Raw genomic sequence first — 62,669 nt, 5'->3', positions numbered from 1 at the left:
GGGCTGGCCACCTGATTCTGCTTGGCTTTCTGCTCCATTTTGGCTTCAATTTCCCGTTTCTTCTGAGCAATGAGCTCTTCCTGGTGAAGGATGTTCATGTTCATTTTTCCAGACTTGGGAGGAGCAACCCCAAACCACCGGTTAGCCTTTCCTGGGGAGGGAAAAGAAGTACATCAGAAATCACCTTTGCTCCAAAAACATGCCCAGCGGCTGCTATGGGAGCAGCCCAGATGCTGCTGCCTGCAGCAACTGACATTCAGATTGACATTCACAGTCTGTTCCTTCATTTATTTAGCAAACATTTACTGAGTTATGCACCAGATGCTGTACTAGGTGCTAATCAAGACAGAAGGGGCCTCTGCCCACGTGGGATTCACCTCTGGCTGAGGAGACAAAGACTTGTAACAAAAATGTAATTGCAAAATCATGATAAGAGCTCTCTGCTGGAAACAAAAAAAAAACATGAGAAAGCATAACAGAGGACCACCTATACAACTAGGGCAGCCAGAAAATAACCGTTAAAAAAGGGGACATTTAAGCTAAAACCAGAAAGATAAAGAGGTGGCTTCCTGAAAAGCCACACGGGGAGTGATCTGGGCAGAGTAAGAAGCAGGGGTCCAATGTGGTCAGAGCAGAGGGTTCCAGGAGTGGGGCTAGCGGGGGTAGGGCAAGATAGGGCGTCTGAGTTTTACTTAAAGGGTTTTAGGAAGTGACAGGGGAGTATTAAGCTGATAAGATCCAACTGGTATTTTTATTTTTAAGATCATTCTGTCTACTGATTGGACAGAGTGCATAAGCAGCAAGGAGACCAATGAGGAGGCTTACTGGCTCCAAGCAAAAGATGATGGTGTCTTCAGACAAGGGTGGTAGCTGTGGAGATGCAGAAGACACCTCGAACGTTCCCCATGGGACTCAAAATAAAATCCAAATTCTGAAAGCCGATTTTCAAGACCCTGCCAGAGATGGCTCCCCTCCCCACTTCCACTTCATCCCTGGTATTCTTCAAAATGACAAGCTCTCAAGGCCTTTGCACTTGCTGTCCCCCTCTGCATAGAAGGCTCTGCCTTCCAGGCCTTCCAATAGTTGGCATCTTCTCATCTCAAATATCTTCTGCTCAAGAAGGCTTTCCTTGACCACCCAATATCAGCAACCTGCACCTCCATTCTCTCATATCATTATAACTCACTCTCTGTAAATATTTCCTTTTTTGTGCATTGTGATGCCCCAGTAGAAAGTAGCCTTCAGGAAGGCATGGCCCCGTTTTGGTTACCACTACATCCTCAGCAACTAGCACAGTGCCTAGCACACAATGAATATTTCCTCAATGTATCCCAGTCTGGGGGGGGCTAGGGCTGGGGCGGGGGGGAAGAATAAGGCTTGTGGTAAAGTAGGGGCTCTAAAGACCCAGGAAAATGTGTAGAGGGAGGCCGAGTGCAGTTAGGAAAAACAGCTTTTCCAGAAAGCGGGATACAGGCCAGTCAGGAGCTGCCACGAAGAAAGGCGCAGGACAGCCCAAGGTTGCCACTGGCTCGGGGAGCGGAGCTCAGAGCACCCCTGAAGGCGGTTATTTCGGAAAGCAGGCGCAGGGCAGATCCCCGTGGCGGCCTTTAAGGAAAGCCTGGCGTCCTCAGCAAACCAGCGGGGTGGGGGTTGGGGGTGGGGGGCGGGGGCGGGGTAACTGGGTCTGGGGTCTCGGGAGACGGGGATGGTGCAGAAGCCGCCTCTTCCAGCTACCGGGAGGCTGAGGCTAAGGGCCGGCGGGTTGAGGTAGGCCCGACGGTAGGGCGAAGCAAAGACTCATAGCCCGAAGACCCAGGCAGACGCTTGCGGGGAGGCGGGGGCTGTTACCTGCAACATCCCGGTTGTCCATCTTGAGACTCATCCAATCCCACAATGCTCCGGCGCCACCGGGGGCGGGGGGGGCGGGGGGCGCTTGTTATAGTGCGCATGGCCTGATGGGAAATGTAGTCCGCGTCGGCAAGCCACGCCCTGCCATTGCTTGGACACCTGGGGTCTTCACCCCAGGAATGCAAACCTCAGCCCATCGGAAATCTCTGGTCACAGTCCCGCCGACCAGAGGGTGTCGCCTTTTCTCAGACCTTCCCGGCGCCGCGGCCACTGCAAATATAAACTACATATTCCAGGATGCTTTGTACAGCAGCTCTCGCGAGAAACGCGAGGCGCTCCCGGCCCCGCCCCGCGCGCCCGCTTCCGCCTCCCTGTGGCGGCAGCTTGTTGTTGTGGAGGCCAAAATGGCGGCTCAGGCGGCGGCGGCGGCTCAGGCTGCGGCGGCCCAGGCAGCGCAGGCCGAGGCGGCTGAGTCGTGGTACCTGGCGCTCCTGGGCTTTGCCGAACACTTCCGCACTTCCAGCCCGCCCAAGATCCGCCTGTGTGTGCACTGCTTGCAGGCCGTGTTCCCCTTCAAGCCGCCGCAGCGCATTGAGGCCCGAACACACCTGCAGCTCGGCTCCGTGCTCTACCACCACACCAAGAACAGCGAGCAGGCGCGCAGCCACCTGGAGAAGGCGGTGAGCGCGGGCCGGGCCGCGAGGGTGGAGGCGCAGGCTCTTTTCCGAGCTTGGGCTGACGGGTCGCGACCCTGGCGGGCGGGGGCCGCCGGCGCCGCTCCTCCGGGACCTGGGGCGTGACTTCCGCACCAGCAGCAAGACCCCGAAGACGTGAGCCTCTCAGGGAACCCGAGGGAACCCGCCCCGTACTTAATGTTTCTGGTGTCAGGCAGAGGCCTAGGACTCCGCTCCGGGTACTCCGAGAGTTGCCTCTTTCAGGAGCAACAGGGTCTCCAAATTTTTCAGGTTTGCATTAGGATGTCACCTTTTGGCATTTCTGGGGACGCCCCCAGATCGGCCAGTGAGTCCTGCAGCTTCTGGCTCCTCAGGGCTTAGCCCCGGGAGCATCAGCCTGAACGCTCCCTTCTTAAATGACTCGGGCATAGGGGAGGGTCCAGGTAACAGTCGAAGCATTCCTTAAGAATCGGAAGTTTGGTCTCTAAGGAAATCTTGGAAGGCATTTTCTCCCGGAACACGGAAGTCTGAGAAGGGTCTGGAGAGTATTGTGCCCCCATCAGTGATGAGGGGAGTCATACGTGAGAGGCAGAGGCCCAGAGCCTAGAAGCAGTCGTTTGAGGTCCTGTAAAAGGCAGAACTGGGAGGGGCGGTGTCTGGATTCCAGGGCTCAAGGCTCCTGCTTTCTCCGTAACTACCTGTGACTTCTCTTTCTCCCACCATCCACTCATCCATCCCCTTCAGAGGGTAGGCCCTATCTTCCCATGTTGACCTGTGGGATCTTGGTACCTCAAAAGAATGTGGGAAAGTGGCCATCATTCTGTCCTTTCTGGCTGTGCAGTTGTTTCTACTCAGAGCAACACTGCGCTCCTGTCATACGGTGTCTCCGTTTGCCGTTTACCCAGCTTTATTCAGCTTAGAGGAGAGACTTCTTGAATACAATCAACTTCGATTTTAAAAATGTGTTGATCTGAGGTAAATCTGAACCCACCAGTGGCTAGTAACAAATTGCCTTCGATAGGATAATCAGATCTTTGTTTTGCAGACTGTAAAGAGTTGGAAGGGGATTTTAGTTCTTTCTTGATCCACTTCCTTGTTTCAGGAGTGAGGCAGTATGGGCCCAAATAGGTAAAGTGATTTGCCCAAAGCCACACAGCAACTTATTAACAAAACTGAGCTCGAACCTAGGCTCAAGGGCTTCCCTGGTGGCACCGTGGTTAAGAATCCGCCTGCCAATGCAGGGAACACGGGTTCGAGCCCTGGTCCGGGAAGATCCCACATGCTGCAGAGCAACGAAGCCTGTGCGCCACAACTACTGAGCCTGCGCTCTAGAGCTCCCGTGCCACAACTACTGAAGCCCGCGCACCTAGAGCTCGTGCTCCGTAACAAGAGAAGCCACTGCAGTGAGGAGCCCGTGCACCGCAACAAAGAGTAGCCCCCTCTCGCTGCAACCAGAGAAAGCCCACGTGCACCAACGAATACCCAACACAACCAAAAATTAAAAAATAATAATAATAATAAATAAATTTACAACAACAACAAAAAATCTAGGATCAAGATCGCCAGGGTCCGTGCCAAGACCATAAGTCGTGGGGGTTTTTTTGTTTGTTTGTTTGTTTTAATTTATTTATTTTTGGCTGCATTGGGCCTTCGTTGCTGCCGCGGGCTTTCTTTAGGTGCAGTGTGCGGGGGCTACTCTTCTTTATGGTGCACGGGCTTCTCATTGCGGTGTCTTCTCTTGTTGCGGAGCACAGGCTCTGTGCTGAAACCAGAGCGGGTTTCAGTAGCTGTGGCACACAAGCTCAATAGTTGGGGCCCGCAGGCTCTAGAGCGCAGACTCAGTAGTTGTGGCGCACGGGCTCAGTTGCTCCGCAGCGTGTGGGATCTTTCCGGACCAGGGCTTGAACCCGCGTCCCCTGCATTGGCAGGCAGATTCTTAACCACTGTGCCACCAGGGAAGTCCAAGTCGTTGTTTTTGTGAAGTTCTTTTCTTTCATTAATTCAGCAGATATTTAATCAGCTCACACTGGGTGCCAAGTCCTATTCTAGGTGCTGGGGATCAATAGTGACTAAAGCATTGCCTGTCCACAGAAGCTTATGTTTTTGTGAGGGAGACAAACAATGAATATATAGTAAAAGGTTAGGCAGCGATAGAAGAACCATGAAAACCAGGGTGAGGGTTGGAGTTGACAGAGCTATTTTTAGCAACGGTAATGAGGGAGTCTCTATTTGTGGGAGTGACATTTGAACAGAGGCCTGAATGAGGTGGGGGAGCAAGCCTTGAGAACTGCTCAAGGTTTCAGGTCAATCCTTAGAAGTGCCTGAGCTGTCAGTGACTGGTTGATATCAGGGTCTCTCCTGAGCAGTGATGTGGCTGAGATCAAATGAAGTGTCAAGCTTCCTTGGGTGTGGGAAGGGTGGACGCTGTGACTGCCCGGGCCTGACGGCCCAGTGCCTTTAGTGGATGTGCTGGTTCTGAAGCTCTCCCTTCTCTCAGTTAACAACAAATCCTGCCACCTCCTTTCCCTTGTCTTCAGGCCATTCAGCCTGTTTCTTTTTTCTTTTCTTTTTTTTATTTGAAATATTGTGGGGTTTTAAAAAATTTTTATTTAATTTATTTATTTTTGGCTGCATTGGGTCTTCATTGCTGTGCGCAGGCTTTTCTCTAGTTATGGCAAGCGGGGGCTACTATCGTTGCGGTGCACGGGCTTCTCATTGCGGTGGCTTCTCTCGTTGTGGAGCACGGGCTTTAGAGCACAGGCTCAGTAGTTGTGGCACACAGACTTAGTTGCTCCGCGGCATGTGGGATCTTCTGGACCAGGGCTCGAACCCGTGTCCCCTGCATTAGCAGGTGGATTCTTAACCACTGCACCACCAGGGAAGCCTTATGGTAGTTCTATTTTTAATTTTTTGAGGAACCTCCATACTGTTTTCCATAGTGGCTGCACCAATTTACAGTCCAGCAGTGCACAAGGGCCCCCTTTTCGGGGCTTCCATGGTGGCACAGTGGTTAAGAATCTGCCTGCCAATGCAGAGGACATGCGTTCGAGCCCTGGTCCGGGAAGATACCACATGCCACGGAGCAACTAAGCCCGTGCGCCACAGCTACTGAGCCCGCAAGCCACAACTAGTGAAGCCCACATGCCTAGAGCCCATGCTCCACAACAAGAGAAGCCACTGCAGTGAGAAGTCCATGCACCACAACGAAGAGTAGCCCCCGCTCGCCACGACTAGAGAAAGCTCATGAGCAGCAACAAAGACCCAACGCAGCCAAAAATAAAATAAATAAAGTAAATAAAAGTATTTTTTTAAAAGGGACTTGAACTTAAATAGACATTTCTCCAAAGAAGATAGCCAATAGGCGCATGAAAAGATGCTCAGCATTGCTAGTTATTAGAGAAATGCAAATCAAAACTACATTGAGGTATCACCTCACACCGGTCAGAATGGCCATCATCAAAAAGTCTACAAATAGTAAATGCTAGAGAGTGTGTAAAGGAAAGGAAACCCTCCTGCACTGTTGGTGGGAATGTAAATTGGTGCAGCCACTATGGAGAACAGTATGGAGGTTCCTTAAAATAGAGTTGTTGGGCTTCCCTGGTGATGCAGTGGTTAAGAATTCACCCACCAATGCAGGGGACACGGGTTGGAGCCCTGGTCCGGGAGGATCCCACATGCCTCAGAGCTGCTGAGCCTGTGCTCTAGAGCCTGCAAGCCACAACTGTTGAGCCCACGTGCCACAACTACTGAAGCCTGTGTGCCTAGAGCCCATGCTCTGCAACAAGAGAAGACACCGCAGTGAGAAGCCCGCACACTGCAACAAAGAGTAGCCCCCACCTGCTGCAACTAGAGTAAGCCCGTGGGCAGCAACGGAGACCCAGTGCAGCCAAAAATAAAATAAAATTTTAAAAAAATTTTTTTAATCTAAAAAAAAAAAAAAGGATGCAGGCAGCAATGTATATGTTTAAAAAAAAAAAGTAGAGTTCTTATATGATCCAGCAATCCCACTCCTGGACATATATCGGGAAAAGATGAAAACTCATTCAAAAAGCTACATGCGGGGGCTTCCCTGGTGGCGCAGTGGTTGAGAGTCCGCCTGCCAATGCAGGGGACGCGGGTTCATGCCCTGTTCTGGGAGGATCCCGCATGCCGCAGAGCGGCTGGGCCCGTGGGCCATGCCCGCTGGGCCTGCGCGTCCGGAGCCTATGCTCCGCAGTGGGAGAGACCGCAGCAGTGAGAGGCCTGCGTATCGCAAAAAAAAAAATAGGGTGGGAGGGAGGGAGACGCGAGAGGGAAGAGATATGGGAACATATGTGTATGTATAACTGATTCACTTTGTTGTAAAGGAGAAACTAACACACTATTGTAAAACAGTTATACTCCAATAAAGATGTTAAAAAAAAAAAAGAGATCAGATTGAAAAAAAAAAAAAAAAAAAAAAGCTACATGCGCTGAAATGTTCATAGCAGCACTGTTTATAATAGCCACAACATGGAAGCAACTTAAATGTCCATCAATGGATGAATGGATAAAGAAGATGTGGTATATGTATACATAATGGACTACTTATCCATAAAAAAGAATGAAATAATGCCATTTGCAGCAACATGGATGGACCTAGAGATTATCATACTAAGTGAAGTAAGTCAGACAGAGAAAGACAAATAGCATATGAGATCACTTATATGTGGAATATAAAATATGATACAAATGAACTTATGTCAAACAGAAAACAGACTCACAGACATAGAGGACAATCTTATAGTTACCAGGGGGAAAAGCAGTAGAGGAAGGATAAATTAGGAGTTTGGGATTATCAGATACAAAGTACTATATATGAAACAGATAAACAACAAGGTATAGCACAAGGACTATATATAGAATAGATTACAACGTATAGCACAGGGAATTATATTCAATATCTTGTAATAAGTCATAATGAAAAAGAATATGAAAAAGTATATGTGTGAATATATATAAGTTAGTCATTTTGGTGTGTACCAGAAACTAACACAACAGTGTAAATGAACTGTACTTCAGTTAAAAAATAAAATGAAAATATATAAGGGAGGACTTCCCCTGGTGGCGCAGTGGTTGAGAGTCCGCCTGCCGATGCAGGGGACACAGATTCGTGCCTGGTCCGGGAAGATCCCACATGCTGCGGAGTGGCTAGGCCCATGAGCCATGGCTGCTGAGCCTGCGCGTCTGGAGCCTGTGCTCCGCAGCGGGAGAGGCCACAACAGTGAGAGGCCCGCGTACCTCAAAAATTAAAAAAAAAAAAATATATGTGAGTATATATATATATATATATATATATACATACACATATATATATAGGTATATACATATAGATATATACATATAGATATGTATGAGGGCTTGAGCATCTGTGGATTTTGGCATCCTCAAGGGCTCCTGGAACCAATCCCCTGAGGATACTGAGGGACAATTGTATCTTCTCCCATTCTCTCCATTCTGCCTTTTTGTTTCGTTAATAGTTTCCTTCCTGTGCAAAAGCTTTTTAGTTGGGTGTAGTCCCATTTGTTTATTTTTGCTTTTGTTTCCCTTGCCTGAGGAAACAGATCCAGAAAAATATTGCTAAGATTGATATCAGAGAGTATACCACTCATGTTTTCTTCTAGGAGCTTTATGGTTTCAGGTCTTAAATTTAAGTCTTTCAACCATTTTAAGCTTATTTTTTAATATAGAGTGAGAAAGTAATCCAGTTTGATTCTTTTGCATGTGGCTGTCCAGTTTTCCCGGCACCATTTAAAATATTTATTTATTTATTTATTTATTTTTGGCTTAGTTGGGTCTTCATTGCAGAATGCGGGATCTTTCATTGCAGTGCGTGGGCTTCTGTCTAGTTGTGGCGCTCAGGCTTCTCTCTAGTTGTGGTGCGTGGGCTCACTAGTTGTGGTGTGCAGGCTCTGTAGTTGTAGCGCACAGGCTCCAGAGTGCATGGGCTCTCTAGCTGTGGTGCATGGGCTCAGTTGCCCCACAACATGTGGGATCTTAGTTCCCCGACCAGGGATCGAACCCACGTACCCTGCATTGGAAGGCTGATTCTTAACCACTGGACCACCAGGGAAGTCCCCCAACACCATTTATTGAAGAGGCTGTCTTTTCCCCATTGTATATTCTTATCTCTTTTGTCATAGATTAATTGGCTGTATAAGTATGGGTTTATTTCTGGGCTGTCTCTTCTCTTCCATTGATCTGTGTGTCTGTTTTTGTGCCATTACCATACTGTTTTTATTGCTGTAGGTTTGTAGCATAGTTTGAAATCAGGGAGCATGATACCTCCAGCTTTGTTCTTTTTTCTCAAGATTGCTTTGGCTACTCAGGGTCCTTTGTGTTTTCATAAAATTTTTAGAATTATTTGTTCTAGTTCTGTGAAAAATACCATTGGTATTTTGAGAGGGATTGCATTGGGTCTGCAGATTGCCTTGTGTACTATGGTCATTTTAACAATATTAATTCTCCCAATCCATGAGCGCAGTATAGCTTCCATTCGTTTCTGTAGTCTTCATTTTATTTCATTGATGTCTTAGAGTTTTCAGAGTATAAGACTTTTACTTCCTTGGTTAGATTTATTCTTAGCTATTTTATTCTTTTTGATACAGTTGTAAATGGGATTGTTTTCTTAATTTCTTTTTCTGATAGTTCGTTATTAGTGTATGGAAACACAACAGATTTCTGTATATTAATTTTGTATCCTGGAACTTTACTGAATTCATTTATAAGTTATATTTTTGGGGGACATCTCTAGATTTTTTGTATATGGTATTATGTCACGTGCAAACAGTGACAGTTTTACTTTTTCCTTTCCATTCAGCCTGTTTCTAGCAGCGGTTCAAAGTTACTGTATATGTGTATATATATATATATATTTTTATAAATTTATTTAATTTTCTTTAGCTGAGTTGGGTCTTCATTGCTGTATGCAGGCTTTCTCTAGTTGTGGTGAGTGGGGGATCCTCTTCGTTGCAGTACACGGGCTTCTCATTACAGTGGCTTCTCTTGTTGCGGAGCACGGGCTCTCGGTACGCAGGCTTCAATAGTTGTGGCCCACGGGCTCAGTAGTTGTGGCCCACGGGCTTAGTTGCTCTGTGGCATGTGGGATCTTCCCAGACCAGGGCTCAAACATGTGTCCCCTGCATTGTCAGGTGGATTCTTATTAACCACTGTGCCACCAGGGAAGTCCAGTCACTGTGTATATTGTCCTTATCATATTTTGCCCACTCAGTGCTGTCAAGGAGAAGCCATGCCTCAGATTGCTTCCTTGTAGCTGCTTGGCTTTTGGACCCATAATTTAAATCCTTATCATCGTGGAGAGTTTTCCCTCGATTTTACAGAACCCTAAATCTTGTGGGGTCTTCCATAGAGCCACAGGGTACCCTCCGTAGGTCGCACTGTCGTTACACCTGGAAATACCTTTCTTTCTGTCAGGTGCATCCCCACATGAAAGTTTGTCCAGATTTCAGTTAAAGTGCCATTCTCTGTAATGTTTTCCTTCTTTGGTTGTTTCTGATCTCCTTTTGTGTTGCAATGCAAGCATGCTTTTTTTAAACTTCATTCTTTATTAGTTGTGCATTTTTTCCAAATCACGGAGCTGTCAACTTTTATTCTTTCTTTTCCTTTCCTTTCATTCTTTACTAGGTAAAGAATCATATAAGTGCTATAGGTAAAACTTTTAATTGATCTCTGAACTTAGTATTACATTCATCTTCCTAAACTATTATTTTCATCATCTTTTGCTTTCTCTATGAGAGACCCTAACCTAGTTTGTAATTACTTTTTAATATATATAAGGGTAGATTATTATTCTGTTTCCTCAACTGTATTTGTAAGCTTTCCAGAAGGAATGTGTAATATACTCACCCATCTGCTTCATCAGTTCATTTGTTAAGGGTTCCCATCAGAGGGATGGAGGGTATTTCTCCCTTTCCTCAGCAGCTTTATCCAAGTTGCAGCCATTGGTCTCTCAGTCGTACCTGCCTCTGCAGGCCTTCAGCGTACCTGCTGGCTGCCTCATTCCCTGGATCCATTCAGCAGGTCCTGTAACTATTACAGTGCATGACAAGACACTTCACCCGAGAGCCTTCTCTTTTTGCTTATGGTTTTGGCAGGGATGTGGATGTATCTACATAATTCTTTTTTTTTTTTAATTTATTTATTTTTGATTGTGTCAGGTCTTCGTTGGTACACATGGGCTTTCTCTGGTTGCGGCGAGCGGGGGCTACTCTTTGTTGCGGTGTGAGGGCTTCTCACTGCGGTGGCTTGTCTTGTGGAGCACAGGCTCTAGGCACGTGGGCTTCAGTAGTTGTGGCTCATAGGCTCAGTAGTTGTGGCGTACGGGCTTAGTTGCTCCACGGCATGTGGGATCTTCCTGGACCAGGACTCGAACCCGTGTCCCCTGCATTGGTAGGCAGATTCTTAATCACTGCACCACCAGGGAAGTCCCCTCAACAGAATTCTTGACTCCTTTGGGACTCTGACTAAATCATTCATGATTATAATTATAAGGAATGTCGCTTTACATCAAAATCTCTTGGCTAGATACTTTGTGAAGCTGTTTCTACAGGTTTTGTCAGATTGTGTTGTTTTTCATTTCTTTTTTGCCTTGTTGTCTTTCTTCTTGCTACATACTATTCCTGTGTAAATTTTTAGTCTTCTCTTATATTTTACTGTTTTTCAAACAGTTCCATTTCAGTCATTTGTGCTTCCACTGTGGAACTGAGAATCTTTATATCTATACTTAGATGTGTATTTATTTCCCCCTTAACTTTCTTAATTTATCTGGAAAGTGCATAATCATCCTTAGATTTTGCTGATTTGAAAGCCCAGAGGAATAAATGCTACTTCTCTGGAATGGATTGTTTGTTATTTGCTATAATCCAGGCAGTCATTCTTTGGACAGTGGTCTTTAGTGACTGCAGCATCTGTGTTGATGCCATGTTTGCTTTCTCTGTGTGTTTGCAGTGGGGCTACTTTTTAGTGGTTGTTTGTCTGACTTAGAAAGCAGCTCCAAACTGCCAGTCAGACACTCCTTAATTGTGCTTCCAGGTTTAGCCCAAGAGTCTATGGCTACCTTCCCAGCAAGTAATTAAAAGCTTCCCTTTCTTATTTTAAGGCCTAAAAGGGCTCAATTCTGGGCCTTTCATCATCAGGCACAGATGGAGCATATCTTTCATCCTTTAGGATCACGGCTGTGTCCCGGTAAATTCCATGCCACATCAGCTGGGAGCAGAACCTGGTACAGAAGCTGCGTTTGCAGAACTTGATGTTAAGCATTTTCATGGAAGAGTATCTGTGCTTCCTCCTGTTTGCATTTCCATTTTCTTCATTCATTCTCTGAGTCTCCTCTGACTTCAGGAAGTGAAATGTGTTTAGGAACCTTTACTTCATGATTCTTCCAACTTGCCCCCTGTCTCCCCTGCAACCCCTACTTCTTCCGGTTCCTGCCTGGGAATTATTATAGTATTCTTGGTGCCTTCCACATGCCAGGCCGTGCGTTCATGGTTCTTGGAGCACTGTCTCTTTGGATCCTCACCAAACCCACAAGGTAGAGACCACTTCCGACTTGCCGATGACAGTACTGACCGGTCGGCTTGTAGCCATGGTCACATGGCAGAGAGAGGCAAGGCTGCCTCCTAAATGTTGTGCTTCCATCCCAGAGGAGTTGCAGTTGATAACTATTTCTATACATTTTGGTGACTTAAAAAAACCTGATTTTTAAGAAAAACTTAGCTTGGTTATGAGGTACAAGAAGCCTTGAAACACTCAGCCCTTAACTGAATGCCCTAGGAATGAGAAGTTTGCTGATCCCAGGCCTTCCACCCCTCAGGGTGCGTGCTAGCCCTGTGGTGACCCTTGCTTTTCCTGAGAACCCCAAGGTGACCCCAGAGGCTTCTGGTAGGGTCATTCACATCTCTGCCTCACACCTGCAGGCTTCCTGGCAGTGACGGGACTCTCACTTTGGCTGCTTTCGCATGACAGGAAGAAGACATTAAAGCTATATTTTAACGTTACAAAGTAAAACATAGGTTGAGGTAGCAACCTTGGGTAATTTGTGAGATGGACGTATTTTTTAATATCTAGATTTCTGATTATGAATTTATGTTGCAAGTGTTAGAAAAGGTACAAAAGCAAAGTGATTTGATTGGCTTCTGACTGACAATCCTGGGGAAGTGACTGGCTCACCTTGACATGGAGCTAGTCCTACAGCTTCAGAAATGGGTCATCTCGGGGACGGCTCAGGTGTCACTGACACTGATGCCTGAGCAAGAAACAGTGACGTTTAAAGACAAGGAGATGTCTGATGCCACTTAGGAATTCGAATTTTGTGTTTAAAAGGCTGGGCTTCCCTGGTGGCGCAGTGGTTGAGAATCCGCCTGCCAGTGCAGGGGACACGGTTTCTATCCCTGGTCCGGGAAGATCGCACATGCCACAGAGTAACTAAGCCCGTGCACCGCAACTACTGAGCCTGCGCTGTAGAGCCCGTGAGTCACAACTACTGAGCCCACGTGCTGCAACTGCTGAAGCCCGAGCGCCTAGAGTCCATGCTCTGCAACAAGAGAAACCACCACAGTGAGAAGCCCACACACCACAACGAAGAGTAGCCCCCACGTGCTGCAACTAGAGAAAGCCCGCGCACAGCAACGAAGACGCAATGCAGCCAAAAAAAAAAAAGGCTTAAGCCTCAGTTCTGTGGCCATTTGTGCATGAGGAAGCCCTCATTTCCTTGTGATGATAGATAGTCATCATTCGCGCAACAAATGTTTCCTGAGAGCCTCCCGTGTGTCAGCCCATTCTAGGCACTGGGGACACAGAATCATGATGAGGCACATTATGGGGCTTTATCGAACATCCCCAATTTGTGTGTGTGTTGGGGGGTGGTGGCCCACAGTGCATGCATGAGAGAATGGTGGCAGATCATGGCTCTGGGAAATGGATGCTAAGGACCACTAGGATCCAGCTCCTCCAGGAGTTGGAGTGTTGCTAACTCCCATGTGGGTCCACACCTCAAACTTTGTCCTCTGGCCCCTAGAGCAGCGCTCCTCACAGCCTCTCACACTGACAGACAAGGCCTTCCAGAAGGTTTGAGTCTTCAAACTTTGGACACGTTACTTTCAAGCTCTCCCCGTGGTCACTTAAGGCCCCGGGGGGATGTGATGCTCTTTCTCCAGCCCTCAGGTCAGAAAACAGAGAGAACTGTCAGAGACAGAAACTGATCGTTAACAGACAGATCTTACTTATAGAAAAGAGATGTCAGTGGGGTCCAGCCCAAATGTCTACTGAATAGATGTTAACCACACAAAAGCCCCAAATGAAGAGACGTTTGATGGGCCCATGTGGGCCTGGGCCCAGCAGCACAGGCCAAGGCGCTGGAGAAGTCGGCATAGTGGGGCCCTCCCCAGGGAGTAGGCAACTGGCTGTGTCCCCTCAGTCTGCCCACCATGCACATACTTCTGTGGACTGTCCTCACGTGAATTTGGTGTATGCCTTGTGCAGTGGGGAGAGCATCCCTGGGCCACAGACTCATAAGGAAGGCTTCTTTGCCCCACTGGAGGAGTTTCACCTCTTGTTGCCCTCTTCACCTCTGTTGGGGGGCCGTGACACACAGATGTAGTCAGCTTTACGCCAGGTTCTGAGGCATGGCCAAGCTTGACTTGGAAACTCAGCTGTAGGTGGTGGGTTTACTGAGCCCAGTCCGCCTTGGCTACCAGGCTGGGTTGTTGAGAGCAAGCCACACGGCGCTCCGAGTGGAAGGCAAATGCTTCTCACGTGTGTCTTTATCCACCCCGTACTCTCTTTAAAGGGCTCCCCTTGAGTATGGAGGCCTTGCCTGAGATATGTCTTGCATGTGGAGATTAAGTCATGGAACTACAGAATCTTGAGGTTGGACCAGGTCTTAGCATGTCCCTAACCCAGCTTTTTAGTCACAGAGTTTCCTACACGGTGTCTTGTCCCTCCTCCCAGTTGGTGGCCTTCAGGAGTGTCTCTTGCTCGACTGCGCTTCCCAGTGAGGAGGAGTGGTTTCTGTAGAAAGCATGCCCCTACTTCTGTGTTTACCAGCTTCGTGACATCACACGAGGCTGGAGCTAGGCCTGTCCCCACTGTCCATGTAGATGGTCTTCAGCCAAGGAGCCTCACTTGGGGCCACACTCCTGGCAGCAGGCACTGGCCCTGTCCCTCTTGGGACTCTGAGCTCCTCCTGACCCTGTTGCAGGGGGGCCTTGGGAGGGGACACCCGGGCTGACTGTGGAGTGCCTTTTGCCTGGGCTCTGTGTGCACGTGCACTTGTATGCGTGTGTGACAGACACAGCCTGGTGACTCTCCATGTTCCCTCTTTGTCTCTGTTCTGTCCCTCTCCTCTACTCCCATAGCTCCCCCTCCTGGCCCACCTGTGTCTCTCAGGCAGCTGGTCTCCAGACCAGCTCCAAGTCTTCCCCAGCCTCTTTGGTGACTTCCCTGGCCACCACTCAGCCCCAGAGACATCTCGAGCTCCAAGGCTGTGCCGCTGGCGTCACTTGCCTTTCTCCCTGGCGGCCAACAGACCCATGGGCCTTCAGCCTCTGGCTCCTCTTTCTCCTCCTCCTCCTCCCTCTTCATCCTTTGCTGCATCTAAGATGCTCTTAAAACTTGGATCTGATTGGGTGCTTTTGTTTTATGCCTCTGACTGGGTCAGGCTCCAGGGGTGACTTCAGGGCATTCTTACCCACAGTCACATGAGTGGCACAGAGACCAAATGGGCCTTCCAGCCTCACCTCCCTGGCCCTCTGATCTTCTTTGCCTGGAGCACCTTCTGTTTCTTCTTTGTGTGGTAACACCCATACTTACATCCTCATCCTTCAAGGCCCAGCCCCAGACACCCCAACCCCCACCACCTCCCTCCACATGCGCGCATGTGCACACACACACACACACACCACACACACACACACACACACACACACACACCACACACACACACCACACACGCTGTTCTCCCACAGAGCCTGGCAAGAGTCTTCTGTTGGGCTCTGGATCTGCCTTCCAGCAACCGCTGAGGCTCTGAGAATGTTTGCAGGACAAGTGGGTCAGCAGGAACAGCATCAGGTATATGCCTGAGTCCTTGATAGTCTGACAGACTGTGGTCAGTGTGGTGGACTGTCCTGGGAGCTCACCGCCTCCTGTTGGAATGTGAAACTCCAGGGCACAGTTATGGCCAAGTGGGAGCATGTCGTTATCTGAACCACGTCCCAGCCTGTGTACTAGCAGAGAGGGATGGTGAGCTCAGAACTCAGAATCATCCCTGCTACCCCTGGCCAGGTGCTGCCCACACCAGTCCTTCCTAGAGTACTCTTCCCTCCCCTCTGAGGCTAACTTTGCTCATTTCCAAACATCTTTTAAATGTCATTTCTCCAGGAAGGACTGACACCCACAGACCTACTCTCTAATTGTAATTAATTCCTCATGTCATGATTTGCTGTTGGCGTACTACAGTGAGTGGCATGTGGTGGCCCCTCAGTGCTCCTTTCCCTTGTGAAGCATTGCTGCTGTAGTGGGAGAGTGCTCCAATTCTGACTCCGGAGCCTGGCAGGATGGGAAGTGAGTGGGGGAACAAGATCATGTTCCCTTTCCCCCAGACATGCCCTGGTTGGTGGATTAGAGGAAAAGCAAGCCCACCCTCTTAGGCTGAGCAGGCCATCTTCCCACTTAACACGTGCAGCCTTTGGTGACAAGACAACCTGTGTAAACCCCAAAGTGGAGCCAGTTAAGCAGGTGCAAAGCGTATGGTTGAGAATTAACGCTTTTTTCTTTCTCTTTCAGTGGTTGATATCCCAGCAAGTATCCTTTTCTTGGTATTGTTACCTTTAAGGAAAACTCTTTCTAAATAAAAAATATGTGTTATAAACTTGAATCCTTCCTGTAATGCACACCTTGGGTTTGGGCTTTGCCCCACAGATTACCTGGAGCATCCCTTCAGACCAGTAGCTTCTCCCTGGGTGCTGTGCTCTTCTTCATGCCCTAGCCTCTAGCTCCACACCCAGCCAGCAGCAAGCTCAGGGATTACTGGGGGAATATGTGAACTAGGGGTTTTAGAGCGGGTGGGGATACGCCCGTCTGGCCAGCCTCTGCAGCGTAAGTGTAAGTTGTGGCCCTTTTAAACTGACCATTTTGCAGTGTCTCTACTTCCTTAACTGGACGTCATTAGATCCCGCAGTTTGAAGATGTTAAATTTGAAGCAGCAAGTCTTTTGTCTGAATTATACTGTCAAGAGGTAAGAACACATGAAGGTTTCTGAAAGCAAACTCCTTCTCCCTGTAGCAAAGCACAGTGGCAAACTGGGACTCAGGAGTGGATTCCCTTCCGGCTTTTAAGACTTCTCATAATTTTCTTATCTCCCACGCCTGGCATGGGGCAGCCATGGGTGATCACTTGCTAATAAAGGCTAGCAGAATCTTTTTCTACCGAGGACTGTTGGAAAACAGCCTTGTTCCTAGGCTAAAGGTGATTAGTTCCTGAATAAGTTTATATAGTTTAAACTTAGGCTAAAGATGATTCTTAGGCTAAGGATGATTAGTTCCTGAACAAGTTTATATAGTTTACCTTAAGCTGGTTCCTGATGTCAGGTGTAGCTGAAAATTGCCTTTCCCAGCTTTGAACAGTGACCCCTTTTCACGCCCCTGGCCCCTCTCTCTGGTTGCAGAACAGGAAAGATAGCAATTGTTATCAATTTGACTGTTCAGGATTTTGAACTAAAGCTAGTTTCCGTTTAGTTGAGTGGGGATTTATTTTAAGGTCGATGCAAAAACTTCCCAGCCAGTGAGTCTAATAAAATATCTTTTCTTCTTTAATCAAGCACATTGGCAACCCACAAATCCTTTGGTAAGTGTGAACAGGAATGGCCTTCTGGCTCCGCAGCTGCTGCATAAGGAATCCAGCTTGTTTTTTCCTCCCCAAATTTCACTGCTTCCTTTCAGAATTCCGTTGATGCAGCAAAGCCACTGCTGCGGAAAGCAATCCAGATCTCACAGCAGACCCCATACTGGCACTGCCGCCTGCTCTTCCAGCTTGCTGTGAGTACTGCGGGCCTGGCCGAGATGCGTGGGTGCCTGTTGGGGGCCGTGACCTTGGGGCACAGGTGCCCCAAGTACAAATAAGCAGTGACCTTGGGGCACAGCTGCCCCAAGTACAAATAAGCAGACTCTGGGACACACAGTTCTTCCTCAGGCTGCTGTACTGAGTGGATGGGGACACAGGAACGTTTCTTTGACCTGCTCACAAGTCCCCTCCAGACTGTCGCCAGGAAGCAGTACTCCCAGGGTGGGCCTCTCACTCAGCAGCACCTGGGGTGATTGGTGGGAGTGTCCTTCCCCTGGAGCTGACTTGGGGCCTAGTCTTCATGTTTCCCTCCCTCCTGTTGCTCCCTTTGGCCTGCATTCATCAAAATTTAGGGAGCATTTCTTGCCAGAGGTCCACTCAGTTTCCTGAGAGCTGTGCAGAGATTCCAGGGGACTGCCTATTGGGCAACAAATGCTGGAGTCAAGCCTTTTCTCCTAGAGCCCACTTTTGGGGCCTGCTAGGGTATAGCCTCACCCTGGGCTCCACACAGCCCCTCTGCCCTCAACCTCCCTTAAGCTCCTCAGATGTAGGTGGTGCCTGGTCCCTGCACTCTGAGATGCTCAGGTGGTGAGGGGCTCTCTAGGCTGGGCTTTCCTGGCTACAGTGGAGGAGTCTGCAGGCCGGGAGCTGGGTAGACTCCTTCATGAGGAGTGCCTCTTCATCCTGGGCTCTGCCCACACTTCCCCAGCACTGGCCATCCTCTGTCCTCTCCTGACTCTGACACAGCCTACCCACCAGGCCACCTCTAGCCAACCCTCCATGATAAAGCCCCATCACCTGCCTGAACACACAGTGGGTGCTGGGCTGCAAGTGTCCCCTGCTCCCTGGGGGAGCCTTAATGCCAGGAGGATTTGGCTCAGAGGGTCTCCTGCTGAGAAGAGCTCACCTAGCCTGGGCCCCTGCCTTCCCTCCAGGCTTTTTCCTGCCCTGCACGTGCACTGTCCTCCTTTTATCCTCCTTGTGCTTTTGTGCCTGCTGGCAGAGGAGGAAGCAGGCCAGGCAGTGAGTCACCTGCCTCAGGTCACAGAGTTGGTTTGTGCTGTGAGCACGGAGCCCAAGATCTCAACCAAGGCCCCACAGGTGTCCCTGCCTTTCAGCCTGTCAAGGCTTCTGGGTTTGGAACTCCCATAGGTACTTACGCCTGAAAGAGTCCCTCCTTGTTGGAGGCTCCTCTGGCTGCTCCCCTAGTGACCACCCCCTGAAGGTGACCTGGGAAGCATTCAGACATACTCGCACAGCCCTGGAGGGGTCTGCACCTGTGAATGTTAACTGCTGGCTGTATGCACCATTAAGCTTAGATGATATACACTATAAACGAAGTGGAGTTCTGTACCCAAACACTGTTGATGAGATAATATGCTTAATTTAGCTGAAAACTGACACTGAGGCAATTTTGTTGACATAGGGAGGTTCAGTTTAACTCGCCAGCAATAAGGTCAGGTACTGTAAAGCAAGTGGTTTGGAAATTAGAGTCATTGTTCTTTCTTCTTTTCAGCAACTGCACACACTTGAGAAGGACCTGGTGTCAGCCTGTGACCTCCTGGGTGTGGGGGCCGAGTATGCCCGGGTGGTGGGATCTGAGTACACACGGTAGGCACCCTCTCTCTGGGCCCCTCCTCCTCTTACTTGGAAAGAGTTTGGCCATCTTGATCCTGGACAACAAATAGAAATGGCATTTCAGCATGAAACGATGGCCACCCTTATACATAGTAAGAGACATGCAAATTAAGGCAGCACCGAGATGCTTTTGCCCCATCGATTCATGAAGTAAGAAGTTGTTGAGTTGACTGAGGGTGAGGGGCAGCTGGCATTCTCAGCACCATCAGCACTTGCATGTTTCTAGTATCTCTTGAAATAAAGAGGGCTCGTATGATTTTCTGGGTTGATCCCCTTCCTGCTGCAGTGCGAGAGTGGTGCTTGTAGAGAGTGTGGGCAGCGTGCTTGGCAACCAGTGTCCCCACTCAGGGGACACCCAGGAGTTTTTAGATACATAACAAGAGACAGAGCAAGTGGACATTTGTGTAAATGAAGGAACATAGGTTCATGTTATGCGTGAAACTGCTTAGACTACCTGGAGGCTAATGCCCTGGGGTTGGGGTCAGGGGTCAGAGGCCACCAGTGCTTCACTGTGTGCCCTCTAAGAGAGCCTCCAGTCTGTCTCTTTTTCCCCTAAAGGGAAGAATCCTCTGTAGTAGGATTCCAGACTCCAGGTAGCAGTGCTCTTATTCTGTTGTGTGCATTGGGATTCTGGAAACACAAAATCTAAGCTTGTCCCATGGGGTTATTGGGACAGAACAGTCCCTAACTCCATTCTCTGAGCTCTGAACTTGCAGGTGCTCACAGGGGTCCACACAGTTCCCCACAGGCTGTCATCCCTCGACCAACCTGCCCTGGGATGGACACTGTCACACAGTCTGGTCTGTGTTCCTGGCCCGTCTTATCCTCCTCGTACTGTGGCCGTCACTGGATTCAGGGTGACACTCATGCCTTGCAGGGCATGGGGATGGCCACACGCTGCACATGTTCAGTCACAAGTGTCCTCAAACAGGCCTCTGTACCACTGTGGGCAGGTGACCTGGGTGGGCCTCACTAGGGCATGGTGCCTACAGGTCGTCTGACACAGAACTTCTGATCTCGGGCATACGGCCTAGTGATGTGACAATATGGGGACCTTGACGTGAAGTTCGAGGCCTTAGATTTCAACAGTCAGACAGTAGACCCTAGAGTGTCCACGCTGTGAGGTAACAACAAGGAATGGCGAGGTGGCTGGGAGTATAGACATCTCTCACTGTGTGTGACTGGGACCCCTCTCCACCTCAGTCTACTCACCTAGAACGATGCCCATTTGACAGGGTGTCAGCTGTAGCACATGGGGACTCTGCACAGACTGGCGGGACAAAGACTTAGAGTTGAACAAACTGTGACGACAGCCCAACAGCCGATCCTAAAAGCCTGTCCCAACGCCAGTGCTGTGAGGAGCCCCTAGGCACTGGGGTGAGGCTGGGCTGCCCTCCTCTGTCTTTTGGCAGTCTCGTAAACCTTTTAATGTGTTCATTTTATTATTTTTCTTGCTGATGACAGCAGTACGTGCTTATTTAGAAAGTGCAGAAAGATTTAAGAGAGACAGTAGAAATCTCCTGGCCGCACCACCCTTGAGGGTGGGGACAGCGGGCAATGAGGCTGCTGACATGCCTAGGCTTCCTGAGTTTCATCCCCTTAACCCTCAGGAGAGCCCTAGGGCGTTCAGCTGGTTATAGGCAAGGAATTGGGGGCACAGAGGAGCCACGGTGAGGTGCAGATTTCGGTTCGGGCACCTGAGCCTGATTACTTACCTCCCTTCTCTCCTTGCCCCACCCTGTGCTGTCCATAGACGTGGAACCTGTGATCTGCTGTGTCAGCGACAGTAAGGTTATGGTGGATGTGCTGTCCTGTACCCTGCGCCTCCGTGCTTTCTGAGCACGTGTTTCTGCTTTCGGAGCTTTTGAACCACATGAGTGTCTAAACAGGAAAAAGCTGAAGACAAATAGAATAGAACAAAATGGAGCCCTCTTATAAATAAAACAGACCTAATTGGCCAGGGTCCATTGTCATCCATTTAACTGTCCCAGAGGTGGCTCGTTAGGTTCCTGTGAATGTTGAGATGGCACAGTCATCCCAGGGGGTGCCTGAGTCTCCCAGACCTGACTACCCCTCTCTTTTCCAGGGCACTGTTCCTGCTCAGCAAAGGGATGGTAAGTGGAGGCTGGATGGGATGGGGCTGGTATGGTGGACGTGAGGCCGGGTCCCCACGAGGTCTGCCAAAGCCTCACCTGCTTGCCATGTTGTGGCCCCTCAGGCGCCCAGACCCTCACACGTGGCAGGTAGCCACGAGGGGCAGGCCCGTGTCCCCCAGCTGGATTCAGAGGTAAAACTCAGGTCCCAGGTTGTGGGATTTGTGCTGATGGAAGAGCGGCCTGGGTTGGAGCTGCCTAGACCTGGGTTCCAGCCCGGCTATGCACCCTCCCATCGCGGTGCCAGCAGTCCCACAGCACGTGGGCAGGTGGGCGGCAGTCCTTTGTACCAGGAGGGTCTCCCAGCACATGCACCTCTCCCTCCCCAGCTATTGCTGATGGAGCGCAAGTTGCAGGAAGTCCACCCACTGCTGACCCTTTGTGGACAGATAGTTGAGAACTGGCAAGGGAACCCCATCCAGAAAGAGTCTCTGCGTGTCTTCTTCCTGGTGCTCCAGGTGACCCACTACTTGGATGCTGGACAGGTATGTAGTGCCTCTCACCTGAGGGCTGCTGGGGAGCAGGCAGGTGGTGGGAGGGCCTGTAAGCTAAGATACCAGCTCTGCGATTTCCTCCTGTCCCTCACCACTGGGCACGTCTGTCATTCGGGGCTCGATTGCCCCACAGCCCTGTCGTGATCTGGCATGAGTACTGTGCCTCTGTGGACAGAGGGCACTCCAGGAATGGGTCTGTCCCATTTCTGCCCTTATAGCGGGAATAGCTGTGGCCTCACACACATCTGCTCAGTGTGTGAATGGTCAAATGACCTTGAGGGCAGTTTGGGGAATCCAAGAAAATACACTGGGGATTTTGGCATGGTGCCTGGCATACAGCAGGTGCTCAAGCAGTGTCTGTCCACCACCCCCCAGTTAATGACAGCTTGGTGGGAGTTGAGCAGGGACTAACAAAATCAGCTGTGTTTGAGGCACACACACAAAAAGCCCATAATCCTCATATGGTTGAGGAGCAGCTGTACCTGTACATGGGTGAATGTCTCAGCCTTTTGGACGGGTGCTGCCCCACACACCCTCCCAACCCTCTCACACTTCCTCGGTTCCCCCACGCGCAGCCACCTTTGCCTGTTGGGCCGAGCACTTCAGTCAGCACATGGGAGCACAGTGCACACTCTCACAGGGTGCTGACGGCTGTGGAGATGGCCTGTAGGGCCTCGGAATGGGGCTTCCTGGTGCAGAAAGGCCAGTCTGTATAAACCACGGCAACTGCAGGACTCCGAGTGGCCACTTCACATCCCCCAGGATAACCAGCCGTGTCCTCCTCTCTTGGGGTCACTGCAGGAAGGAGAAAATGTGGCTGGAGCAGGGTCTTTGAACAGGCCTTTCCCGGGCCTTGGTGTTGGGCCCAGCACCGGGTGGTGGTGGAGCCTCAGTCCCACAGATGACCCTCCTGGCCTTCCCTGTGCCTTGAAAGCTGGCTGACCCATCTGGGGGGATGGGCTTCCTGCAAGTGGTGGGTGTCATAGGAGTTCCCGGGAAGGAAGGGCTGAGGGGCTGATGGGCAGGCAGGACCTGGCTAGCTGCCACTGTGGGGACCTGCCTCCTAAGTGGGGTTGGCACCTCATAGGAGCAGATGGGTGCTCAGGTGTGCATTGCTGTCTACCTGCTGCAGGTAAAGAGCGTGAAGCCATGCCTGAAGCAGCTGCAGCAGTGCATCCAGACCATCTCCACACTGCACGATGATGAGATCTTGCCCAGCAACCCCGCTGACCTCTTCCACTGGCTGCCCAAGGAGCACATGTGCGTGCTTGTCTACCTGGTGAGTCCCTGGAGGGGCCGGGGCCTGGTGGCCCAGGTAAGAGAGGAGAGGGCCCCAGTGACCACCACCATCTGATCTTGTCACCAGGTGACTGTGATGCACTCCATGCAAGCTGGCTACCTAGAGAAGGCACAGAAGTACACAGACAAGGCCCTCATGCAGCTGGAGAAGCTCAAGAGTAAGTCAGGCTCTGTGGGGCTCAGTGGGTCAAGTAGTCCCCTGGTGGGCTGCCCGATCACCACCTCCTATGCTGGGCCTGAAGGACCTTTAAAGACTGCAGCACGGGTCCCTGCCCCATGGGTCTTGTTACCCCAGTTAGCAGATGGGGACAATCCAGGTTCGAGCAGAGCAGGCCAGGCCTGGACTGGATCCTTGTTCCCCCAGGGGGTTGTGTTGTGGGGTGGTTGTGCCGTCTCTGTCCTGTCCCCCTCACTGTGCAAGATAGCCATGAGGGTTAGCGGGACTCCATTGGGGGCTGCTAGGGCGGCAGTGCTCAACTGAAACAAGCGGTGGCTGCTTTTGCTGTCTGTTATCCGTATCGTGATGTGGATTGTGTTCAGGGTGACGTTGGGATTGGAACTGACTGACAGCAGGTCCTCTGAAGGCCCTGGGTTCTTCCTGGATGCTTGACTAATCCATCCTGTGCGATCAAGGACCTTTGACTAGTAGGAACCCAGAGCCCTACATATCCCTGGCTGGCTTGTGCACCGGTTAACCTCCTTCACTCCCTGTGCCCTTGTCAGTGCTGCTGGGGAAGAGCCTTAGAGCCAGAGAACCAATGTCCGCGGGGGCTGTGGTTCTTTCCCTTCAGATGAGTTGGAAAAGTGCTGTCTGGTTCCAATGTGAGGACAGCCGCTTGGGGCAGCCAGAAGCTTCGGTCCCCCCACTGTTGCCTGAGGCCTATCGCCGTGGTCTCAGTCTCCCAGGCAACTTCAACATTTCTAGAATGTGTTGTGTCCAGAGTGCCCTTGAGCACTCAGCTGTGTCGGGGTGTGGTGAGGATGGAAGACAGATCCCTCCAGAATTTCTTGCTCTTACAATGCTCTGGTCACCAAAGCCTGCTATGAACCTGTTTTCTCACCTAGACAGGGAGATGCACCCCCTCGCTTGAGGGTGCTGTGGGCACCGAACAAGGTGACAGACTGGGTGCTGGGCCAGTGTCCAGCGGAGCAAGTGGGCTCAGACCCAGGTAGCTGAGGGGCCGGTGTGGCCGGAGGGCTCGAAGCCCCTAGGAGGCAAGGGTCAGTGTCTCCTCAGTTGTCTCCTCTGCCCACGCTTCGAATGCTCACCCCTGCCTCTCGCCCCCCAGTGCTCGACTGCAGCCCCATTCTGTCCTCCTTCCAAGTAATCCTGCTCGAGCACATCATCATGTGCAGGCTCGTCACAGGACACAAGGCCACAGCGCTGCAGGAGGTGAGGCCACTGGGGGCCACACACACACAGGGTGGGAAGGCTGAGGGGTAGAGTGGTTTGAGCTCGCTGGGTCTCGGAGGGTGTCATGTGGGAGAATGTAAATGTGTCGCCAGTGCGTGTCAGCAGGACGTCATCTGTCATAGGACTAACTTGGCAGTCCACGACCCTGCGTGGACACAACTGATCAGAGGCTTTTACCTAAAAGTTGACACGCCCAAGGAACATGGGGTCTGGGGTTTTAGGGTCCCCTGATGGCAGTTCTAGCACTCCTCCTGCCCTGTGATCCATAATCCCTTATGCCCACCTTCCTGAAAGGGCACGGGGGCCTTGATAAGGGTGAAGGTACTGTACAGCTGAGACACAAGTTGGAAAGGGAGAAGGCGGGTAATGGACAAGGGTCACCATCCTCAAAGAGGTCAAGGCTGTGCCTAATCCTCACAGTGGGTACATCTGCTGGGACTTTGTGCCCAAGTTAGACTGGGCAGGACATGGGCACACCCACCAGCTTTGGGGTCTCTCCTCAATGCTGCCAGGACACTGGGTCCCACATTACAGGCCAAGTGATGTCAGACATGCTCTCTCCCGGCAGATCTCCCAGGTCTGTCAGCTGTGCCAGCAATCCCCCCGGCTCTTCTCCAACCATGCAGCACAGCTGCATACACTGCTGGTGAGTGCATGAGGGCTGCCCGCCCCCAGCCCCATCCCTGCGAGTAACCCTGTGACCACCACCCCAAGCAGAATTCAGAACCTTCCCAGTGGACTTCACTCTGACAAACATATCATCAAGTCCAAGTTGACTTAGGTCCCGGGAGGCAGGAATAATTAAGCATGCCATCTTTCTCCCTGTTTGTCAGGGTAAAGCTCAGATATAGCTAGCTCAGTAGAGTCACTTGTCAGGCTCGCCTGGGTGCAGCTGTGCGGGCCCAGGCAAGCTGCATGTGGCTCTGAGCCCTCAGCATCTTCTTCTTCCAGGGCCTGTACTGTGTCTCTGTCAACTGCATGGACAACGCTGAAGCCCAGTTCACCACAGCTTTGCGGGTAAGGTGCCGGCCCTAGCTTTATGGGGCAGGCAGTGCTTCTCAGTAAGGAGTCGGGCGTGGTCTGTGATGAGGACAGCAGCCATACAAAACCATGGTCAGCGGGTGACTCCACAGCATTCAGCCTGATGCCAGCGGTGACAGTGATAACACCATTTATCCAGGGCTTTCTGTGTCATGTCTTGTGCTGCTCAGCTGCAGACAAGGCCGGCACTGGCAGCACAGCTTAATGAGGGATAGCTGTGGGCAAGGGGGCTCCTGGCTAGCCTGCAGTGGGGCTTCCCCAGCTAACTCAGGGCTGGTGCCATGGCCTGTTCAGCCACTTTCGCTCACGGTTCCCAGTCTTCCCGATAGCCCACCAGGTGGCGTTGACTTGCGTCACAGCTACTTTGGGCCCTGGTCGGCTGGTGCTGCTCACTGCAGTGGTGCCAGGACCACCCCACATTGCCCGCAGCCCTGTGGAGGTCTCTTGGGCCCTCCTTCCCCATCTCAATTCCTACACAAGTGACTGCTGCTTCTTTGGTTCAACATCAGAATTCCCAGCGGAAGGTGTGTGTCCCAGGAAGTCCTCCCCACTGGCCGGGGGAGGGGGTGGTGGTGCAGCCAGGACTTGGGCCCAAACCCCGCATGACCCCCAACCGCACGCTGTTCCTGCGGTCCCATGACAAACATATTGGAGCATCTTTGCTCAGCTCAGATGACCCTCTGGACCTCCTTGGCACCTGCCAGGGGCCTCCAGGTGGAGTTTGTGCTTCCCAGGCACCCTTGGCCTCCTACACAGCTGCGCTCCCTCAGCCCCATTGGGAATGCTCAGCCCGCTCAGCTTGGTCCCTCTCGTGGCCGTTCTTGTCCCCCCAGAAGAACTGGGGATCAGGGTCTGTCCACCACCAGCCGTCAGAAGCATTTCTGGCCTCTATCGGCTTCGGCTTCTTCCAGGCAGGGTCCCTGCCTCCCCGAGGATCAGCGTACTCTGCTGTGTCAGCACACGGGTCCTGGGGTTACCGCCTGTGGCATAGAGGGAGGGTCCAGCCAGGTCTCAGACCGAGAGACAGCAGAGAATAGACCAAACTGTGATGTGTTCTGAGGGCAGGATCAGGGTGGCTGGCTTTTCTTTTCTGTTTCTGGAATTTCCCATAATGTGGGTGATTGTTTTATAATGAAAAGAACTAACAGTTTTGTTGTCCTTGGGTTTAGGAGGCAAGGGGTGTGTGTTTGGAATGAAAAGAATAAGGAGATTCCAAGGTAGCCACTGTGGAGCGTTTGGGTGGCTCTGATGCCGCCGGGCAGCCCCTATGTGACATGACTGTGCCCAGCCCAGCCCCCTAATGCCCTGTGTCTCCCATTCCAGCTCACCAATCACCAGGAGCTGTGGGCCTTCATCGTGACCAATCTGGCGAGTGTGTATATACGGGAAGGAAATAGACACCAAGAGGTAGTAGGTGACATGCTTCATGTTTGGTATCCTTTTTTTCAACTCTTACTTGGAGCGGGCCGTGGGGGGAGTGTTGTCCTGGGTACCAGCAAATCTCAGCAGCCCTGGGGTATTTGCCCTCCAACAAGGTGTTCCATGCAGCGGAGCATAGGCATGGCTGGGGGAAGGCCAAGTCTAGGACAGAAACATTCCCATAGCCAATTAACACTTTTCCCTACTGAAAATGAGCCAAGCTTTACTGAATCCCTCAGGGGAAAAAAAACCAGTTTCTTCTACCCTGAGATGTCTGTTCTAGAACGTTGGTGAGGCCTCATGGCTCAGTTATGAGGAGCAACAGCTTGGGCAGCTGTCTGCACTAGGCCCCTAGGTTGTTCTGGTGCCCCAGCCTGCTGAGGCGGGGAGGTGGGCCAGAGCTTGACCTCGCAGGATAAGTTCCTCCCACCAGGTTCCCCTTGCAACACCCCTTTATCCCTGCAATTCCCCCCCAGCCCTGACCCCTCTAGAGTATCTCAGATTCGGCCACTTGTCTCCACCCCGGCAGCCTTCATTTCTTAAGTTCAGGCCACTATCACCTCTTGGCTACAAAAAGCCTAGCTGACTTCCCAGGTGATTGGTTGGCTTGAATGCTTTGAGTAGAAAACCCCAGTGCAGGACTTCCCTGGTGGCACAGCGGTTGAGAATCCGCCTGCCAATGCAGGGGACATGGGTTCAATTCCTGGTCCTGGAAGATCCCACACGCCACGGAGCAACTGAGACCGTGTGCCACAACTACTGAGCCCACGCGCCTAGAGCCTGTGCTCCGCAGCAAGAGAAGCCACAGCAATGAGAAGCCAATGCACCACAACGAAGAGTAGGCCCCACTCGACGCAACTAGAGAGAGCCCACGCGCAGCACCGAAGATGCAACACAGCCAAAAAATTAATTAATTAATTTTTTTTAAAAAAACACCTCATTTATTAAGAAAGAAAGAAAGCCCAGTGCAGCTGCTCCAGTAGTCAGGAAGCACAGTGGGCAGTGTCATGAGGGCCTGGTGTGGCCTTGGTGGTCTCAGAGGAGTTTGGTTCCCTTGTGTCTCCTCCCCACCCCCACCCCATTGTCTGCCTCCTGAAGGGACTGTGTGGGTACTGGGTGAAGCTTCCGCTCACTTCAACCCTCATCCACCAGCACACCCTCCATATGACAGCCAAAGGGCACCTAAGATGTCAGTGATGTTGCAGGTCCTGCCCCTTCTCCCAGCAGGTTGCTTACAGGCGTGGGATTTGGGGTACGGGCACATTCCTCAGGAAGTTGCAGGCAGCCCTAGTCAATTTACTAGCATATCTGGGGCTGAACTCTCTCATATTAAGAAATGTGGAATTATCCTAACTTGCAGACATTTCTTTCACAGCTGTACAGCTTGTTGGAGAGGATCAATCCAGACCACAGCTTCCCTGTCAGGTAGGCTGCCCCAGGCCCTGAGTTCTACTTTACTAGCTAGCTTATGCTTTCTTTGCTCTTTGGGGTGGTGTGACACCTGTGGGGCCCTAGACTGCCCCATGTACCCCAACACCTCATACACCCCCACCCACTCCCCTTTTGTAAATCTGCTGCTTTCACAAAAACCCCACCAAGGTGTGACGCTCCGCTCTCCCCTCAGCTCGCACTGCCTCCGAGCAGCAGCTTTCTACGTGCGTGGGCTCTTCTCCTTCTTCCAGGGACGCTATAACGAGGCTAAGTGAGTACTGGGAGAGGGCAGGTGGCCCCGTGCCCGGCACCTCCCGGTGTGTCTCTTCCCCCAATAGCATGTGCCCAGGTCCCCTGTCCCTGCCCTTCCCACCCACTGCCAGTTGGGGTGGGTGGCCCTCTGCTCAGGGCCTCAAGGCCACTGCTGCCTTTTCTTCCCCAGAGGCCTCCCGATGGGGCCTCATCATCTGTTCTTCTCATGAAGGCGATTTCTGCGGGAAACCCTGAAGATGTCCAATGCAGAGGACCTGAACCGGCTTACAGCCTGCTCCCTTGTGCTCCTGGGCCACATCTTCTATGTGTTGGGAAACCATAGGGTGAGTGTCAGGGGTCAGGCTGAGGGGCATGGGGCCAGGGTCGTGCTTAGTGGGGGGGAACCTAGCAAGAAAGTGCGTCCCATTCTGTGCCCTACAATGATCGCATCTCACTGACCCCTCACCCACCATTGCTCCGTGAGGCTCAGCCAGGGCAGAGGCACTCTGGCTCAGACAGCCTGGGCAGGCAGGGCTGGGGGAGCTTTGGATCCCTGGAGGATGCATCTGTGGGGCAGACAGGGCCAGTGTTGGTCATGGGCAGTCATCAGGCAAAGCCCCAGGGCTCAGTGGAGCTAGAGCTGGTCAGGCTGCCCAAAGCTGGCAAGCCTGAGGGCAGGTTCCCTTTCCTGTGTTAATACTTGGGGAGAAGGAGTGTGTCCTCTCAGTCACAATCCCAAGGATTCCATCTCTGCCCATCACACATGGTGTCTTCAGTGCACTCTGTGTTTTTACCTTCACCAACAGTGCCCCCCGGGCCTGGTCCCCACCCATGCCAGCTGGTCTCTGGTGGGATCAGTTGACTCCGAGTCTCCCCATCTGGGGGTGTATGTACATCTCACCTGCTCTAACCCATCGACCATACAGGGTCTTTAATTTTTTAAAGAAAATATTTGTCAATATAAAATACAGCATGTATTTTATTTCTCATAGAAAGTCTGAGAAGCAAAGGAGAAAGTCATCACATGTTTTCTGTCTCCCAGCTCTTTCCATTGCCTGCCTCTGCCCATGCATAGGTTTTGTTTATCAGGCTGTGTTATAATTTTATGTCTGGTCTTTCTCTGCACCACTGTGTTGGAGCTTTTTTCTAATGGCAGTGAGAATTTTTAAGCTGCATCAACTCCGTAGTTTAGCCAAACGCACTTCAGCTGTTTTTTGGGGACAGATAGTACAGGGTACTTGTCTTGGCCCATAAAGTTCTATCTGATCAAGCCCCAGGGCTTCTGAAGAGTGAGTGCTTTTAATGAGCCTGGTGCATCCCCTTCCCCACAGTCATGTGGTAAGCATTTGCCAGGCCAGTGTGCCCTGTAGCTGTGGCCTGAACCCTGTGGGGTATCATCACCCTGAAAGGAGGAGGACCAGTACTAAGTTCTCCCTTCTGAGTAACGCCACTCCTTCTACAACACCTGTCACACTACTCACTGAGCACAGTGAGGACAGTGGCCTCAGTGTGCATCTGGGGGTTAGGCAGGGACAAGGTGCTCAATGTGAGGCTCCACTGAGTGTAGGCCAACTGCCTTGTGTCTTGGTGCAGTGGCTGTGATTACCTCGTTGCCAGATGGGGAGGTTGAAGGCACACAGCCCCAAATTTGAAAAAAATAATAAAAATTTTTAAAAGGGACTTACTTCCCTGGCAGTCCAGTCGTTAAGACTCTGCTCTTCCACTGCAGCGGGCACAGGTTCAATCCCTAGTTGGGGAACTAAGATCCCAAATGCCTCACGGCGTGGCCAAAAAATAAATAAATAAAGTAAAAAAAAAAAAAGTCACACAGCCCCAAACTGCAAACCCAGGCTTAGAACCCAGACCTTGTTGGCTCTTGTTTGTCCAGAAGCCACCTTTAGGATGGGCAGAGCAGCTCTTCAGCTGCAGCTTCTGGTTCATGTTTGGGGCAGTCCCGGAGGAAATTATAGAGCTTATTTGGGTACCTCTGCTGCTCCCTTTGTGCCTGGGCCCACGTGGGGTAACATGGGGCCACCAGGAGTCCTCAAACCCAGGTCCTGCCTCAAGCAGCTCCAGGTCTGGGGGAGACACTGCCTGCCCCGGGCCTGCCAGGCCAGGGTGTCCTTGGGCATTAGAAGTTTGCGGGTGGCGTCATACAGGACCGCTCTCAGGATCACACCGCTCTTCAAGCCCAGGTTTTGTGGGGCAGCCCCAAGCTGTCATGGGGGAACCTGAGCCAAGGGGGACTCTCCCTCTGGCAGCTCCCTTCCAACCCCAGGCCTAGAAGAGGAGAGTAGTTTTTCCTGTTCTGCTGTGCATTCTGAGGTCTTCAAAGGGCTTGGTTCAATTTTGAAAAGTTTTGAGACCCACCTGGAACTTATCTTCAAGGTGCTGGCCACAGGGCAGCATAGAGTCACTGGGCTTTTGTGTCTGTGTGGCGGCATGTCCTGCACGACAGTGGCCTTGTTGAATCTGGGCCTCAGGAGTTGGTTTTGAGGATTTGTACGTCTCTGGGCTACATGCCAGGTGTCCCCCCAGGCTGCAAGGTGTTGCCACATTGGGAGTTTTCCCAGTATCACCCTGAACCCAACATTTAGGCCAGCAGCCTGTGGTCTCTGGACTGGGTGGAGTCAGAGCAGTGCTGCTGGTCACTGCGGGGTCAAGGATGGGTGTTTACAGCCCCCAACGGTTCTCACTCAGCTCATCCTGGGGATTGGGGGCCGGGGCCGCTGTTGGCAATCACGTGGTGGAGTCAGGGTTGGAGAGTTCAAACATCCTGCTGCCCCAACAGCCAGCCCTGTGTGTCCCAGGTGGCGTCACACAAGAGCAGGCTCGTACGTAGAAGAGAAACTTCTCTTCCTCTCTCTCTTGTCCGTTCAGCCCTCGTTGCTCCTGCCAGGACAGACTGCTGCCTTTTCCCAGCCCTGGGACCCCTGAATCTGTATATCTAATCAGCTCCTGATATGGGTCCAGGGCTGACTGCCACCAGTGCCTTTTCCTCTGGCTAGAAAGACAAAGGCACATAGGGTTGCCCATGGCCGTACCCCAGGGAGGAGGCACATGCAGAGCCGAGGCGTGGGGGCAGTTTATTTTTCCCCAAGGTGGTCGAGGAGTACTTCGGAGAGGGTCATTTGAGATAGGCTCTGAAGTAGGAGTGGGTATATGCCAAGCAGCAGGAGGTCACAGGTGGGGCCCACGCTGTCCCTGCCACCAGCCCTTTCTACCACCCCCACCCCGCCGCCCTTGACTCCTCTGCTGCTCTCGATCAACAGGAGAGTAACAACATGGTGGTGCCGGCCATGCAGCTAGCCAGCAAGATCCCAGACATGTCAGTGCAGCTGTGGTCGTCGGCCCTGCTAAGAGGTGAGTAAGAGATTGGGACTTCTGGGTAGAGCCAAAGGCTAGAGGATCCTAGGTAAGCCCTGCTAAGCCTCTGCTTCAGACTGGGCCTTTGCAGGCCATAGCCCCAGTTCTAGCACATTCTCAGGCTTCTCAGGAGGCCCTGTTTGAGGGCAGTGGGCTCGTTCACATAGTGAGATCTACGCAGAATCTGATTCTGTCTCTCTGGGACCTACAGGGCTAGTTCTTGGCATCTGAGTGAAGAATTGAGCTGTGAGCCCTAGCACTTGGCCTCAGTTTCTTTCCCATGAATGGGGATGGCAGTCATTTCTGTCAGGCAGGACGAGCCAGGGTGCTCGGCAGGTGTCAGCGTTGTACTGCTGCTCTCCCATTTACAGGTTGTGAAACTGAGGTCCATAGACTCACCCGGGGCCCTGGGGAGGAGATAGAGGGCAAACTGTTCCTATCTGCAGTGGACTTCATGCATCCATTCAGTTCTCCTGCCTCAGAAGTGAGCATTGGGTGCCTTGCTCCCGGTGGGCTCCTGGGTGCCCAAGAGCTGGCCAGGAAATCCCTGGGAGTGCTGCATCCACAGGGAGCCCCAAGGACTTTCACTGCCCTACCAGCCCTTATATCTGCCCCTATGGGCCTTGTTGCTCATCCACCTCCAAGGACAAAGGACTCAGGAACTTATGGGGGCACATGTGAGGGCTGCTGGCAAGTGGGCTTTGCTGACCTTGACACAGGGCTCAGGGCAGGTGATGTGCCAGGCACACAGCAACCCACTGGCAGAGCTGGGGTTTGACTTTAGGGCTCCACCCACACCTAAGGGGAGGGTGTGGGGACAGTGGCAGGCCAAAGCAGGCCCATCCTTTGTGCGTATCCCACCCTCAGACCTGAACAAAGCCTGCGGGAATGCCATGGATGCCCATGAAGCTGCCCAGATGCACCAGAACTTCTCGCAGCAGCTGCTCCAGGACCACATCGAGGCATGCAGCCTCCCTGAGCACAACCTCATCACGGTACGGGCACAGGGTGGGAGAGACAAAATGAGGGTTCTGGTTGGCTCCTTGGGGCCAGGTCACCTGGTCTGTAGCCCCTGGGGGACACGCTTCCTGAGGAGGGAAGTACACACTTGGCTACCATTTCCTTCCATCTCTCCAACAATCCCTAACTCAGCCTGGCCTCAGGAGCCCCCTTGGATGGACAAGATAGCACCAACCCAAGTGGGTGATGCAAGCTGCTTCCTGGGGGCCCATCTGACTCAAGTGTGGAAGACGCAGGGTCCTGGCTGGTGACCAGCCCGAGGAGGGCAGCGTTCCAGGCGCAGACATGTGGCCCAGCACACCCCTGCTCCTCTCTAAAAAGGACCTCATTTGTGTGTCCTCTTCCCCAACAGTGGACAGACGGCCCGCCTCCTGTGCAGTTCCAAGCTCAGAATGGACCCAACACCAGCCTGGCCAGCCTCCTGTGAGACCCCTGGACAGGGCCACTCAGCCTCTTCGGGCCTCTGTGGGGCCTGGTGTGTCCCCGACTTCCACCCAGATGGCACTTGAGCTTTCCTTAGAGACGTGCTGGCGTGGCTGTCCCCAGGCTTCTTTCCCGACTGTCTCCAGAGCTTCCAAGTCCCTGGGGAGTGTGGAGGGCCAATTCCTGTCCTCCCAGGAAGGGCCGGCTGGCCGTTCTTGCCGAGTACCAGGAGTCCGGGTGCTGAGGCTCGCAGGTGGGATTTTGGAGCCAACTTTCCAGAACCATCCTTCACAGTGGACTTGAGCTGCCAGTCCTGCTTCCACGTCTGAGTCATATCTTCAAGAGAGTGTGTCTGGGCGGGGAGTGGAGTGCCAGCCACCAGCCAGCTCCTGATCCTGCATGCAGGGGTGGTCATTACCACGAAGGTGCCACATGACTTCCATTGCCTGGGCCTTTATGCTGGGCTGGAGTGTTTCCTCTGCTCATGGCAGCTTCCAGTGCCCAGAGGCAAGACACCAGTTTCTGGCCCAAAATTAGAGGGAAGAAGTCATTGCTCATGTCAGGGACAAAAATGCACGTCCCACCACGATGCTTTTCCCAGCTTGCCTTTCTGTCCAGCTCCATCCTTTTGGCAGCTGGGACCTCTAGCTAGGGGCCCTGGGGAACCCAGGAACTTGGCTTCCAAACATCTGCACATTGACTGGATTCACTGTCCAGCCGTGGGGGTATATGTGTGTGCGTGTGTGTGTGTGGCTTCACAGAGCTGGCACCCAGAGCAGAAACCTGTGTTTGCACCAGCCACCCTCCCCCTGTCAGCGTCCATAGTGCGGGGCAAGAAGCAAGGGAGAGGGACCTTCCTCAGCCCAACTCAGGGTGCCGGATCAAAGGGGCTTGCTTTCTGGCAGCTCTGCAGCCTCCTTTGTGGAGAATGTTTGCAGACACCTGAAGCTCCACCAGCCTGCAGGCAGCCACTCCCTTGGCCCCCTGCCCTGTTTTCAGAGGGAAGGAGGAGGAAACCTACCTGCCTTGGGTCTCAGAACAGCATTGAAAACTTTTCCTGAGCTGGACCCCAGGAGGCTCTGCCAGGCCCAGACAGCCATTCTTGGTTCTGTGTTCCTCTTGGTTAGTTGAGGAGGTGCCCCAGGTGATAGTGACGTTGGGGGCAGTCAAAGCAGCTGCCGCCTTTAGCTTCCGGCACCTGGGATCATCTCCCTGATGAGGGCTGGTGAGTGGTTTTGCTAGTCACAGCTGCTTGTTTGTTCAAGTTTAGTCACCCAGCACCGTGAAGGCTTTTTCTCGAAGCCTCAGTGTCCGTGAAGGAAGGAATGTTGGGATCACTCAGGTCAACTGCCTGGGCCCTGAGGCCTGGGTGTGCCTTAGCCATAAGCAGGCCTGTCAGCAGACCTTCCTGCTCTGGGCCACTGCCCATATCAGGGCGCTACTGCCCTCTTGGGGGCCCGCAACAGGCATGCAAGTGAGCTACTGGTTGAAGGGACAGGCTGGCAGAGTTTTGTCCTAAGAGGACCCGCCCTCTCTGTGTCATCCTGGGTCACTCGAAAGAGTCTGGCCATCTCCCATGCTCCCTGGGGCTGCCCCCTTGATGACACCACTGGGCCTGTGAGGTCTGCAAATGTGGGTCTGACGTCTGGTCATGAGCTGTCCACATCCTGTCTTCCTCCCCCCCTCAAGGGTGCCCCCCAGGTCCTCCCCTCCACCCAAGGGACAGAGCACCTGTCTTGCTATAGGCTGCGCCTGCAGGCCTGGACCCCACACTGTCGAACCTCTCCAGACCCACATTTCTTCAGTCACACTTTACATCATGCTTGTCTCTGTGTATTTATTTAAACCTGTTAAAGTGCTTTTAGTGACCACTTTGTTATCTATGTATATGTAAAGTTAAGGTTAAGTTCGTAAGTTTACAGTTAAGAATTCAGTACTCGATATTAAATATTCCACTCTAGATTTATGGAAGCCAACCCGCGTGTACTGCATGCGTGCGTGTGTGTGAGCTTTGAATGTCCCCTTCACTGCAGCACCTTTCAATTACATAAAGCTGTCATAATCTTCCTGTGAGTCCAGATTCAGTGCCTCACAGTTTCTCAATCATAAGAATTTAAGACAGAGCAAGCAAGCCCCCAGGGAGACATTATAGCTAGCGTCATATAAGTAAGTGTTCAGGAAAAAACAGATAAATAAAAACTTCAAACCCTTAAGCATACAGGGGTGCGAGGGAATAGCAGAAAGATTCCTGTTGGCAGGTAAATTAAAGCTGGTCAAACCCCTTGTGTGCGCCTTCCACTTCCTCCTATGAGCAGTGGTGGCCCTCAGGGCCTACGGTTCTGGGGACGTTGGTCCAGGAGGTGCCAGGTTCCCTCGGAGACAGCTGCCTTCCCCTGTTGGATCCCCCCAGCCGTCCGTGGGTGAGGCCAGGGTCCTCCCCCTTGGGTAAGCACTCCCCGTCCCATTTATTGGGAGCACAGGCAGGGAAATCGGAAAGGGCTGCCTGGCACAGTTGGTAAATTTGTTGGTTGCATTGTCTTTGTTTCCTTTAAGGGTTTTCAATAGTATGTTTGGCATACGGTCTTTTAATGGGTTTGCAGTGTCTTATGTTTTTAGCAGCCTGTATCTTCAGCTGGTGCTTTTAATCAGGAAAAAATTCTGTAAATACAAGAATTGTTTAAAAGACATAACCGTAGAACATAGCTTCTCGTTTGTAGGTTTCTTTTCCTATATATTCAAAGTAAAATAACTCTAGGGAGCCATCACTCACTGTGTCTTTGTTGTGCCATCTGCCCCTCACATGTGCCATCCCAAAGACTAACCTTCCCCGCCCAGCCAGCGGGGCCACAGAGACTTCTGCTATGAACTACGGAGTGTGAGAATGCAGAACCCAATGCCCTAGACTGGAGAACCTGGTGGAAACCTGAATCTTTTCCCCTCTAATGATGATGTTCCTCAGTCCAGCCCTGCCTAGAGGGGAGGAAACGCCTGAGACATGGCATGCAAGGCCCACAGCACTGTCTGTCCTGGCCCTCGCCACAGACGGACTTTCTTGCTTGCCTGGTGTTCTATTCCCTGTGTTCTTAGAAAACTCACGGGTCAGGCTTCATGTGCCTAGGTTTTTTTTTTTTTTCCTTTTTGAGGTGAAAGTCACATAACATAAAATTAGAATTTAAACATCTACAATTCGGTGGCACTAAATACATTTACTATGTACAACCAGCACCTCTGTCTAGTTCCAGAACATTTTCATCACCCCAAAAGGAGACCCCATCTCCATTAGCAGTCACTCCCCACTCCCATTCCCCCAGCCCCAGAAAACCACTAATCTACTTTCTGTCACTATTGGATTTACCTCTTCTGGGTATTTCATATAAATGGAATCATGTATCATGTGTCCTTTTGTGTCTGGTTTCTTTCACTCAGCCTGATGTCTTCAAGGTTTTTCCACGTTGTAGCGTGTATCAGTGCTTCATTTTTATGGCTAAATAATGTTCTGTTGGATAATGGATGGACCACGTTTTATCTAGTCATCCATTGATGGGCTTTGGCTTGCTTTTCCCTTGTGGCTATTGTGAGTAGTGCTGTTATGGCTGTGCCTGTGCATTTTGTTTGAACACGTGTTTTCAGTTCTCTTGGGTTGTGCCGTGCTTTTAATGTGCATGTATTGTGCCAGGCTGCCACTCGTGCTGGATCAAGGCCCTCGTGTTGCTCTTGTCCCTGTGCCCCGACATGATGCCCATGTGGCCTTGACTGCTCCCTTCCAGGGGCACTTCTGAAGGCTCCTTTGGGCCGTCGTCCCAGGGCAGAACTGCTGGCCACTGGATGTGTGAGCGATTCCACACAGACAGTGACACAGTGCCGAGAACATACTTGGGAAGTAGATGACAGGAACTCAGCCAGGAGGCAGCCACAGGACTGAGGGGAAGACAGGAATGGGCCTCACAGAGGCTAGCAGGTGGCCAGGGCAGCTGGCCCAAGCATCAGATGCCTGGGGAAGGGGTCGTTACTAGCCTTTGACACACACATCCCTAAGCCTCAGAAATCCTGCCGGTCACTCTGTCTATTCCTGGTCATCTCCGTCTTTCTGAGGCCCAGTCATGTCTCCCACCTGGCTGCTGCCCAGCCTCCTCCCTGAATGGTCTCAGAACATTCTGTGCTCACTCCCACCTGTCCCCCAGCCAGGGGCACTCTCCTTGTGGCTGCTGGGTTTCACTGGGGAAACATCCTGGCCCAAGCCTGACATAGGGTGTGTAGGTCCATGGGGCATCCCAGAGGGAAGAGCGCGTGGGCCAACCCCAGACAGGTCCAGCAGATGCCACTGTGGACACCTGCCCACAATGTGCCTGTGTCAGAACACCCAGTCACTGTGGCCAGTCCCACCCCTCTGCCACCAAAATGCCAACAGCAGGTCCCTGCCGTCCTGCACGGGAGCCTGGACCCTACACCCCCAGGCTGATGGGCTCCTGGGGGCCTGGGAATTTAAAGTATCCCCCATGTGTATTGGCTTCCCCCTTGGCTTCCTTGAGCTCTTTGGGTTTACATTTCCCCACAAAGAAAACCATTCAGGGAGATTCCTGCCATGTTTCCATCTGTGCAGCACCTCGCATCGCTTCTTCCATTTGAACCACGGTGGCTCCTTCCCCTAATAAAATCCCAGTCAGCCCAGAGGTGCCCAGTGGAGTCTGACCCCAGGTCAGAGGAGGCCCCTCCCTCCCAACCCTCTCCACTCCCCACCGCCCTCTCTGCTGGTCCTCAGAGGGTCTGAGGGGGAAGGGGGGATTGCTGACAATTTTAAAAGTATTTCACCACAAATTCATGCTCACTTGGTGAGATTACAATGCAGTTGGTTGGGGAAAAAAAGGAAAAGATTTGTTTCTATGTGAATTTGATTTTCTTAGCATTTTGATATTTTTTGATACTTTTTTCAAGGGATATTTTTTGATACTTTTTTCAAGGACTCGAAAATAAAGGGACTATTACAGTCCCTTTGTGAAAAATGATACTCTCAATGCATTATGGCTGCTACAACAAATGTCTTTTTTTTTAATTGGGGGCTTGAGGTTTTTAAATTAATTTATATATTTATTTTTGGCCGCGTTGGGTCTTCGTTGCTGCACGCAGGCTTTCTCTAGTTGAAGCGAGCGGGGCACTACTCTTCGTTGTGGTGCGCAGGCTCTAGAGCACAGGCTCAGTAGTTGTGGCTCATGGGCTTAGTTGCTCCGCGGCATGTGGGATCTTCCTGGGTCAGGGCCCGAATCCATGTCCCCTGCATTGACGGGAGGATTCTTAACCACTGCACCACCAGGGAAGTCCAACAAATGTCATTTTAAAAATCACAACGTTCTTACACTAAATTAGCAGTTTATGGGAGAGAGATCAGCATTCGTTCGTCCTATCCCTGTTGTGTGTGCAGGAAAGCTCTCTAAGACAGATTCTTAGAAGAGGACCACTTTGTCAGCATGTTTGTTTTGCTTTGAGTGTTGTTTCTAACCACAATTCTGAGCATCATGTGTCTGTGCAGCTTGGAGTTCAGGCTCCATCTGCAGTTAGGCATGCTCCACCCAGAGCGAGTGTCTGTGTGGCCCTTGGAGGATGTCCTGCTACTGCAGGGTTCTGAACACAAACGCTCCCCTGAAGGGTTAAATACAAACTGCTCAGAAGTAACGTGAACCGGAAGTAAATCTCCCACTGTCATCTGTGTGTCACCAGCGGCTGCCGGTGGCCCAGCCTGCTCCTCAGCCGCCAGGGGGCGCGGACACCCCGGGCAGTATCCCATCAGGCAGGGCAAGCAGGTTGTCACCAGACCCCAGTGTACCCTGGCTCTGTCCTTATCTGCAAGGATGTGGGCTGACCTTTACCTCAGGGCCTCTCAGTTCCCCTCCTGTAACATGCAGGTAAGAGACGCTGATCCCCATGGTTCTCTAGGTGTCAGGGCTGCACTATTCATTCCCTCATTTATTTGCCAAACATTTATTTGGCACGTGCTGGGTGCTGGGAACACAGCAGGAACCACACCAGATAAAGTCCCTGCCCTCAGGGAGTGGACATTGTACCGGGAGCTCTATGATGGACCTCAAATAGGAGTGAGTGCTGTCCTGCCTGCGAGAGAGGGGTAGTGCACTGTAGGATGGGACAACCAGGGGACCTGGGGGGTGGGGGAGCTCTGTGACAGGACAGAGGGGAGAACTCCCTCAGCCAAGCCAGTCAGAGCTGGGCAGCTAGATGACGTTTCCAACTTCTGCTTACATGGCCACCAAGACTGTGGGAAGGGAGTGGGCAGCACTCATGTCTGGCCACCCCAGAGAGGATGCTGGGTGGGCATCTGGGCTGCCTGTGGCATTCCGGAGGGCAGGGGCTGCCACATGTGCCCACCGCCACCTCAAGCACAGCTGACACCTGGGTCATGTCCAGGAGGACATTGATGGATGGGGAAAGTGACTGAGCTCCCTTGTCCAGGGGAAGGATCGAAGTCCCCAGGTCTCCTCAGGTTCTTCTCCTCCTACCACACTTAGGCCTACATCCCAGAAGTGAATTCGGGTGGCGGTGATGCAGACAGGGATGAATTGAGGCAAGGGCACGGGTCAGAAGGTGACAATGACAGAGATGGGTCACTAACCCCCTTGGATAACATGGACTCCAACAGCAGGTGACCAAGGGCCGGATCCCTCCTGATACTACCATGAACTAACCAGAGTAGATGCCTCAGAGCTGGATCCCCAGACAGAGTACTGTACCCCTAACACCCTGCCCAGCAGCCACCACGATGTTTCCTGAGGCACCCCCTCCCCAGGAAAAGGGACTTCATCTCCCCAAGAAGTCCTTCCTGCCTCCAGAAAGTTCTGTCTTCTGGCGCCAACAGAAGGAAGTCCCCGCAGGACCAGGGCCACACCTGAAACCCTCATTCACAGGATCTGTTTCTCTCACAGCATCTAGTTTTCCTGAGACCCAAAACCTTGACTTAGGGAGATTGTTTTTCAGGGAATATTTGCCCCTGCCTGGCTGTGTTCTGGAAAGGCCACAGGCCATGCCCAGGGTTGCCCTGTGGAAACACCCACATGCCTTGTCTGCAGAGTACAGGGCCAGGTGGGCTTTGCACACCGACAGACCCCATGGCAATGTCAACTCAGTCCCCATGATGGGACGAGGAGCCCCTGGCCACATCATCTCTCTCTGGATCCTTCCAACATTCAAATTTTACCTCAGGTCTCTCACAGCCACACCCTCGGTGAGGATAATGGGTGAGTGGCGAACGCGTTACCCTCCCGTCTCATAATTCTCATGAAAAAGGCCAGAACCTATATCTGGCCACCCAAATAACCTCCCCACACAACACGATACATGTTTGTGATGCAGGGGACGTCAAAGGCATTTTAATCAATGCCATGTGGGCATCTAACAAGAGTTGGGGCACCCAAAGGAATCGCCAGTTCAAGGTCACAATTTGGGGCCAAGGTGGATTTTTGAAGCTGGTTAATCTCTCTCTCCCAAGTCACACCAGACTCTAGCCTTCATGTCTGACCAGTTCCTCCGAAGGCAGTAGGCTGTGGGGTTGTGTGAAGAAAATCGTTCAAAGCTGAGCTGACTCCTAGGGGGGCCCTGGCACATGGAAGATACTCTGACACTGTGGCATAGGCTTATACTACATGAGAATTGGTCATTAATCTGAAATTCACCCTAACTGGGCATTCTAGGTTTTCTTTTTCTTTTCTTTTTTTTAATAAATTTTATTTTATTTATTTTATTTTTGGCTGAGTTGGGTCTTCATTGCTGCACATGGGCTTTCTCTAGTGCAGCGAGCAGGGGCTACTCTGTTGCGGTGCACAGGCTTATCACTGCAGTGGCTTCTCGTTGCGGAGCACGGACTCTAGGCACGTGGGCTCAGTAGTTGTGGCTCGCGGGCTCTAGAGCGCAGGCTCAGTAGTTGTGGCACACTGGCTTAGTTGCTCCGCGGCACGTGGGATCTTCCCAGCCCAGGGCTCAAACCTGTTTCCCCTGCATTGACAGGCGGATTCTTAACCACTGTGCCACCAGGGAAGCCCCATCCTATGTTTTAATTTGCTAAATCTGGCCACCCTGGAGCATCCATAACATCTTTTTTTTTTTTTTTTTTTTTGCGGTACGCGGGCCTCTCACTGTTCTGGCCCCTCCCGTTGCGGAGCACAGGCTCCGGACGCGCAGGCTCAGCAGCCATGGCTCACGGGCCTAGCCGCTCCGTGGCATGTGGGATCTTCCCGGACCAGGGCACGAACCCATGACCCCTGCATCGGCAGGCGGACTCTCAACCACTGCGCCACCAGGGAAGCCCTCCATAACATCTTTGAATAAAAGAACACAGGCATGAAACCAGAGAGCTGGAAGATTACCGAATCCAAACAAGGAATTTTACCAGTGGGAAACAAGAGCTCACAGAGCTTTGTAGCACACTTACTTCTTCTTCTCATTAGAATAAAATCCAGCTTCCTCCCAGGCCTGCAACATCAGCTCTCCCACTTCATCCTTGCCCACCAGCTCTCCAGTTGCTCTCTGCCCCATGCTCGGTGCCCTCAGGGCTGTGGCATCCACTGCTCCCCTCTGCCCAGAATGCTCATCCCCAGGCTGAGTCCTTGTTAAGATTCAGTTCTCTCACAAGCCGCCAACTCCTGCCCTGGCTGGAGTCCTTTCCAGTCACTGTGTCCCATCCCTGGTTACTTTTCTTCATCAACATCACCAGGGGTTGAAATCACCTTGTTCACTTTGTTGTCAGTCTGTCCCTCCCCATTCAACTTGCTCACCACAGCATCCAGAACGGTCACCATGACCACAGGTCTCTGACGGCTCCAGTGGAGAACCTGGGCCCTTGCACTGAAATTCCTGCGACAGCCCCATCTCCCCCTAAGCTGCAGGCCCCTAGCTCTCAGCATCATTTGGAGCAGGAGTGAAGGTTTCCAGACCCAGGGGCACTAGTGACTCCTGCACTAGGAAGGAGATAAGTTAGTTTCCAGATCTAAGCAAAAGTAGTGATTCAGCCTTTCCTAACCCGAGACACGTAGAAATATGCCTACTCCAAGGATCCAAGGACCTTTCCCCCTCGGGCCCCCATGCAGGTGTTTCTAGGGTTTTCTATACTGAACAGCAAGCAATGTTGGGCTAAGAATGTTCCATTCTTAGGAACATTCTAGAACAGTCCGGGTCACTGATTGAGGGTGGCAACTTGCCTCCATGGTGAGAATTGCCCACCAGAACACTTGCTTTCAGTTTAAAAGATCAGAGCACGTGCGCCATGACTCTGTGTGTGCGCAAAATCAAAGTGGACCCCATGCATCTGCACATGGAATAGAACCTCTCTGGAGGGACATTTGAGAGACTGGTGATGGTGGCTGCCTGTGGGGAAGGGAACAGCAGGCCTGAGGGTCAAGGTGAGAGAGACAGATGCCTCATCCCCGGCACCTTCGCCCACGGCTCTCTACCCCACAGTGCCTTAGGGGGTATTAAATATTTGTGGAATAAATGAATATACCAATGAATGAGGGAAGTTTTGAAAGGTTGCTCGTACAAAAGAACAAAATAAGATGGAAGCACTAAGTATCCTCCTTCATTCCATCCTCACCACTCACCCTGCTACCCACCCAGTGCCAGCCCCATGCCCACCACAGGGGAGGAAGAGGGGAGAATGATGCTGAGCAGACACATTTCTATAGTTTCTATATGTCTGGGGGGATGTTTTTCTCTCCTGGCTCGCTTGTCTATGCTTTGGCAACAATCCAGGAGAAAATTCTCATAAAGAGGACCAGGGCCTTGGTGAGCAGATTCGTGAGAGGCAACGAGAAGGACGAGCCTGGCCTGGTCTGGGTGGAAGGCAAGGGCAGGGAGCCCTGAAGGCTGCTTCCCCACAGACTGGCCTGGAGGCCTTAACATGGAGGCAGGAAGCAGCTGGGCAGTGACGAGGAAACTTCCCTCACAAAGGCACACCAGTGACCCACAGGGCGTGGCCCCCAACTGCCCAGAGCTCCCTGGGGACTCCTGGATTCCACTCAAGACAGGAGACAGGATGCCGCCTGCTCTGCCACTGGGGTTTAACAACCACGAAAGTGCAATGAGTCTCTGTGGCCTTTGAGATTCAGGCTGCCTTTGCCAAGAGACCAGCTCGGCTCTCGCCTTGATGCTGAGCTTGCTCAGTCAAACCCTCTCTGCACTCTCTGCATTTGGGAAATGTTGAAGATGGACTAGCTGATTGCTTAACTTCCTCTCGGTTCTGACAGTCCTTAACACGCTATTATCTAAAAGAAGAGGGGATGTGAAGGGGAGAGATGAGCAGGCATTCAGAAAAGGCGGATGACCCAGGCATTTTTGGTTTAAATGTAGTCCGCTGTGTATATATTGAATGTGTGTGTGTTTCTACTATGTATATACTGAAGAATGTAGTTCTATCCTCTGGGAGTGTACTGTCTAGTGGAGGGAGGGGGGAGGAAGGGAGGGAGGGAGGAAGGAAGGAAGGAAGGAAGAAAGCAAGAAAGGAAGGAAGGAAGGGAAAGAAAGAAAGAGGAAAGAAAGAAAGGAAGGAAGGAAGAGAAAGAAAGAAAAAGAAAGAGAAAGAAAGAAAAGGAAGAGAAAATTATAAACAGAAAATGTTAGTTACTAACATGCTCGTGGCCCCAGCAGTTGGAAAGGCTGTACGGGAGTCGGATTTTGTTCAGAATTGGAATTGAAACCTAGGTTCTGGTTTTATTTATTTGTGACCCTAGCTGAATAAAAAACCCTGAGCCTCGACTGTCTCCCCTCCAAAATGGGGAAATGTACCTTGATCTCATAGAACTCCCGAGAGAGGGAGATGCAATAAGGGAGGCAGAAGCTGGCTTAGACAAGGGCAACATGCCAAACCAGCCCCAATCAAGCCATGAACCACATTCTACTGAATGTGAGTTCACCAGGATTTTTTCTTTTTAACTAATTTTTATTGGAATACAGTTGCTTTACAATGTTGTGTTAGTTTCCGCTGTACAGCAAAGTGAATGAGTTTTATGTATACATATATTCCCTCTTTTTGGGATTTCCTTCCCATTTAGGTCACCACAGAGAATTGAGTAGAGTTCCCTGTACTATACAGTAGTGCCAGGATATTGATGGGTGTTCTTAGAAAAAAAGGAAACATCATGTGCTCAAGGGAGGGGGATTGTAATATAACAGAACAACATGTATTATCAATATTAAAGATTTAGCGAAATCTTCTGGTTGAAAACTTTTTTTTTTTGGCCATGCCATGTGGCATGTGGGATCTTAGTTTCCTGACCAGGGATCGAAACTGCACCCCCTGCATTGGAAGTACAGAGTCTTAACCACTGGACCACCAGGGAAGTCCTGAAAAAAATTGTTTTAAGCAGGGAAACTCATCACAGAATCTCTACTGATATCTTGAGTAATTCTGATGCCCTGTGGAATTCAGTGTAGGAAATTTTGCACTAATCAACATAAGGTATCATTCCTGAAGAAAGCATCCCAGGAAGAAACTGTAGCGAAGGGAGGGGCAAGGAGAAGGCTTCAAACGTTAAGCCAAGATTCAGTCTTCACATTTTGGTGATGGAATTCTCTTTTTTTTTTCTTCCTGATTACAAAAGCAATACAATACAGCCTCCATAAAAATTGAAGTTTTTTGTGTAGGGGTGTCACATGGTCCATGATTTAAGAGAAGTTAGTCTGATAATTTGCACATAATAGTCCAGGCATGGGTGGTAGCAATGGAAATTGAAAAGAGTAGATAGAAAAGTGAGCGGATGAATCACAACATTTAGCAACTAAATTTGAGCTTGAAGAATGATGTTAAAACTTCCAGGGCTTCCCTGGTGGCACAGTGGTTGAGAGTCCACCTGCCGATGCAGGGGACACGGGTTCGTGCCCCGGTCCGGGAAGATCCCACTTGCCGCGGAGCGGAGCCATGGCTGCTGAGCCTGTGCGTCCGGAGCCTGTGCTCCACAACAGGAGAGGCCACAACAGTGAGAGGCCCGCGTACCACACACACAAAAAAAACTTCCAAAGATTTAAGAGCTTTCATCCTGGAACACTGGGAAAGTGACATTGGTGCAAGAAAAAAAAAAAAAAAAGAAAGAAAATGACAAAGAGCAGCTAGTTTAAAGAATGGGAGATGGGCCAAAGAGAGAGCTATCAAATTTGGTCCGATATTTGGTCAGGTTTGAGTCACATCTTCGTGGAACCATCTGGAGGCAAAGGAGACCCTGGACAAGGAACTCCGGCAGACTGGAAATACAGATCTTAGAGTTCTTATATAGTCCCACTCCACAAAGGGATTTATTCTCTGATGACACACAGAGGGCAAAGAGTGGCAAGAGATGAGCAGCCTGGCAGAATTTCCAGGTAGAAGTTGCACAGAGACTGAACAGGAGACCAGAAAAGTCAAGTTCCCCGGGAGCCAATGGAAGATATTTCAAGGAAGAGGGAGTGTCCTCTAGATGCTAGAGGTCAGAGAAAATACGCACCAAGAAGAGTTCCTGGAATGGGAATCATTAAGTTCTCAGAGAGAACTTAAGTTGAGAGAGAGATTTTAGTGGCAGGATTAGACACCAGCCTGACGAGGAGGAGAGAATGGTGAGGGAATGAAAGCAGTGAGCTGTGACCACAGGCATGATACACAAGCCACTTGGAGTCACTTAAGTCCCTGGGCACAGGGCCGTTGTCTCAAGGCAGAGAAAGATCAAGGGAAGTATATGAAATGCAGCAGGATGAAAGCCCTGACCTGGGTTTTAAGCTCAGGTGTAAATGCATAGATCCAACAGAATCTCAAGGTGAATTCTCTGAAGGCAGCAGTAAGTCTGCGTTCAGCTCCTCCTTTCTGCATACAGAGTGTCTAAGATGAACTCTCTCCTATTCAGAAATGCTTTCCTTCCTGGTTGGGGAAGTCACCGTTTTGATTCAGAAGTCTTCTAGGCTGTAGGCATGTAGGTGTAGATAACACTTTTTGTCTCAGAAAAGGGTTATCACTAATTTCACTTAATTGTGTCAGTACAAACTGGGTAAGATTCGTTACTAGAGTCCAGCTTTTTGACCTAGAGATCTATAAAAAAAATCTGGCTGAAAGGACTCCGGAACTCCATCTGGACTCGATTCTAGATTTTCTAGCCAACCAACACCAATAAAGCTACACCCTGCTCCCCACCCCTGGATAATTCAGGTGCTATATGAGGACATATAGGCCAACCTCCTGATTTGGTGGTGTCTATTTCTCTCTGGAAACAGTCACTGACTTTTTTTTTAATTGAAGTATAGTTGATTTACAATGTTGTGTTAGTTTCAGGTATACAGCAAAGTGGTCAAAGTGATTCAGTTATACATACATATATATCAATTTTTTTCAGATTCTTTTCCCTTAAAGGTTATTAATATATATATATATATATATATATTTAAATATTTATTTATTTGGCTGCACTGGGTCTTAGTTGTGGCATGTGGGATGTTTAGTTGTGGCATGTGGGATCTAGTTCCCTGACCAGGGATCGAACCCGGGCCCCGTGCATTGGGAATGGAGTCTTAGCCACTGGACCACCAGGGAAGTCCCCACAAAATATTGAGTATAGCTCCCTGTGCTATACAGTAAGTCCTTGTTATTTATCTATTTTATATATAGTAGTGTTAAATTAGGAGTTTGGGATTAACATATTCCTAATTTATCCCAAACTCCTAATTTATCCCTCCCCCCAGGCACTGACTTTTTACCACTTTTTCCCTGGGAGAACCAAGGCTAATTCCAATGGACATGACAAAGGATGCAAATTTCAGTAGACTAGCAATTCACATATGTGAACCTCATAGTGCTTGTCAAACCCAAATGAATTAGGCAGTCCAAGAATCTTAGGAGGCAATGATGGAGGGGCACTTTACTGTTTGTACCTGAACTTCAACTATCATTGAGTGACACTAGTGGGCTTTAATATTTGTGCTTAGTATCCTTTCCACTGGTATTAACAAGCTGTCATTCTTCATTCTCAGTGGGCACTCTTCCTTGTCCAAAGCCAAAACACCAAGAGAATGTCTCTGCAGGCTAGCACCCACCAGGTCATCATTTTTCTAACTACTGTTGAGGCCCTGCCTTCCTTGCTGCCTGTGCATTCACCTGGCTCAGTTCCCATTTCCCTATTTGGATGTGAATGTCACTTAGCCAGTTTGCCCACATGATTTCCCAGACCAGGAAGGGACATGCCTTGATGCAGAAAGATGCAATCGCTGCTACCACCATGGAAAGGAAAGCCCATCCTTGGAATGGTTCATGTGCTCTTCTTTCCTTTTGTTTCTTTTTTTTTTTAATGTCAGAAGCTGTGCTCCTGTCATCCATTTTGGTGGGGCATTTCACTCTCTGACAAATGCCCATTTGCCTTTGATTCTTCAAGGATACAATTTTCCAGCCAAATGGGACTTTTGTTTATGCTTAGGATTCCAGACTTCATGGACATCACTTAATCCAACATCTCTGCCTCCAGGCAATGCCTTTTTCCAGAGAATCAGAGAAATTTTGTGCATTCTTAAAATAAAAAGTGAGATCTAATTATAGGTCCTGACATTTCCAGGGATCAGTCTGGCAATTACATAGAGTAGCTCTGAAATAACCTCACTTCATTTGCAATTTCGCTTTGATAAAGTTAATTTAGGTGGCCTTGACTCTGGTCAGGGACCCCACTTGCCCTTTGCTCTTGAGTTTGGGGACTCTATTAGAGCTGTATCCAGAACCTTCTCCCAGCTTGCCTGAGAGAGACATAAGGCTCAGGGAATTTTGGGCTCTTACATGACACTGCTCTGCACGACTCAAGGGCACAGGTCTCCTTTCCTGCACAGAGGCCAAAAGTGAGATTAAGGCAATGCAAGTTTAGGATCCAGCCATAAAGTAGCAGTAGGATGTGAACAAGTCACAGTTGCCCTCTGGGCCCCTCAGTTTCTCATGTATAAAATGAAGGGGTTGGACAACGAGCTGCTCTTTGATCCCAGTTCAATTCAGAACTATAAAAGCACGGAGGGATTACTTAAATGAATAAGGCTGGATCCATTATTTCATTTAATCACTTCCTCCTCTACATTCCTGCAACATATTCTGGGTATCTCTTTAGTATAACAGTCTGCCTTGTCTAATAGGCCTATTTCCCTTTATTGTGTTCATCCTGGTTCACAAGTTCCATCCTATAATTCAGGTATCTCAGCATCTTGCACACTTCTGTGCACAAAGTGGGGGGAGATAAAAGTTTGCCATATTGAATCCTCAGAGTGTTGTGGCTCTTTCTCATTGCTGCCTTCTTCACCCCGTCAATTCAATGGATGTCTGGTTGCCTGTGAAGGGTATAACTGGGTTCTTCCGGGGTAAATCATGGGAGGAGTTCAGACCAGCTAGGGGAAGACAGAGGTGAAGGCCTCTGATGCCTGGTAGGCCATGGTGGATGCTACAGCATAGTTTGGTGACTACTTAGTTTTGTCTTGGGACAGGTGGGAAGCAGGACTGCTTCTTGGGAGGGCGCCACTCAGAGAAGAAAAGTGGGACTGAAGAGCCCGACAGGGGACAGAATTAGGAAGGGCCACGGATTTGACCCTTGGGAAAGAGTGGACAGCTGTTTGGAAAAATTCTCCTCAAAACAAACAAAAAACAAAAACAAGGAAGGAGAGCTAAATGGGTAACTTTTCTGGGGCACAGGAGTCAAATGGTTGCCATTCTTAGGAAAAGAGGAACTCTTCCTGCAACACTCAAACACTGCTTAGAAAAAGAGCAGGGAGCGTAACTCCCTGGCAGTTCTTGACTAAGAAGGGTGAGGGGCCATCAGTTTCCTGCAATTCCTCTCTGGAGAGAGGAGAGGTGCTTTAAGTCCTAAATTTCTCCTCTGGTTGGAGGAGGGACATGCAACTTAGAAATTTCCCAAGTTATCTTTAGAAATGAAGGCTAGGGCTTCCCTGGTGGCGCAGTGGTTAAGAATCTGCCTGCCACTGCAGGGGACACGGGTTTGAGCCCTGGTGGGGGAAGATCCCACATGCCGCGGAGCAACTAAGCCCGTGCGCCGCCACTACTGAGCCTGCGCTCTAGAGCCCGTGAGCCACAACTACTGAGCCTGTGAAGCCTGCGCTCCTAGAGCCCGTGCTCTGCAACAAGAGAAGCCACCGCAGTGAGAAGCCCGTGCACCAGCAAGGAAGAGTAGCCCCCGCTCGCTGCAACTAGAGAAAGCCCACGCAGCAAGGAAGACCCAATGCAGCCAAAAATTAAATAAATAATTAAAAAAAAAAAAAGAAACATAGGCTGGGGACATGCAGCCCCCACTGTCCCTCAGATGAGGGAGGAAGAAGGCCAGTGGCTCCCACTAGTGCTCAGAAAACAGGCAGGGTATGTTCTCTAAATATTCCCCAGGAAAGGCAGTGGACCCTGAGCTCCCCAAATTCTCCTTAGTAAAGCGGAAAGGGGCCCGAATTCCGTCAAGTCTTCTTTGAACAGAGAGCTGGGGGGGGGGGGGGCGGTCCCGAATGTACAAAATCATTCTTTTCCTGGCAATTCTCAGAAAAGTGGGCAGGGCAAGAATAGCTAAAACTCTTCTCAGAAGAGGGGTCAGGGGCAAGATTCCTCAAGGTATTCCTTAGAACGGGGGCCGGAGGCAAGAAACCCAAGATTCTCCTCAGACGAGAGTCGAACCCGTGACTCTAGTCAGAAGAGAGCCCAGGGCCAACGAAACCCCTCGGAAACAAGGCCGCGCCACAGCTCGCCCAGTGTCCTTAGAGCGCGTCTCATGCGGCTCCGCCCACTGCCCGGCGTAACCGCCCCACGCCCGCCGGGCCCAGGCCACCTCCGGTGCATTGTGGGTGGGGCGCCCCTGCTGAGCACTGCGGGGAACCCCCTGCCCATCCAGTTGTTGGCCGCCGGGCAGCCCGGCGTAACCCCCAGCCAGTGTCCGAGCGAGCCGGCCACGGATTAACGCGTCCTCATGCCCCACCCCTCGCGGTGTTCCTGCCCTGAAGCTAAAGCCCCGCCCCCGCAGCACCCTGACTGGACCTGAGGCCCGCTACACTCTCCCATTGGTAGGCCGCCTGTCAGTCACCTCGCCCCGCCTCCTGGGGCCCGCCCAGGTCCCCAGCGCGATCCCGAGGGCCAGCCGGCCAGCGCGCTCATTGGCCGCCGGGTGATGTCCGTCATGAATCTGGCCACGCCCTCGACGGGGCGCGTATCCCGGGAACCCTGGCTGGACCTCATTGGCCTGCGGCGCCGCCACTCAGTGAGACGCGCCTCAACCCGGAAGTGTGCGAGGCGAAATCTGCCTAGCAACCGGGGAAGCCGGGCTGCGAAGCGGGCAATTTCAGTGTGAGACGGAGCGGCGAGACCGAGCTGCGGCTTCTAGCGCTGTGCGGCGGCTCCTCCCGCCCGGGGTCAGCGCCCCGGCGCGCGCACGCGCACCCCCGCCGCCCGAACGCGCTCCGCGCCACCCTCTCAGTCAGTCCGTCGACAGTCCGTCGTCCTGTCGCCGCGCCGCCGCGGGCGCCACCTGAGGGAGCTGCCGCCGCGGGACCCGAGCGGACTGGATACGACCCTGCCACCCGAGGCCGCCCGGGGCCCAGCAGCCGCCCGCAGAGGCGCCGAGCAACTTCGGTGAGTGAGGGGCGGGCGCCGCTGGTGGCGGTCCCCGGCTTCCGGTGCCCCGGGCTTCTGTGGGGCTTCCGCTTCTCTGAGGGGGCCGCTTCCATGCGTGGACCCCCTTGTCTGAGGAGACCCGCTTCCCTAAGGAACCCCGCCTCTCTGATAGGAGCCTTCCTTCCCTGAGGGTGCCCCATCTCTTTGAGGGACCGCCTGCCTCCCTGAGGGGCGCCTTCTCCGAGGGCCCCCGCCTCTGAGACTACCCTTCCCAACTTCTCTAAGGGGACTCCTGCTTCTCCGAGGGATTGCTTTTTAAGGGACCCCCTGCATTTCTGGGACACCCCTGTCTTCCCTGAGGGACCCCCACTTCTCTCAGGGAGAGAGAAGTGCTTCTTCCTAGAAGCTTCCCTGCTTCTAGGGCACCCTTCCCCTCACTTCTCTGCGGGACCCCCACCTCTGCGAGGAGATCCCTCGAGGAGATCCCTCCTTCTCTGAGCTGTTGTCCCACTGTTCTGTTTTCCTTTTTGGCCCTTGCCTTTTTAAGGTGTCCCCCACTTTTCACAGGTCTCCCTTTCCCCCTACCTTTCTGCGTTGCTCTCCCTGCTTTTCTGTCCCCACTTTGGGTGACCTCCTCCTTTTCCCAAGTGTCCCCCAACTAATCTGAGGTGTTCCTGCTTCTGTCAGAATCCTTGTTGGAGGTGTTTTCCCCACTTTTCTGATTTGACCCCACTTTTGATGGGACCCGCTGCTTTTTGATGAGTACCTACATTTTACTGAGGGGGCCCACTACTTTGAAATGCCCATACGTCTGACTGGATCCTTATTTACTTGAGGAAATGTTCCCCACTTTTCCAAAAAAGTTTCCATTCTGGGGGGGACACTTACTAATCTGTGGATGCTGCAGTGTTTGGAGGGGTCCCTGGCTTCTCCAGAGGTTCTCCCCCTAATATGAGATGTCCCACTTCTGTTAGGCTCCTCACATCTCTGAAATGTGCCTGCACTCTTTCAAGATACCTCCTCTCTGATGGAGGACACAGTGGATTTCTTCACTTCTCTAAAGGGTCCCCCTGAATTCCCGGGGTTCCCCTTCCACTTGCCTGAGATCATGTCCCCTTTCCTGAGGTTTCCCTCCTGATTTGCTAAGGGAGAAACTCTTCCCTCATTTTTCCTTCGAGCCCCCAACTTCAGGGTTCCCGTATTTCTGTTTGTGGTACCCACTTCTCTCTATTCTGGAAGGAGAGATCAGAAATATACCCCTCCCATCTTCAGTCTTCTTTCTTGCCGGATAGGGGTATTTTCTGAACTTTTACCTCAGCTTCCAGGGACCTGGAGGAATTTGTGATTGGAAGGGAAATTGGGAGACAGGCAAAAAAATGCTGTTTTCTCTCATCCTTTAAGACCTGCTAGATTGGGGGGAGCAGGAGCTATTGTCAAAGGACAGTCTTGGTTACTCCATTTTTGAGTCATGGGGCCACCACAGTGTTGTCAGGCCAGTGTAGAGGCAGGAGGGACAGGGCTGGAGCATTGTACCCCATTATCACACTTTCAAGTTGTGAGACTGACCCACTTCCTGTCCCATCCCTCAATCCTCCCTCTGCATAGTATAACTCACCCCCCTCTCCCCGCCCCCCCAAAAAAGGAGAAGAAAAACGCTCTTTCAGGTCTTCCAGCTGTGTTTTCTCTCCCTAGGCCCTCTGATTTACCCCTTGATCTCCAGTGGATCCTCAGTTTGTGGGCCACTCGGGTTTGAAAGGCAGAGCAAGAAGCAGGAAATGGGTCACCTTAGATCCAGGAAGGGTGGAAGGGAGGCAAGGAACAGGGGATTTGAATTCATTTCCCTAAGTTTTAGGTGACTTCAGCTTGGCTCAAAGGAAGTTTTTATGTGGCTTTTACAAATCTCATGTGTACCTTTTTTTTTAATGGCCCACCCTGGATTCCAAGTTCACTCCAGTAGCTAATTTTATCTGTTTTGCCAAACGCAGAGCTCTCTGGAGCCCAAGTAGATGAATGCTGGCATTGAGAGATGGTCCAAAGGACAGGAATGAACTCAGTTTGAAACCTGAGTAACTTGTAACCACTTCGTGTCCATGCACAAGTCTCAGGCTAAAAATGTGGGGAAAATGTTCCTGAATTGGAGTTCTGAAATATAGGCTGAACTTGGTTGGTTTAGCATTTCAACCATTTCTTCCCTCTGACTCTGCTAGAACTGCAGTTCACTTTATAGTGTGACTTAAGACTGTCTCTCTCCTGTTCATTTCCATCTGGGTCTTGCTTAATTTGAGTCCTTTGTGAAGACTCCTGCCGAGGCTATAATTTGAGTTCTAAATCTGTCGGTGGACCATGTGGACACAAGTTTCAACTCGAGCTATTTTCTTCTGTGGAGAAGCGCTTGGAGAGTTTCCTGGGCCCTCTGCTCCTGGGGTAGTCAAGTCCAGGCAGGAAGCTGCTACAGACCTGGTTGCTCTTCTACTGCCTCTTCCTGGTCAGCTTGCCCTGAGGGGAAGAGGAAATATGATGGGAAGCTCGGGGCTTAAGGTGTCCTGAGACAGGGCAGAGAAGTGCTGGCACATGTTTATTATTTGAAAATGAAGCCCATAGGACCAGCAAGGTGAGGTGTTAGGGAAGAGGGAGCTTTGAAGTCAGAAGGACCTGATTCAGATTCTGGGTCTGTCCTTCCTAGCTGTGTGGCCTTGGATAAGTTATGGCACGAGATCAGCACGTTACTAAATATTTGAGGGGGTCACATCTCTGTGAATGTGTGTAAAGGTGCCTACAAATGGGAAGTGCTTCCTAGATGTGTGAATGAATGAATCTGAGATAACAAACAGGAGGCAGCCAGCACAGCGCCTAGCACATGGTTGGTGTGCAATAAAGGTTGGTTGTTGTGCTCAGGAGATTATGGTTCTGGTCTGGACTCCCAGACAGGAAGCACTTGACATTTTGCCAAGGCCAAATATGCCCGCGGAGCAGAGAGGAAGAAACTCAGAGTGTCTCTTGCAAAACCCACTGCCCACCTGGGTCTAGTAGCGTTTTTCTGTGTTCAGATAGCAGATGTGAGATGGATTTGCTGTGTGACAGGGGTTTGTGTTTGCCTTGGCCTTGCTTTCTCCCTCTGTAAAATGGGGTAATTTGTGAGTTAAGGCCATGGAGATGTATTACTATAATTAGACCACAGGCGAGATAGAAGATTATTACGAGCTTGAATTGTGGGAAGAAAAAGAAGGTGAACCATAAAGGATCACGGCCATATTTTGGGATTGCTTGACTGAGTGATATGCAGCAGTTACCTGATGAGAGATCTCTTCTTACACGTTAGAACCTTGGAAGAAGAACCGTTCTTTTAGGGTAATGGATCAGATTTGGGGACAAAAGACTGGAAAAGTGATGTACAAAGGCATTTATTGCCACACAATAATAGTACATTGAGTGTGTGGCTTAGTGCCCATGAGGAGATCAGAATTCACCTTGAGTTCCCAAGGATTCAGAGAGCTGTGAAGATGCTAACTCAAACTCTGGGGATGGAGGCTGGGGTGGGCAGGACACTTTATTTTTTGAGAGGGTTTTGTCTCAGCAATTAGTGAAAGCCTTAAAATCATGGCTGGTGAGTTGGGCCCAGCCTTTTTCACTTATTCATGTGGGGACAGATGGCACTTGCCCTTGATAGCTAAAACCCGGGTTGTGGGTGAATAGTGGGTGAAAAATCTGAGCTAGGCCCCCACTGCACCGCTTCCAAGTTTGAAGAAAAGGGTTTTTCCCCCTCTCTTGAAATATCCCCTTTCCCTCCCTCTGTCCCCATCCCCCCACAAACAGCGTGAATTTACTATTGAAGCCAAGAAATATCTGCTAGTCTTAAATTTCTCTTAATTCTTTTAAGGACATTTATTCCATTATATGGGAAAGGAGCAAAGTTTATTATTTTTAAAATATAAAACATAGGGTAAACAACTTTAAGGGGATTATTATCCCTTTTGAAATTGTGATGTCCCTTGTGTGCCACGGACTTCACCCTGGTGGATGGTGGCGCCACCACCAAGTCCCTTTTATCTAATGGGAAGTTTTTTAAACTTGTTTTTGAATTGAAAGATCCTTACAGCAATAAAAACCCTTGGATGGTTAGAAACGATATTGATTTAGGTACATTTATTAGATGTAATGTAACGTGGTTATCCGTGGGTGGGCAGTTCTAAAAGGTATGTGGGTCCCAACACTGCCCAGCTTCTAACTCTGGACAATAAACTGTTGATTTATGTAACTGAAATAGCTGGGGAAGTCAGGGTTTCCTTCCTGTTGGAGACAGCACTGGGGGCATTAAATCCCTGTGGGATTTTGATGATAAGAAAGAAGCTGACCTCCTTCGGAATTGGGGAATAACTACTGTATGGAGTCGTTGCATCCAAATGAATGGATGTTGTTATTTTGAATTTCTAGTATTAATTTTGGCTTTATCCTCTCTGCAGCCTGGCTGCCTTTGTTTACACTGGTGCATTGTTTGAATATGAATTTATCCCTCTAAACTGGCCTATAAGGGACGTTTAAACACTCAAGTAAGGGCTTAACTTGGCACAAGTTTTCCTGTGTGGCCATAAGGTAGGGTTTTTTTGTTTTTTTGTTTTTTAATGCAACTAAAATTGGATTGAAAAATAGAAAGTGTTAGATTTTCTGGCTCATATAACTTCCTATGCCAGCAAATAATTCAGCAATAAATGTGTGCCAGTGATGTGCTAGGCACACCATGCTGGGTGCTGGGGGCCTAGCAGTGAGCTAGGCCCCCAGAGACAGATGCAGTCAGCCCTCAAGGATCTTACATCCCAGTCACAGACAAGTAAACGAATGAAAGAATATCTCAGGGCTTCTTTGGGCATATTCCTAGATGTTGGGAGCTTGGGGTGGAGTTTCTTGGAGGTTTGGAAGTGAAACCTTACTACCTTTCTAATTTCCTCACTGGACTCCTTGCTTCTGTTTCCTCTCTCTGAAAGGAAGCAGAAATTATGGTGTTTTCCCGGTTGATTGTTGGCCTTTGGCACTACTTGATCCAGGATGACTGTGGCTGTAGTCTTTGAGAAACAAAAGAGAGTCTAGAATGGTTATTGCCAGGAGCATTTTCAGCTTTACTTTTCTTGAAGTTGGTGGCAGTGTGTTTTTGGAATCCTGTGGCATTTCTTCATGGCAGTGCATATTATGCAAAGAAATAAACAGCTATTAAAGCCCTTCTCGCCTTGTTTTAAATCTTAAAAAAAAAAATCAGACAAGGGTAGTGCTTGGCTGTTGTTTATGGCATAGGAAAAGTGAGATTTCAAATAGGTGGACTGCTTTGTCATGTATTAGTAGGTTCTTGGTGCACAGAGTTACCTCTGCCCTAGGGTTCCCTCTTGTATTGGGACTGGGGAAGCACTATTTTGGTCTTCCTGTGTTGTGGCCCGGATTTGATGTTAGTCCACATAGATCAATTATGTGACAGGTGCTTTTCTTAAGTAGGTGTATTTGTGAGGGGTGGAGCCAGAGAGCCGGGGTGGATACTCATTCAGGGCCCAGGGCCCAGCAGGGGAGAGAGAGCATATTACCAGAAGAGTTTCTGGTAGTCTGTCTTCTTTTCCTTTCCCTTCACCCAAGTACTGACTCATGAGGTGAAGAGGAAGGCCCAGGCCGGAAGTGGGCGTGGACAAGCAATGCAACTGTGCACGTGACCAGACTCCCACCTCTGGGCTCTGTTGCCCTTGGGAAGTGAATGCTTGCTCTCTCTTCATTTCCTGTTCCCCACACTCCAGGCTGAGCTCTTGGGCTCCAATTAGAGCATAGAAAACATGTTCAGGTTATCACTTTTTGCTCAGTAAGCTGCTTTGTCAGAACTGGGAGCCACCAGTGGACCTGCACCTAGCAGTTCTAGGGGCTCAGCTAATGTACCCACAAACTCAGGACTATCTGGCAGGGTGGTTAACAGGATGGTTTCCTATTGCATTATCACAATGTCCCCTGCAGGAGCTTGCCTGCAAAAGGCTGCTCTGGAGATGTGTATAGAACTAAAGGAAGCAGACAGTAGATAGATCCTTCTGCAAGAGTGTGCTCTTGAAGAATTGTTTGCTGTTATTTGTCTTTGTTGCTTTGTAAAAGTGCCCTCTGTGCAGTAGAAACTTTGGAGCCAGAAAGCCAGATTCTGCCACTTGCTGGCTCTGTGACCTCAGGAAGGTGGCCTAACTGCAAGTGGCCTAACCTCTTTGAGCCTCAGTTTCTTCATTTGTTGGGTGGGGATGGTAAGCATGAAGCAAGCAGCTGGATTGTTGTAGGTGCCTAGTAAAGGTAGTTGTTAGCAGGATCATACCAAGGCTGACTATTTCTCTTGAGGTTGGCACCCAAGTTTGGATAGCTATCTATGGCAGTTAACACTGCCCAAGAGCAAACCAGTCCACGTTGGGGCCACAGGCTGCTGCGCATGACTGAGGGCTGATGATCTAGAGGTTCCTGGATTGGCTGATTTTTGACAGTGGGTTCCCTTAGTTCATCATAGCCTTATGCTGCTGCTGCTGCCGCCGCCACCGCATCACCTTGGGTTACCATATGGACTTGCAGTGCCTCCTGAAGCATGACAGGGTAACTAGGAAAAAGGCTCAAACCTACACTCTATGTGGCTATAGCATGTTGTAGGAAAAGCCTTACTTTTGAGTGTGATGGAAATATTCATTCAACTTGCTAAGGGTCAGGCACCTGGCTGGACACAGGAGCTCATATGCTACTAGGAAAAAACAAGTTCATGAACTGATAACTGCAGCAAAATGCTGCAGTTGGATTGCGGAAGGAGAGCCTGCAAAGGAAGGGGCGATGGGGAGAGCTAGTTCTTAGGTGGCTACTCATTCCCAGGAGAGGAACAGCATGGGCACCGTCAGGGACCTGGAGGTAAAGAAACAATCTGGTGAGTTCCCTTGACCTGAGGAGGTTATGCTCATCTAAAAATCAGTTTGAACTGAGCACATTTGGCAAGAAAAGCCCAAAGTTACCTTCAAAGGTAGAGAGTCTTATAAAATGTGCCATAGTAGGATTCAAGATTGAACTCTAAAATAATATTTAAATTGAGCTCTGAATAAGTATTTTCAATCAGAAACCAACAATGGCCAGTGAAATCAGACCATGCAGACTCTACTTATAATAGTATGCAGTGTACATGGAGTTGCAGGAGGACAGATAATGGGGGCTGCTTCTGAATTTTTTTCCTTTGAGAATTGTCATTTAAGCTGGTCTAAAACTCAGTACAGCAGAACAGTTTTTTGGCTGCGTTGGGTCTTCGTTGCTGCGCACAGGCTTTCTTTCTCTTCGCTCTCTGTGGCAAGTGGGGGGGCTGCTCTTCGTTGCAGTGCACGGGCTTCTCATTGCGGTGGCTTCTCTTGTTGCAGAGCACGGGCTCTAGGCGCGTGGCCTTCAGTAGTTGCAGCACGCGGGCTCAGTAGTTGTGGTTCATGGGCTTAGTTGCTCCGCGGCATATGGGATCTTCCCGGGCCAGGGATCGAACCCGTGTCCCCTGCATTGGCAGTCGGATTCTTAACCACTGCGCCACTAGGGAAGTCCCCAGAGCAGTTTTTTAACTTGCATGACATTTTCAAGGTTTAGGCTTTATATTTATAAAGCTTTAAACTTTATACTTAACTTCTTAAAGTATCTCTATTGAATGTTGATTTTTGACCCAAATTTGAAAAAAAGATTTTACTGCTCCCAAACCAGGAGTTGGTAAAATTATAGGCCTGACTAGGTCAACATGCAAGAGGACATGGTGTTTGTTATCAAGCTGTGAAGGAGAAAACTAGAAAGACCCGCCTCCTGAATTTCCTATAGTGAAATGCTGGGCACCAGTGGAGGAGGGGAGTATTCATCCTATTAGGAAAACTTTGGGGAGGAATGTTTTCCTCTTTCCTATGTTAGGTTGGAAGGTCTGCCATTTAATAACTGGGGAGGGGAGTGTGAACGGGATACCAAGTTTTTAAAACATGTTTTTCTTCATGTCTAAGCCAAGGATGTTTATTAGCAGGCCACTGATGTGATTAATACTCTTTCTTTGTTAAGCAGGTTTGAATAGGTTGATCTCTAGACTTAAGACTGTCATATAGCATTTTTTTTTTCTGGTAGTTTTCTGATGTTTTTCCTGTTAATTCTTTAATTCATAGAAAACAGGGTTCACTTACTAACTTTTCAAAGACTTAACACTGACCTAAATTAGGTATGCATATATATATATATTTTTTGTAAGCCATATATAGACACAAAAGAGATATTCCTTGCCAACTGGTGACACATGCAGATGAAGACAGAGTGGGAGATACACTTCCGGTTCACAATGATACTTCTGAGCAGTTTGTATTTAACCCCTTAGGGAAGCATTTGTGTTCAGAGCCCTGTAACAGTGGGATATCGTCAGGGCCACACAGAGACTAACTGCAGATGGAGCCTGAACTCCATGTTGCATCGACACTAAGTGTTCAGAATTGTGGTTAAAAACGATACTCAAAACAAACACATGTTGACAAAGTGGCTCATCTCTAGAGAGCTATGCTTCAGAGAGCTTTTCTGTATACACGACAGGGATGGGGCAGATGGGTGCTTATCTGTCTCCCACAAACTCCTAATCTAGTGTAAAAGTGTTGTGATTTAAAAAATGACATTTGTTGTAGAAGCTGTAATGTGTTGGGAGTATTGTATTTTTCATAAAGCATAGTCCCTTTAACTATTTTCTGGTCCTTGAAAAAAGTACCAAAAATATCAAAGTACTAGGGAAATGAAATTCACATAGAAATGAATCTTTTCCTTTCCTTTCCCAACCAATTGCTTTGCAATCTCACCATCTGAGAGTGAATTTGGGGTGAAATAAGAAACTTTCAAATAATCCTCTTAGAGATTGTGGTTATATTGTCCCTAAACTCAATGAAAATAGTTTTAAACTTTAGAGTACTAAAAATGCAAAGTGTGGAAAGTAGTGCTCTTTTTCATAAAGGTACACTTTTGTAAATTTATTTATTTATTTATATTTAAAATTTTTGTCTGCACTGGGTCTTTGTTGCTGTGCGCGGGCTTTCTCTAGCTGCGGTGAGCAGGGGCTACTCTTTGTTGTGGTGCGCGGGCTTCTCGTTGTGGTGGCTTCTCTTGTTGAGGAGCACGGGCTCTAGGTGCGCGGGCTTCAGCAGTTGTGGCTCGTGAGCTCTAGAGCGCAGGCTCAGTAGTTGTGGCACACAGGCATAGTTGCTCCGCGGCATGTGGGATCTTCCTGGGCCAGCGCTCGAACCCGTGTCCCCTGCATTGGCATGCGGATTCTTAACCACTGTGCCACCAGGGAAGTCCGAAATTTGGTACACTTTTGAATGAACAACCTGTTTATTCTTTGGAAAGCTTCTTAGAAAACAAGAGGGAGCCTAGTGTCACTATTTGATAGCAGTAATCTAAAAATTGGTTAAAGTCTACATAACTAGGTCTGCTTAGCTTGTGAATTGAAGTAAGTGGTTGACAGTTCATTCCGTGTTGTGAGAGAGAAAGCCACCTAGAAAGTTTAAAGGTTAATGAATCCATCCCTTTGCAGCCCTGTCTACCCCAAAGCCCTCACACTCCAGGAGTAGCCAGCTCTGGCCCTTGCTTCTGCTGTTCTGGATGCCTGGGATGTTCATGCATTAGGAGCTGGCTCAAATGTCACATCCATAAAGATCTCCCAGACCCCTCTCCAGGGAGGGGAGCAGCCTCTTCCTTTGTGATTCCTGTCTTTTCTATGAATGCATTTTCTGCATTGAAAGCATTCTATGTCTTTCTGTGCCACCACCCTGTGAAATTCTGGAGCTGGTGCCTACAGGCTCCCCAACCTACAAAACCCTTGTGATGAGTGGTCTCTTAGACGGTTCTTGTTGATCAGTGTTTGTCATGTAAGACATCTTAAATTTTGTCCACCAGGAACTTTAAAGACATTTTCTGATTAAAACCCCAAAAGTACAGTACCTTAAACGTTTAGTAGGTGATGCTACTCCTTTTCAGTCGGTTTCACACTATTGTTGAGCCTTTGACCAATTTCTACTTTATAAAAGAGGACACGAACATGGAATTTGGCCCAAATTTCTTTTTTTCAGTCCCTTTGTTGTACAGGAATTAGCTCAGATGGTTTTTGGAAGTTTATCTAATAGTACATTAGAAAGATAATTAGAATATTTCTGCAGTGGTTAGGGTGGAAGGAGGCTTGGCTATTATTAGCAAGGATCTGGTCTGAAGGATATGAAGTGAATTCGGCAGAAATTTTTGTTTAACTTAATAACAGAAGTGTTTTTAGAGTATCATGTTAACTGGTACCCATAACTATTAATTGACTGCCGTGTTCTTAGGGCAGAGGGGAAAAACTTCAGGAGAAACATGGTTCTAGACCTAGTTGTCTCTTAAATTAGGGTTTCTTCAGTTTTAGAATGGCATCTGAAGGTGATTGCATCATATTTCATAATCACCCAGCTGAACTATTTGCTGTTTAGTCCAGTACTATAGGCACAAGGTCTTTAGGCTAAGCAGTCTCAGCATTCACCCGCCTGAGCATCTGGGACCCCAAACAGGTCTGGATTCACTATCGCTTTTTCCATCTACACACTTGGCCCTCTCTTCCTATCACAGAAATAAACTCTATTTCACCCTTTCCCAGCTGGAGAAGTTGGCACTGTCCCCAGGAGCAGCCCACCTGTCACCAGTGCACACCTCAGTCCATAGGGGTGTGTCATTAATATGTCACAGCTGATGCCTCCCTCTTTATTTTTTTAAAAAATTATTTATTTATTTATTTTTGGCTGCGTTGGGTCTTCATTGCTACGCGCGGGCTTTCTCTAGTTGCGGCGAGCGGGAGCTACTCTTCGTTGTGGTGCGTGGGCTTCTCACTGCGGTGGCTTCTCTTGTTGCGGAGCGCGGGCTTCTCACTGTGGTGGCTTCTCGTTGCAGAGCATGGGCTCTAGGGAGTAGTTGTGGCACGCGGGCTTAGTTGCTCTGCGGCATGTGGGATCTTCCCGGACCAGGGCTCGAACCCGTGTCCCCTGCATTGGCAGGCAGATTCTTAACCACTGTGCCACCAGGGAAGTCCCATGCCTCCCTCTTTAAAACAGGATGGTTGTCACCTTGGTGACTTGTACAGGGTTTGCTAGCTCAGATTCTGGAATCCCTCTGTCAATCTCAAGTCTTGGGTCTCCCACCTGACAACACTTTGCACTGTTTATAGTTAATTAAGTTGGCATTAATCAAGACCCAGGTGAGGAGCAGTGAGGTAATATTTTGCTTATATTGCTTTAATATACATCATCTGATTAATCATCGAGTAAAGCATTAGAGTGAAAATCATTTGCTTTAAACTATCTTTGCATATAGGATTAGGGAGTTTCCTGCATTCCTATACCAAGTCACCTGCTTGAGAATAAACTGTTTCTGTTTGGTTTTTGAATTTGAACATTTGAATTTCTTTGTAGCAAAGCAAATTGCTGACAAATCTGGGTCAGGGAAGGTGTTTGGGGGTCAACAACTTGTATTTTGTATCATTTTTAGTTT

The 62,669-nt window shown here is 50.2% G+C and overlaps 1 protein-coding gene across 2 annotated transcripts; it reads left to right on the top strand.

The window, feature by feature from the left end:
• Positions 1 to 2,228: 2,228 nt before the first annotated feature.
• Positions 2,229 to 36,330, top strand: MAU2 (MAU2 sister chromatid cohesion factor). 2 transcript variants are annotated; one of them, XM_007116973.4, is made up of 19 exons: positions 2,229 to 2,528; positions 16,341 to 16,358; positions 16,726 to 16,791; positions 17,495 to 17,590; positions 19,132 to 19,226; positions 21,340 to 21,367; positions 21,736 to 21,891; positions 23,033 to 23,179; positions 23,267 to 23,357; positions 24,489 to 24,592; positions 25,182 to 25,259; positions 25,565 to 25,630; positions 26,978 to 27,061; positions 28,449 to 28,498; positions 28,698 to 28,775; positions 28,989 to 29,100; positions 32,029 to 32,119; positions 32,990 to 33,117; positions 33,495 to 36,330. In XM_007116973.4, the coding sequence occupies exons 1-19, from the start codon at positions 2,253 to 2,255 to the stop codon at positions 33,567 to 33,569; spliced, it is 1,839 nt and encodes a 612-aa protein (XP_007117035.1). In that variant the 5' UTR covers positions 2,229 to 2,252; the 3' UTR covers positions 33,570 to 36,330. The 2 variants fall into 2 exon arrangements, with proteins under 2 accessions (XP_007117035.1, XP_007117034.1); XM_007116972.4 differs by having other exon boundaries at positions 26,978 to 27,064.
• Positions 36,331 to 62,669: the final 26,339 nt, after the last annotated feature.

This window comes from Physeter macrocephalus, unplaced genomic scaffold, assembly GCF_002837175.3.
Source record: "Physeter macrocephalus isolate SW-GA unplaced genomic scaffold, ASM283717v5 random_258, whole genome shotgun sequence".
Taxonomy (NCBI): Eukaryota; Metazoa; Chordata; class Mammalia; order Artiodactyla; family Physeteridae; genus Physeter; species Physeter macrocephalus.
Note: the sequence above shows the minus strand (reverse complement) of the source record. Positions and strands in the feature narration are given on the sequence as shown.

Coding starts and splice junctions, on each gene's coding strand:
- MAU2 (XM_007116972.4), top strand. CDS start 2,253: ATGGCGGCTCAGGCGGCGGCGGCGGCTCAGGCTGCGGCGGCCCAGGCA. Junction 28,776..28,988: donor GGACGCTATAACGAGGCTAA/GTGAGTACTGGG, acceptor CTTCTCATGAAG/GCGATTTCTGCGGGAAACCC. Junction 33,118..33,494: donor CTGAGCACAACCTCATCACG/GTACGGGCACAG, acceptor CTTCCCCAACAG/TGGACAGACGGCCCGCCTCC.